This window comes from Propithecus coquereli, unplaced genomic scaffold (assembly GCF_000956105.1).
Source record: "Propithecus coquereli isolate 6110/MARCELLA unplaced genomic scaffold, Pcoq_1.0 Scaffold310, whole genome shotgun sequence".
In the NCBI taxonomy this organism is placed as follows: Eukaryota; Metazoa; Chordata; class Mammalia; order Primates; family Indriidae; genus Propithecus; species Propithecus coquereli.
In genome coordinates, this window is record NW_012148731.1 from 749,196 (window position 1) to 816,782 (window position 67,587).

Genomic DNA, 67,587 nt, shown 5'->3' on the forward strand with positions numbered 1-67,587 from the left:
GAAGTCAGGAGCCCTCGAGCCCCTGCTGGCTCTGCCACTAACTGACCCTGCTCCCCTTGGGGCTCAGTTGCCCTGTCTGTAAAATGGAACGTCCCTTCTAGCTCTGTCCCTGTCGAATCTTTGAAGATGGTAGTCTTGGATTTGAAACAGTTAACACAGCTGCATGTGAATTCAAAATTCCCTTCTTACTCTGTTCTATCCCAAGTTTCCAAAACAGCTTTGAAGATAAAAAGCACATAATGGCTTAAGTTTGATTCGAAGGCAGGGGTTAGGAGGAGGTAAGTATGCAATCAGCCTCAACAGTTCTTCTGGGAGGCCGCTAAATTATCCCGAAATATTCTTTAACTTTTTAAAATGTTATATTGTATCCATCATGAAGCACCCCCCATGAATCACAGCAGTAGAAAGCAACTCAGAGACCACCGGGCCTAACAAAGGGGAGGGCGGGGGGCGGTGCCTGGCCCCACCGTGCGCCAGCATCAGTGCACACGTAAGCTCACAAACGGGAACCTCAGACCTGGGCGAGTCAGGCCTCCCCACCCTGCCCACAAGTCACACAGGGTCAGGGCCCAAGCAGGTCTTTGAGTCCAGGGCGCTCCTTCCAAGAGATGCTGGACTGCCGGGGGCTCACAGTGACGCTGACGCAGGGACACTGGAGCCTGGCTCTCCCCACCCCCCACCAGTGCTTGTCCCTTCTCACCTGTGTTTTTCCAGAATTTCTCAAACACCACTGGGGGCTGAGGGAGGCTGCCCAGTGATCAGGGCTCTGGGCCCCGTCTGGCTTCTACCTGAGCAACTTCGCTTTTATCCACGTAAGATTTTGTTGGAAAAAGGTCTCTGTTGCTTATAAAAGTAAAAAAAAATCTGGAAATGCAGCTATACTTCCTACATTCATTCTTTCTTGCACCTAAATTGGCTTCAGCAAAAAATGTAAGGTCCCCTGACATCGGGAATGCAGAGAAGAGATAATAAAAGGCAGCTCTGCATTTGGGGCGAGGGATTCGACTGCGCCGTGAAAATGTGAATGTGTGTGTGCGTGTGTGAAGGTGCACACACATGTGTGTGCATGTGTGTGCACACCCCATGCCCACTCACAGAGAGTCAAGGCAACAGGTCTTGCACAGGACAGCCTGACTCGTCCCTAAGAGGAGACCACAGCTGGTAATCATGGCCTGTTTATGCTCCCCAGATGCCGAGATACACAAACGATAAATCCGAGTAAGTTGTTTGCCTACAGAGTTTCTGGCCTGCTCTGAAGTCGCAGCTGGGGGAGACCTACAGGGCTGTAGGTCCAGCTGTGCAAGTAGAGCCCTTCTGAGTGCTTGAAGATGGAACGGCAAGAAGCATCCCAGTGCCAAGTCATCTGGTGGCTAAGAAATGAGGTTCTAGGCAGAGCTCTGGGTTGGGCACGGGTCTGGCCTCAGATCAGATGCTGGTCTCCAGACTCCTGGCATACCCGGCTTCCCACGGTGTCTCTAGGAGCCACACCTCCCCATTCACCAGCTACAACCTTCATTCATGGCCATCAGCTCCCGAAACCCAAGGCTGACAGCACACAGCCTGCTTCAGTGGTAGCCAATGCCATGGGAAGCCAACCAAACCCATGCATGGTATGCAAGGCTCTTCATAATCTGGGCTCACCTGGCAGGCACTCCCTAAATTCATTCACAAATTTATTCCTGAATTTGTGGATGCATGAATGCCTGATCAACCCAACTGCAGGGTCTGTCTCCACTCTGTGCCATCCAGGGCCTCGCCAGCACCTGGCAGAAAGGGGGTGGGATCGGAGCTTATGGAGTGAACACACTGAAATATGCAAGAGCCCACTAAACACTATAAAGTACTAAAATCATAGATGTAAGAAAGAATTATTAATACTATTAACAAGAACGCCACTGTCATGTGCCACATTGGGCAACTTTTTTTGTTTTCATGACATGCTTTTATGGAAATAAAGAATTTAACTTTAAGAAAATCAATCAACTAATCTTAGAAAGTAATGATAATTGTTTTCTCATTCTAGAAAATATTGAAGACATAATGAAAAGATTAACTACATATAGTCCAAGAAACCAAATATAACCCAACGACCCTTGAAGGTATTTTATTCCAATCTGTTTTCTATGTGTGGGCAAATGTGTGAATATAAGTAAGGTAAGTGAAACCAAACTGTATGCTGTTTTACACTCAGTTATTTTGGGTTAACATTTCATTGTGAACACTTTGCTGTGTTTTGACGCCTGATGTCAGATTCTTGCACCTCCACTTTCTAGCTCTGTGACCATTCATTTCACCATGTTGAATGAACAATTGTTTTCACTTATCTCTCTCTAAAATGACCACCATCTTACTGGGGCAGTCAGATTAGCATTTCTCACCTCTAATGCTGTTAGGGTTCACCAACATCAATTTTCTCCTCTTGGCAGACATATTGTTAACCTCTATTTCCCAGCCTCCTTTGCAGCTAGATGAGGCCACATGACTATGTTCAGCCAATGGGAAGTGGAAGGAAGTGACGTACCCGCTTGCATGCCTGGTTCACAAAGTCTCCCACAAATGGCCCTCCAATCTCTCTTCTGACCCGCCAGGCGCCCTGTGCTGTCAGGATGAACCAAAGCAATCATGAAACCACGAGATGGAAGAGCCACAGTATAATCAGAACTTGGAGAGGGACCCAAATGGCCTGTGGCATGAATAAGAAATCAACCTTCATTGCTTAAAGGTATCAAAATATATTTGATATATTAGCTTAGCTTAGCTTAATCTAGCAGTTACGTGTCCCATAAAGCATGCTGCACCGTTTAAATAAAATATGTGAAATCAATTGCCCATAAAAAGCACTTCAAATATGAAGCTTTAAAAATTAAAGAACAATAAAGGAATAAACAATCCATTTGCTAAATCACACAATACAAGCTGTAAGGTTTGTGGGACTTCAGGGAAGAGAGGAATCACTGAGGACCTCGGTGAGCAGTAACAGGAGTGTTGAGCGGAATTTGCTAGGACGCGTGTGGCTCTGGGTCCGGGAGGGAACTGGAGGTGGTTCCTGTAACTCACGTGTGTTTGTCGACCACCCAGGAGGCAGCAAGAGCAGTGAGGCCCGGGCGGATGTAATCACAGGAAGGTGGGAAAGCACCCCAGTGGGGGCCACGCCTGCCCCCCAGTGGCGGATCCTGACTCCCACAGAACCTGGCTCCTCACCCCAGCCCCTCTACCCCATGGCTGCTTCCAGTTCGTACACACATCTCCAGACAGGGGGTATCTCCACCTCCCTCACACAGTCGCCTCCATCTCTCACCTGGCTGCACCGTCCTGCCCTTTCCACATACAGTTTTATGTTTGTGATCCCGATTTTACCTCCCAGCTGGCGTGGCTGGTGTGGCTGGCGTGGCTGGTGTGGCTGGCATGGCACGGTGCTGGATTGGGACAGCGAGCAGTGGATTTTGGCTCTCAAGGAAAGGAAATCCTGGCAGGAAATCCCACCAATCCATCCCCCACAGCAGCACAAGGGCCCCGGGAAATGTGTTGTTGATCATGCAATCGTTGAAATGGTTCGCTTTATGTGTCAACTTGGCTGGGCCATGGTGACCAGATATGCGGTCAAACATTATTCTGGATGTTTCTGTGAGAGTGTTTTTGGATGAGATTAACATTGAAATGGGTGGACTTTGAGTAAAGCAGGCTGCCTGCCCCAGTGTGGGTGGGCCTTAGCCAATCAGTCGAAGGCCTTATTAGAACAAAAAGACTGGCCTCCCTGAGCAAGAGTGAATCCCCCAACAGATGACCTTTGGACTTGAACTGCAACATGGGCTCTGTCCTGGGTCTCCAGCCTGCTAGCCCTCCCTGCGGGTTTTGGACTTGCCAGCCTGCGTAATTGCATGAGCCATTTCCTTAAAATAAATCTTTATATACACACAACCTATTGGTTCTGCTTCATTGGAGAAGCCCGACTAACACAGACACACGCGCGCACACACACACACACACACACACACGTGTGTATACTGAACCCCCTGGTGGCTTCCCATGCCCCCTAGACAAAGTCCAAACCCCTTTCCATGGCTTACGAGGCCTTCCGCACCTCTCCTGTTCTACTCCCACACTCACCTCTCACCACTCTCCCCGCCACCACCTCACACGCCGCGCTCCATCGAGCTCAACTCCTCTCACTTCCTCACAAACAAGCTGCCTTTTTCAGTTCCACCAATAAGCCACACTCTCCAAGCTGCAGGGACTTTGCACGTGCTGTTCCTACCACCCGGGAATCTTTCCTGCCTGTTCCCTCAATAAACCTTCTTCTCTGAGCAGCAGCTTAAAAGTCACTTCCGCAGGGCCTGGTTCCCTGTTGCCCCCCTTCCCACCCCACCCCTCACCGCGCTTACCACAGAGTGGCTAAACAGCCGTTTGCGATACCGTGCGTTTAACATCTGTCTTCCCCAAAAGCCAACGTCTCCATCAAAGAGCCGACAGAGCCTGCTTTGTTCACACGGAGTCCCCAGTGCCTGTGACGGGGGCACGCATGGGCCTGCTTACAGTGTGAAAGACTGAATAGATGAACGTCTACTGTGATCAAGACATGTATTTCCGATTGAGTACAGCGATGATTGTCCTTTGCCATCTCTGATCACATATTGTTTGGCTGGATGACAAATGCTCACACTCAAAATTTCTCCATCATTGCGCAACCCATGATCGTAAAGTGACTAAAGCACTTTGTCTGTGACAGCAACCCCGCCTGTGACCTCTCGCCCACGTAGCCAGCCGTCTCCCTGCTTTTCCCTTCCCCACCCCACCATCTGGTGGAACATTCCAGCCTCCTCCCAGGTGTCCTCTTTCCTTTCTAATGGGAGAGACCCAGACCAGCCACTGATTCTCTGTGTCACCTGGGGCAAGTGACTTAACCTCTGCAGCCAGCCCTGGTTCCTCCTCCACAAAGGGAGAGGCTGGATCCCAGGACTAGGAGGGCCTGGGTCCTGACCGTGTGGGCTCCACGGCCCTCTGTTTGCTTCCGCACCTGGGCCTGACGGCCCCTCCCGCTGCCAGGATTTCCTTTCCTTGAGAGCCAAAATCCGCTGCTGGCTGTCCCGACCCAGCACCGTGCCACGCCTGCCACGCCAGCCGGGAGGTAAAATCGGGATCACAAACATAAAACTGGATTTTTCTCCCTCTTTCCTTAACTGTAATTGCAGAAGAGGACTTGGCTCATCTCAGTGGCTCCCTCACACACACTCACACATGTGCACAGTCATGCCTACACACACATGCATTCACACATACATACACACTCACACACACAAGCACACTCACACACACACAAGCACACTCATACCTACACACACATGCATTCACATACACATACACACACACATGTACACTCACACACATTCACACATACACTTACACATATACACACACAAACTCACCCTCTCACACATATGCACACTCACACACATTCACACACTCACACATACACACTCACACTCACATATATAACATACTTGCCCACATTCATATCACGTTTTCTGTTTCAGGAAGGGGTTTTTGGTTATAAGCTACAGAAACTAATTCTGGAACATCTAAGGAGGAGAGAGAAGGAGGAGGAGGAATAAGAAGAGGAAGAGGAAGAAGAGGGGAAGGAGGAGGAAGGGAAGGAGGAGAAATTGGAGCGTCTCCCAGGATCGCAGGAGAGGCTGGACAGCGAGCTCTGGGGAGCACGGGGAGCAGCCGGGCCAGAGGTCCAGGCAGGGACGAGCCAGCGGTCTCCTCAGGGCTCCACACGCAGGACAAATCAGCCACCACCACTTTCTTATTTTTGTTATTGAATTATGTCACACATATAAAGATTATATTCATAACATTTGGGTAGAATTTCAAGAATATGCTAATAAAGTGGCCTCCGGGTCTCCAGCCACCGAGGTGAGACGCAGCATCACCCACAGGCCCGAGTGCCCCCCGGACCGCAAAGCCCTGACCAGCGTCTGCCCGGAATCCCGGCCCTCAGCATCCAGCTCCTCCTCTGGGAGCTTGACCGGCCGCCTCAGCCACACACCCGCCACTCGATTTAGTCTCCATGAGACTGAGCAATGAAGTGCCACGAATCTCGAATGCAGTGACACGTTCCCGACTGTGGCCTCAGCCAGGACCGGGGTCTGAGGACGCGAGAGTGGGTGTGGCGCTGCTGCCCCCGGGGCACATCAGAGAGTGATCTGTGAGAGCCACGAGGGGAAGGGAAAAGCCAAAGAAAAGGACAGAAAAAGCAAATGTGAAATCCGCTTCAGAGGGAGACCTCAGATTCAGAGAGAGACGTCTCTCCAGCAAGGACAGAGAGCGGGAGACAGAGACACAGAGAAACAGAGGGAGAGACAGAGAGCACGAGAGAGTGGCGAAGACGGCAGTAAGATCACGTTTCACCGCCTCAGAGGCTTGGACTTCCGCCTCCTCCCTGGTGTTCAAGGTCCATCGCCACCAAGATGGAAACCACCTGGCCCTCCGCACGGGACCCTCTGACGGCACCAGTGTTTTTCCAGCTCCCAGCCTGGTGGGGGGTTTCGTGCGAGTCCAGGGCGTGATGTTGGCAGGGCCTCCAGCCTCTCGCCCGCTGCGGAGAAGCCGGGCTCAGAGACGTGACCTGCCAAGGCCCGGCCCTGGCCTCTCCCCAGAAGGTGACCTTTGCCACGTGGGCAGCACTTGAACTTGACAAAATGCTTCCCCGGCACAGTCTATTTGACTTTCACAGCCCGGTGAGGGGGCCTGGGCGAAAAGGGGAAATGGGCTCAGAGCAGGGATGTGACATGCCTAACGTGACACAGCCAGGAGAGGACAGAGGCCAGGCTCCCCCTCCGGGGCCCTGTCCCTGGTGAGACGCCCATTCCAACGTGGCATCCCTGTCACTAAACTGCCAAGAAGGTGGTGCACTGCTCTGGTGCTGCCAGCCTGGCCAGCTAGAGGACAGGGTGGGAGAGGCCGGACTGGCAGGCTGCTCCGGCTGGCACTGACTCCAGCCACACACTGGGCAGAAGCAGAAGCAGAAGCCGAAAGACTCTGGGAGAGCAGGCACACATGGAGACCGTAAAGCAACAAGAGCCGTGGGGCAGCAGAAGTGGAAATAGACACAGATCAGGGATGGCGGGTGCAGGAGGCTCTTGCGGTGTCTCTGGACGACAGGAGCAGAGGCAGAGAGAGCAGCTGGGCCACGGGGTCCACACAGTCACACACAGGGGAGTGTCCTGGACAGCTCGGGCACCTCCACACGTCCTTGGCCTTGAGCCTCATCGTCTCATTCCACTCTCGCACAACGCTCCTGATGCTTCACCGGGCAGCCCTCCACCAGTGGGGGACACAGTCCTCCCCTTTGTCCCCTGGGCAGACATTTCTGAAACATGATCTGACACCCTACAGAAGATGCTAGTGGCAGCGGGCACCCGTCACCCCCATGGTGGCCAGTTCACAACGCACCTTGCGTCATCTTGCCTCCTTCCTCCCCTCTCTCCCCCTCCTCCTCGCCTCCGTTCCATGGGATCCCCCAAGTCAGCGCCCTGCCCAGAGCCCCATCTCAGTCTCTGCTTCGGAAGGAGCTCAGATTGGCACAGGGGCTGTTGCTATTGGCCCAGACAAGGTCCCTTCTGGGGAAGGCACTTCGAGTCGTGGGCCCTGGAGCTGCTGGCAGCCCCGCTGGTGCCGTCACCCATCCCAGCTGCATGGTGTGGGCACACTGTGGCAGGCGCCGGACAGAGCGAGCCACTGTCCATGGGGCCCGGGCCTGACCGCTGCCCAGAAGGGGTGAGGAGGCCGGCGGGGCCCTGGTGGTGTCGAGCCGCAGATCCAGGCAGCTTGGAGGTTCAGCCCACCCTGCTCTTCCCCGGTTACAGGATCTCGCTAGTGAGAACCCTGCGCAGTTTTCTGTCTCTGAGTCTCTGTCCCTACTGCAGCTGTTCCCACCTCCCTTCCTGCTATGACAGTGCTCACAATCCCCTCCCAGGACTCGGGGTGACCCACAGGGCCTCCCAGCTGCAAACTCAGCAGCTCTTGCCTCAGCAGCTGCCACCTGGCTCTTGATATCTCCATCACCAGCAGACACTATTACTTTGTGCATTGTCCCCACACACATTTTTTGAGCCGCTCTCCCTCTGGGCCTGTCCCTGGGCTGGGTCCTCACAGCATTTCCTGCCCAGAGCTCAGCCAGAGCCCAGCGTCATCGCAGGTGAAGGGAAGGAGGGCCTCGGGGACCAGGGCGGGTGCGAGACCCTGCACCTGCCTGCAAGAGCTGCCCCCTCTGTCTCCTAGTTGTGTGACCCGAGGCAAGTTACTGTGCCTCTCTGAGCCTCAGTTTCCCCACGTATAAAATGACACTGATCATACCTACTTCACAGCTATGTTTTAAATGTTAGATAAAATAGCAACCATAGAAAGCCTTAAGCCAAGCTCCGTGGGGCAGGAATAATAGATTTTGATCGTTTATTGTTGTTGGTAGGGGGTGAGCAGGTGAAAACTTTCCAGATGGCTCGATGGCTTTCCAGAACACACACCTAGCGTGCGCCTTCGTGTGGGTCCTGGTTCCGGTGGAACCTCCCAGAGGAGGTGGCCCAAGCCCCAGAGCTGTGCATGAACTCTCACAACCTCAAACCACAGAGAATGGAAAAGCCTCAAGCTGCCCTGACATTGCCCTCATGAGTAAATGAGAATTTAATTCAATGAGCATAACGTTGTCGACATATGGTGGCTCCAGAGTGACCCTGGGGAGGCAGGGACAGGGAAGGGGCCATGCGTCCCCTGCAGGGCCTGGATCTGGCCTTTGCACGGAGCACCAGGTGCCCACTGCCTCCTTCACGCACAGACTCAAGGGGCCCACATTCTCCCCCACAGAAGCAGGAAGGTAATTTCAGAAGCTTCCTGCTGCCTGTGGTCAGGGAGCATTTGCCTGAGATGGGATAATAGTTACTAAGCACTAGGGGCCGGCACCCTGTGTGCATTGGCCCCCTGAGGCCTGGCACAAGCCTGTCGGACGGATTCTTTTGCATCTGCATCTGACAGATGAGGAGACAAGCTAGGAGCCTTGGGGGGCCTTCGCTGCAGAGGCAGAATTGGGACCAGGCAGCCCACCGCCCTGGCTGTTGCCCTGCCACTTGGGGCCCACTGGGGCCTCTCTTTATGATGCTGCAGGGGATAGGATGTCAGCGTCCTGAGTCCTAGGGGTCTTGCCAAGACGGACCCCAGAAATCTGCCAGGACACTGTGAGCCCACTGCTGTTCACTCGGCTGCTTGCTGGCGTCACACGGCCATGCCCTGGGTTGGCAGCCTCTGGGCTGCAGGAGGTGGGTGCCCAGCGCCTGAGACTCTGCAGCCCACCTGATCTAAGAGCCCTTGTGTCTGTGAGTGGATGTGAGAAACCCACAAGCACCCGAGAGCTGTCCCTTTACCTCTGGGAGGCCCCATGTGCTATTTAAGTCTTTTGTTTCTGAGCCGAGGACGGACCATTTTGTGTGTTGTGAGAGAACTTGGGCAGCGGCAATGTGCCACGGGCAGGGGTCTGCCCAGACTCGACGCTCGTCCTAGGGGACAGCCCGCTGCACCTCCCGTGAGCCAGGCACTGTTCCGAGGGCTCAGGTTCCACTGGTGAACAGGACAGGCAAGGCCCTGATGTCTTGGCATTTACATGCTAGAAAAGAGAAATCCACAGTGAGCAAGGAAACCTCTGGACTTTCAACGGCTGAGTGACTGAGCTGCGAGGAAGACCAAAGGCGGTAAGGATCCAGCAGGCCACGGAGGGCTCGGCGAGTGTCTGTGCGTAGCGTGCGTGGGGTGTGAGTGTGTGCGGTGCGTGTGTGTGATGTGTGTCTGTGTGTGCATGTGTGTGTGTGCTGTGGGCTACTTTAGATTGGGTGGTCAGACAGGCTTGTCTTGGAGGGGGAACACTCAGCCAGAGTGGCCAGAGGAGCTGATCATGGGAGGTGACACAATCAGGTGACAGTCTGAAATGGCCCCCCAGTCACTGGAGGCTCCCAGCTCTGGCGTGGGGTGCCCCATCACCCCCTCCCGTTACCCGTTACGTGGGGTCACTCCTGGTGCAAGGACGTGGGGTGTTCTCCCTCCCAGGGTCCACAGAGGGGCTGAGTGCAAACCCAGGAATGGGCCTCCCAGCCTCCCGAAAGCAGGCAGCACTACAGCTGTGGCGCCCAGGCTTCCCAACAGCCCAGAGGAAACCCGGCCCCACTGGGGCTTTTCTTCAAACAAGTCATTGTTCTTAAGTGCCTGTCGCAGGGACCCTGCCAGGCACGCCACAGCTCCCAGGCTTCTGCTCGGTCTCAGACAGCCCAGATTCCCTGGGGACGTTCCCTGTGGTCTGCCCCAGGCCCCAGCCTGCCTGGCCTCATTGGTTTCTTCTCACCGTGGAGCACAAGAGGAGGCCAGATCTTTTTTGCACAACAAAACTCCAAAAAAAAAAAAGTCCCTGGAGAAAGAAAATGTAAAAATCCTGAGTCCAAGACCTTTCTGGAACTGAAAGGAAGCTCAGGAGGAAAATAGAGAAAGGAGGGATGTTGGACAGATGAAGTAAGAAGAGACAGCAGGGGCCAAGTGCCACCAGGGCTTTGGTCTTTATTCCAAGAACAATGAGAAGCACTGTAGGATTTTAAGTGACGAAATGCTTTACGTTTTCAGAGGGGCCCTTGGGCTGCTGGGTGGGGTAGGGGCACATGGGGCCATGGGGACGCTTCCTAGGAAGCAGGTGTATCATCCAGGTCAGAAAGGGTGGCGGCAAGCTCTGGGGTGGCGGGACAGCTCGGGGAGTCCTCACCCAGTGACCTCTCTTTGCTCTGTAAAGTGGTGGGAAAGGTCATTAGTTTCGGCTAGGGGAGAGGAAGGTTTGGAGACTTGAAGCAAAGCAGGACAAGTAGACAGCAAACCCTGGAGGCTCCCGGGCAGCGTGTGGGGCCCTGCGGGGGTTGGCAGTGGCAGGGCACCTGGCTGGGTGGGGAAGTGACAGATGACAGTGTCTAGGCCGGCAGAGAGGAGAGAGAAGGTGGCAAGGGACTGTGGTACAGGGAGGAGTCAGCAGGCGATGTCCCGGTGAGGGTGACGACAGACGCAGTGGGGGCAGTTGAATAAATTATTTGGAAAGCAAGGAGGTTATAGTCAGAAAATAAAATGACAATTTTGGCAAAAAAATGGCAGATTCACCATACATGGGTCTCCTGACTCTCCCAAAACCCCTTTAAAAATATTAGTAAAGGTACGTAAAGAAAAACAGTATTGCCCTGCAAGAACATAGCAAACAGAAGAGGCAGCAGCAGCTGGGAGAGTCAAGAAATCATTAGTTGGCTGAAAGCAAAAGTGGGATCAGCAAAGAGGGACAGTGTCCCCCTAAAGGGACGAAGAGGGGGCACCATAAAAAGCAAGACACTTGGCCACAGAATCCACAGGGACTCAGTGTTGTGAAGCACCAAGTGACATAGAAGGAGGGTGTTGGATTAGGACTTAAAACTAGGAGATTGGATGACAATTTGCCTGCAAAGCGGTTGCGTTCTCAGGCCCCTCCCTGACTCCAGAGGTAGCTTCTCCTGCCTTCCTCCCCCACCTCCAGCCCCAAGACATGAGCTTGATTCTCTGGAAAAATTACATGAGAGAGGGCGGAGGTGAGGCAGGAAGCTGAACAGCACAGGGTTCGGGGAAAACCTGCACACGGAGCCTGGCAACCCAGACCCCTTCCTGGTCCTGATTCCCAGAAGGCCAGTGGCCAGGCGTGTGCTGACACTTGGAGGTTCCCCACCAGCATTCCTGGCTTGCTGCTGGCTCGGTCCTCTATGAAGAACACTCGGCGCTGAGGCCGGCCCAGCCGTGCAGAGCCTGTGGCCAGCTCACTCTGGGCTATACGTAGGTGGCCGGGGGTAGTGGCCATTTGAGGAAACCCATGAAAGCAAACAAAAAGGAAAAGAGACCAAGAAAAGGGAGTACAGAAAATAGGAAAAAAATGAATTATAATTAATAACCTCACAAGGATAAAATATTGTACCCATTAAACAAGAACAGGATGCTTATAAAAATGAACATGAAAAAGCAGAGATCTTATACATTAATAATGTCGTCACTGAAGACTAGGAAAGAAGATCTTTTCAAAGCAAATATCTATCTTATACAGGTCTTGTACCTTTATATAAAGAACTCTCAGAACTCAACAATATAGAAACAAGCAACTCAATTAAAAAGTGGAAAAGATTTGAGCAGATACTTTATCAAAAAAGGTAGATGGTTGGCAAATAAGGAGATGGGAAGATACTCAACATCATTAGGCATCAGGGAAATGCAAATTAAAATCACAATGAGATGCCACCACACACGTGTGAGAGGAGGGAAAATTAAAAAGTATGACCTTACCGAGTGCTGGTGAAACTGAACCACCTGGAGCTCTCATAACTGTGAGTAGAAAAGTAAAATGGTGCAGGCAGTTTGGAAAAGTTTGACAGTTTCTTAAAACGTGAAACATTCACCTGCTGTGTGATCCAGCCATTCCACTCCTAGATATTTACTGAAGAGAAAACGAAGTATATGTTCATACAAAGACTTGCACATGAATATTCATAGCAGCTTTATTTGTAATAACCCCAAACCCAGAAACAACCCAGATGCCCATCAACAGATGAACAGATAAACAAATTGTGACATGTTCATCTACTCAACAACAAACAGTAATGAAAGATTGATGCACCCAACGTGGATAAAATTTTGAAATAGTTATGTTGAATAAAAGAAGCCAGACAAAATAAGGGTACATTCTGTGTGATTCCATTTTTATAAAACTCTAAATAGTAACAGTTAATCTATCATAACAGAAAGTGAAGAGGGCGGAGGTAGGACAAGTGGAAGGGAGGCTTCCTAAGGGGCACGACGGGGTGATGGGTGTTTTTGTCACTTTGATTATGGTGATTGTTTTGAGAGTATTTAGGTATGTGAAAATTTATTAAAATGTGCACTTTAAAGATGTTTAATTTAGTACATGTCAATTATAGCTCAATAAAGTTGTTTATTGCGCTTATACCTGAAATTCAGATTTTCAGAAAAGGGTTGGAAGATAACATCAAGGAAAGTTCCAAGAAGAAGAAAAAGGAAGAGAGGAGAAGGAGAGATGGAAGAGAAGGAAAAAGAACAGGAGGTAAAAAATTCTAAGTTAGGCCAGGCGTGGTGGCTCACACCTGTAATCCTAGCACTCTAGGAGGCCGAGGCGGGTGGATCACTCAAGGTCAGGAGTTCGAGACCAGCCTGAGCAAGAGTGAGACCCCATCTCTATAAAAAAGTAGAAAGAAATTAGCTGGACAACTAAAACTATATATATAGAAAAAATTAGCCGGGCACGGTAGCACATGCCTGTAGTCCCAGCTACTTGGGAGGCTGAGGCAGGAGGATCACTTGAGCCCATGAATTTGAGGTTGCTGTGAGCTAGGCTGACACCACGGCACTCTAGCCTGGGCAATGGAGCCAGACTCTGTCTCAAAAAAAAAAAAAAAAAAATTCTAAGTTAGACAGTCATTCCAGCAGTTTCACTGTCTGAGAAATAGAAGTTCCAGAAAAAGAAAACAGAAGCAAACCAAAGGGAAGAACTTAAAAGACATAACAAATGTGACATTATTTGGGGAAAAGATCTTCGCAGATGTGATTAAGGGTTTTGAGATGAGAAGATTATCCTGAGTTACCAGAGTGGACTCTTACGAGTGTCCCCGTAAGAGGGAGGCAGAGGGAGATGGGCACACGCAGGACAGAGCCACGTGGGGGAGGCAGGGACAGGAGTAACGTGGCCAATGACGTGGCCCAGAGAGCCTGGATAGGACCAGGAGCACCAAGGCACGCTGGCAGCCACCAGAAGCTGCAAGAGGGAGCGTGGCCCGGCCAACACCTTGATTGCAGACTCCTGGCCTCCAGAGCTGTGAGAGAACACAGTTCCGTTGTTTTAAGTCACCAAGGAATTTGTTACAGCACACCCAGGAAACCAGCACGGAAACCTAATCACGGCACAACACTCGGCTCCCCGGAAACAACATAGCCATGTTACGCTCCCTAGTACGCAGTCATAATAACGTAAACACTGATGCTTCATACAACCAAGTTTTAATATGATCATATTGGGAGGATGGGAGAGAGGAAGTAAGAGAAACACACATACACACACATACACGCACACAGAGGAGAAAATCCTTCCCATGGGAGAAGTTGAGGGAAAGTCTAAAGTGGGTACATGACTGAGTAGCAGCAGATGTCATTTATACATAACAAAAAGGTCACTCCCCGAAGAAACCGCTGAAAGAGTTGTAGGAGTCTCGGGTGGAGGCAGGCAGGTGGGGGAGGAGTCAGGCATGCGATCCTGCAAAGGATGGAGCAGGGGACATTTCTGTTTTCATCTGAAACCTGTGATCGTCATTTGACTTTTTTTTTATTTCAACAGATTTAGAGGGTACAAGTTGAATTCCGTGATGTGTATATATTGCATAGAGGCGAAGTCTGGGTTTTTTGCGTACCTGTCACCTGAACAGCGTGCATTGTACCCCCCAGGTAATTTTTCATTCCTTACCCCCTGCCAACCTGCCTGCTTTTGATTCTCCAGGTCCATTATACCACTCTGTGTGCCCTCGTGCAGCCACAGGTTAGCTCCCGCTTGTGAGAACATGTGGCATTTATTTTTCTGTTCCCGAGTTACCTCAGGATAGCAGCCTGCAGTTCCATCCAAGGGGCTGCAGAAGACATCATTTCACTCCTTCTCATGGCTGAGTAGTACCCCACGGTGTATATATACCACATGTTCTTCATCCACTCATCAGTTTGGTGGGCACTTAGGTTGACCGCATATCTTTGCAATTGTGAATTGTTCTGTGATAAACATCTGAGTTCAGGTATCTTTTTAATATAATGATTTCTTTTCTCTGGGTAGATACCCCGTAGTGGGATTGCTGGGTCAAACGGTAGATGTACTCTTAGTTCTCTGAGAAATCTCCATACTGATCTCCATGGAGGCTGCACGAATTTACATTCCCACTAACAATGTGTAAGCATTCCCCTTTCGTCACATCTGTGCCAGGATTACTGTTTTTTGACTTTTTCATAATGGCCATTCTAATTGGAGTACGATGGTGTCTAATTATGGTTTTAATTTGCATTTCTCTGATGATTAGTGATACTGGGCATTGTTTTCATGTTTTTTTGGCCATTTGTATATCTTTTGAAAAATGACTGTTTATGTCATTTGCCCACTTTTTAATGAGATTATTTTATCTTGCTGAGTTGTTTGATCGTTGTAGATTCTGGATAATGTCCTTTGTTGGATACATAGTTTGTGAGTATTTTCTCCCATTCTGTAGGTTGTCTGTTTTCTCTTTTGATTATTTCTTTTGTTGTGCAGAAGCTTTTTAGTTTAATGAAGTCCCGTTTGTTTATTTTTGTTCTTGTTGCATTTGCTTTTGGGATCTTAGTCACAAATTCTTTGCCTAGGCCAATGTCCAGAAGAGTTTTTCCTAGGTTTTCTTTTAGGATTTTTATGGTTTCAGGTCTTACATTTGAGTCTTTGATCAATCTTAATTTTTGCATATGGTGAGAGATGGGGATCCAGGTTCATTCTTCTGCATGTGGCTCTCCAATTCTCCCAGCACCATTTACTGAATAGTGTGTCCTTTCCCCAGGGTATGATTTTGTCTGCTTTGTTGAAGATTAGTTTCTAACTACATAAACGTATGTATGATTTTGGTAAAAATAAAAATTCATTTGGAGAAAAGAAACTAGGCTGTCCGAATCCGCCATCTCATGCTAGGTCTAGATCCAGTGGTGACAAGTCCAGGGTGTGTCATGGGACGGGGTGGCTGGAGTGAGGTGGCGGGCAGGTAATGGGATATGAGGGGTACAGAGCGCTATCCCTGGGGAGACCTGTGTTTTGACAAAGCAGGAAGAGCAGTGGAAACGCTGGAAGGGCGTTTACCATCCTTGAGTGGGGTCCAAAAGGCCAGAGAAGGGAACGTGGCTCTGGGTAGGGAGGGGAGCTCAGTGCCTGGAGGGGCTGTCGTCGGGCAGTGACCCCAACAAGGATGGGGCTGTGGGTGGAGCTGAGAGTCACTGGGCCTCACCGAATTGAGCCTGTGAGGAGGAGGCTCAGACACCAGGGTAGGTGAGCGAGGCCTCGTGCCCAAGGCCTTGTGGCAGTGGTGTGGGCAGCAGCCCAGAGGGCCAGCGCGGGGGCACTGGCTGCAGCAGGCAGAGGGAGGAGAGTGAGCAGAGTTTGCTGACCTGACGCCTGGGGCTGGGCAGAGACCCCACACACACCCCCGGTCAGCTCTGAGACTGTGCCAGTCGAGAGACCGACGCGGAGCTGGGGGAGTCCAGAGGACAGAACGATTCCTCCCAGCTGAGGGATGCCTGGTGGAGGTGGCATTGGCACTGAGACTTTCTAGGAGGGAGGACTTGTAACATACCAAGATGGGGACATATGCAGAGGGGAATGTCACGCCAAGTACAGAGGGCTGCACAGGCATGTGTGTGCCTACGCGTGGGCTGTAGGAAGGCGGGTGTTGCAGTGTGTTTATTTTTGGTGGTCTCCCTGCCTCTCAGAACGCCCTTCTTGAGGGTGGGACATTCCCCACCCAGAGAGGGTGGCAAAGGCCTTCCCAGCATCTCTTGCAGCTGCGGTGCAGGCAGGTGACCACGAATCCCCAACTGATGTTCCCACACCAGCCTTCGAACCAGGAGCTAGTGATGGGGAGAGGCGCTCATACCAGGAACCTGTCTGAGGAGGGTGGTGGCAGCTGCACCCAGCTCTCAGACACATCAGGGAAAGAGTGGCGTCCAGTGTGGTCTGGGCATGGCAGCAGCAGCCTCAAGGTCTGTGCCTGCTGAGGCAGCAGCGGTGTCTACACAGGAGCAGCTCCAAGGGGGCTTTTGGGCACCATTCCCGGCTGCATGGACTCCGAGCTGCCCCTCTAGGGCACGGCCACCCCCACCCCAGACCGTGAACTGCTAGACCCTTGCCAAGGATGCACAGAGCTACCTGGGTGTGCGTTGCTCGCCTCAAAGCACTCTGCACACAGAGCAGGGAGAGAACGTGTTTGTGATTCAATCAGCAACTGTTCGGTACACATTTCCCTTGTGCCGGGCACTGTGTCAACCTCAATAATTTGACATATTAAACAATTCACTTTTGCTTCCATTAGATTGCTCAAAATAGCCCCACATAAACCCTGGAATCAAAAAAGTGACCCTCAGGGAAGGAAAAGGTCACCTTCTCACTTTCTGAATCACTCTGGTCTGGGAAGAGAGTCTAGCTCAGTGCCCGGAAGGGCTGCCAGCCACCACCCACGTGGTCTCTGCTGTGTGGGGCTATTTCTGGCAACAGGGAGCTCTGGATCCTGCTCCCACCTCCACACCCTTGGGGCTCGTGACAGGGCCGTGTTTAGGAAGGCAGTGGCTATTTATGGGACAGAAATAGCAGGATGTGCTTATTCAGGGTCCCCCTGATGTGGTAGCTGGCTCCTCCCTCAGCCCCAGAGTGTCCCTCCCCCACACCTCCCAGGACCCACCAAGAAACTAGGGACCCACTTCACCCCGGTGGGGTTGGGGAGGGGAAAAGCCCAGCCACAAGACGGGCTGGTGACCTGGGAACGTCCTCCCCAGACCCCAGGCTCCCCACCCAGCACCAACGGGGCCTCTAGCATGAGGCGGAACAGAAAGGGCACAGATGGAGGAGTCAGGCAGCCTCTCTCAGTCTGGTCATCACATGTTTATCAGCACCTAGTGTGTGCCTGCCTCTGGATCGTTCATGAGCACCTAGTGTGTGCCTGCCTGTGGATCATTTATGAGCACCTAGTGTGTGCCTGCCTGTGGGTCATTTATGAGCACCTACTGTGTGCCTGCCTGTGGATCATTTATGAGCACCTAGTGTGTGCTTATCGTTTATGAGCACCTACTGTGTGCCTGCCTGTGGATTGTTTATGAGCGCCTAGTGTGTGCCTGCCTGTGGATCGGAGGGTGGCACAGACACAGCCACTGCCCTTGGGCAGCTACACATTCACGGGGACAGAGGCAAACAGCAAACCAACAAACTCGCCATTCCACACTGGGTCTGTGTGCAAAGCAGGATGGCATGGGGGAGACTCTCTGGGCAAGAGCCACTGAGGCCGCCACTTCGGGGGGAGGAGTCAGCCATGGGAGGCGGGGAGGGTGCCCCCCACTGAGGGCACCCTTGGTGCCCGTGCCCTGCGGCAGCACACTGTGGATGGAGAGGTCTGGATGGCGTGAGGGGTGGCGAGATGGAAGCCACAGGCGGATGATTTATCTTCTTAGAAATCCCTCTGGATGGAAATCTGGTCGCAGAGGGCGGGGACTGGGAGGGCTGACTGCAAAGGGCCACACGGGCCACATTTAGGGCGGTCGCACGGCTGCACTCGGCACTCGGGTGGTGCTAGGCTGGTGGGTCCAAGATTCTGCATTTGTCAGAACCCACGGACTGGACACCACAAAAAGTGAACTTTACTGTGTGCAATTTTTTTTTTAAGTTTTTCACTTAAAAAAAGGTCCCTCCAGCAGCTGTGTGGAGGGTGTGGAGAAAGGGTGGGAGGACGCAGAGGGCAGGTGGGAACCCAGCCAGGGTCCCTGCAGGGTCTGGGTGGGTGGTAGCCATGGGGACAGGGCCATGAGCTCAGGGAATTGACCTGTGGGAGCCTCAGTTTTCCCATCAGGAATAGGGGGCAACGATTCCCACCTGGGAGCTGTCCGTGTGGTCTGCGGATGGCCCAGCAACCCGCCTGCAGGCCCAGCCGGAGCAAGGTGCTCTGCACGTGGGGGCTCAGTGATCGTGTTTTCCCAGAGGGGGCTGGGGCTGGCCTCAGGGTGCCTCGAGCTGAGCCATCCGGCCGGGGAGCAGACAGGGGGCTGCACTCAAAAAACAGAACGGAAAGTGAACGGAAGGGGAACCGCTCAACAGTGAAGGGCACCTGACCTGTGGATCAAGTGACGTCACCCCAAGCAGAGGAATGCGGCCCAGAATGCTGTGTACTTAGAGCACTTCTCTCTCCCAGGGAGGCCGTGGCATTTTCGTCGGGGCTAAATCAGGGCCCCACTGAAGCGGCAGCCTGGGCGGGAAGGCGGAAGGCAGGCAGCTCCCAGGGGGTGTCTGGCCTGCCCTGGGAGGGCTGGGGCTCCAGGGCACAGGTGCCGACGGGAGGGCGGGGTTCCCGTTCCAACCCAGGCCCTCCTTAGCTGGGCCCCCTGGGGCAGGTTACTCAACCCCTTAAGGTCAAACGAATAGCACGGGAATGCCCCTCAGTGACCTATGACATACTCTACAAACAGAAGGGAGGGAAAGGATGCCAATGCTGATGGTGACAATGGATTGGCAGGGTGAGTGAGTAGAAACCCACATGTCCCCTGGGTCAAAGTGCCTTCCAGCATCAGTGGGCTGAGTGTTTGAACCTGCAGGGCGAAGGGAAGGACAAGGGGGGCTATTGCTGGTAGAATGTAGCATGATGCAGCCCCTGTGGAAAACAGTCTGGACACTCCTCAAACACTTAGGCACAGAGTTACCCCGTGACCCAGCAGTTCACTGGGAATATTCCCAAAAGCATTGAAAACTGAGACTCAAACAAAGACTTGGACGTGAATGTCCATAGCAGCATTATTCACTATGGTCAAAGAGTGGAAATAGCCTAAATGTCCACCGGCTGGTGAATGAATAAACTAAACACGGTATATCCACATAATAAAATATTATTGATCCATAAAAAGGAATAAAGTACTGTCATATGCTGCAATGTGGATGGACCTCAGAAACACTCTGCTAAGTGAAAGCAGTCAGGCATGAAAGTTACATATTGTGAGATCTCGTTCATATGAAACGTCGGAATAGGCAAATCCGCAGAGTCAGAAAGCAGATGGTGGTGGCAGGGGGGTCTCGGGGAGGGAGAGTAGGGGTGACTGCTTCACAGCTATGGGGTCTCTTTGGGGGTGATGAATTGTTCTGGAACTCGAGGGAGCTGGTGGTTGCACATCATGAATGTACTAAAATGCCACTGAATTGTACACTTAAAAATGGGTACTTTCATGTTATGTGAATTTCATCCTGATATTTTTAAAAAGTGGAGCAAGGGGGAGTGTTTGTGGACCACTGCCGAGAAGAGAGGAACAATCCACAGATGCCCACATGGCCATCTGATGGATTCATTAATATTTCCATTTTACCCGAGTCCGTGCGGGTTGTGAGCAGCAGCGCTGGGCCTGAAGGCAGGTCTGGTCCTGTGTTGTCCAGCCCCCGGCATGCGCCTGTCCCTCTGCTGGCTGCCTTATATCAATCGTCTCATCTCCTTTTCACAACCTGCAAGCCCGGTGTTAGCGCCATGGTACAAAAGGACATGAATGGACAGAGAGATTAGAGTCATGTGCCCAGAGCCACCCTGCTGACAAGCGACCAGAGGACAAGAGGACCCGGCCCATGGCCTTGAAGGAAGACGAGTCGCAGGGCCCTTGAGAGAGCTCAGATGACGGCGAGGTGCGGTGGAGAAGGCGCTCAGAGAGGACGGGGCTTCGGAGCAGGCGCATCGTGCTGGGCTGGCGAGCGCTGGGGTGGGATCTGCAGAGCTGCGGGGAAGGAATCCGGAGAGAGAACAGCACACTCAGCACAGCGTGAGCAAGAACAGGGCTCCAGGGGGCTGGAGACCTGGGCGGGAGAAGGGGCTGATTGGCGGACAGACAGGACAGGAGCCAGATCATGGAGGGCTCCTGCCAGGTGCCACGCCCTCCCCACTGTGTCTCCCCCGAGGCACGGGCCCATCATGCCACCACTGCTGGCCAATCGGGTGGAACCCGGATTTGGGATAAGCAAGCAGTTGGCGGCAGGGAGGGCACTTCTATGTCAGGACAAGCAGAGCCGGCTCCCTGGGATTCTGGCTTAGCTGTGAGTCCCAGGAGAAGAGGGGCCCAAGGGATGCCAGGAACTAGCATCCCCTCCTCGCCCACTGAGGATTTCCCATCCTCGGAAGCCCCCAGCCAGCCGTCCCAGCGGCAGGAAGTGAGTAACCGCCTCTCCCGACCCGCCGGCGACAGCCCAGGGCCAAGGACAGAGTTGGGAAGCACAGCCAGGCTGACCGCCAGGCTGAGGACCACTTCCCCCCAAACCTGGGGATGGTCAGTGATCTGCCATCCCCCCAGGACCAGACCCTGTCATCTGCCTCCCAGGGCAGCAGAGGGACAGACAGATGGACAGAAGAAGGACTGGCCTCTTTGCCTCTCTATGCAGCCCCCTTGAGTCTCTCTCTCATCTCACTTCTGAAGGTCTTTGTGCCAGGAAGAGCTAGGACTTCACTTGTTTTAAGCATTTATTTATTCCAAATCCATCTGATAAAGCTTCACAGAGGACTTTGCATATTTCCTTAATACTAAGGCACCGCTAGTGATAAGACACACCAGCTTTCAGGGGTAGAAAAACAATGGCAGGTTAAACGTACACACTTCAATTTCCTAAGTGTCAGAATGGAAAAACGGCTCCGAGTTGGGGAAGTCCCTGCCGAGGCCGGGGCGAGGAGGTGGACATTTCCTCTCTCCTTTGATACCCCAGGAGGTGGAGGTTAGGGCTGGTTTTCACAGAGCACTCGCTCCAGTTCTCACAGACACCAAGGCCAAGGAACACGGTCGCGTCCTTTCTTACTCGTGTTGCTTCCCTGCCGAGGCCAAACACTTCCTCCAGGCTGCTGGCACAGAAGGGGAGAAGACAGGACCCGAGTGCCTGGTCCTGCCAGTCCGCCCTTACTCCCCAGTGACAGAAGGCAAGGCATGTTGATGCAACATGCACACACACATCAAGAAGGGAAAGAAAAGCAAGGCGAGCTTGTTTTCTGCAGGGTTTCCATGGACCTGGTTAGGAGCGAGAGACACACCCACGTGCAAGCTATGAAATACAAGTTGCATAATTCCAGTGATTTTGCATACAAGTTAAGTGCGCTGATCTTTGCATTTAAAACTCGCATTGAGTAATATACCAATGAATGGTATAATGCAGGCTAAGAATATCACATTTTGATTTTTCTTTGCATAGAACGACATTAAGTTGCAAATAAAAAAACCCACCATGATAAGTCGAGAGAGAGACACAGAAGAAAGGAAAAGGCTTTATGAGTACTTCTTTCCCACTCTTTGAAGAAGGGGCCCCACATTTTCACTTTGTACCAGCCCCACAAATTCTGAGTTGGCCCGGCTGTCGGGCACCCTGGTGAGGTGCTCAGGAAAGGGTGGTGGGAGGGAGGGCAGCACAGGAAGCAAAAGAGTGACAGAACGGGAGAAATTCATAGCTTAAAACAACAGCATATATGGCATGATCCCGTTCGTGTAGAACGGGATATGTCGAAGCAAGGACATCTACGACATTGTGCATACTGTATCACAGGTAAATGTCAGCTGATGTAAGCATGGCACCAAATTCTTAAACGCCTCCAAGCAGTGCACTTTTCAGATGATTTTCATTTTATCTTACACATTGAGCTCAATCAACAGAGAAACTAGACATAGATATTATGTATATGATCAGTTTTTTTAAAAAGCTGCATATTCCTTTAGAGGAAAGAGAGAGGTGCCGCTATGCAGTGAGACTTAGGCTCAAATCTTGGCTCTGCTGTTTACAATCTGCAGGATTTAGGCCAAGTTAAGCCTCTGTTTCCTCATCCGTGAAATGGGCATGATGATTTATAATACCCTCCTCGGCTTGTTGTGAAGTATCAGTGGCATAACATGGACTAACCTGGATCACGTGCTGCGACAGGGTCTGGCACAGAGGCTGCTCGGCAGTGGGCAGCCAGGAGGGGCCGGAGCTGGGGCCGGAGGGCTCGGGCCTGTGCTGGAGGCCTCTGGGGAGGGGCCAGAGGCAGGAAGCAGGCCGGGAGGGCAGTCACGGGCACGTTGGCTGGAGGTGCTCTGTGGGGTTCCTAAGTGTGGGCGTCAGTGCCAACCAGGCGGACTTTGCATGTGTTCTGCCGTGAATCAAAACCCGCACTCGCCTTCCGACTCCACTTTCCAGTTTTCTGTGGCTGGGCTGTCTCAGGCGTGTGTAACAGGTCAGCCCACTGCAGGGCAGCTGCTGAGTGACAGAGGACAAGGGAGCGGCTTTCTGCTCAGTACTGTGCAGTTCTGGACAAAAGCACAGCCCACTCCCTGAGGCCAACGGATAATGGCCTTCCTGGGAGGACAGACCTCTGGCTCACACACAGACATGTGGAGAGAATGTTCCAGAACACTGGGGTGCAGGGCGGACATTCATAAACAAACATGTGTGTCTACGTGTCTATAGTCTGCTTTTGTGCTTTTCTGTTTTGTTTGGCCTTTGCTTCACCCCAGTGAGGATGGACCCGGGGGCTTTTCCCCATAGACTGGGCTGTGCCTTCATTCCGCCCACTGTGTGCCAGGTGAGAAATCACCATAAGGAAGACACCTGCCTCGCGGTGTTCTCAGTGCACCAAGAACAGTCCCCGGCTGTGGGAGGAAACAGGCAGGCTGACGAGTGCAGACAGGACACGGTCCCTAACCAAGGCCTCAGGGAAGGCCCCCAGGCAGCCTCCTAAGAGGACAGTGGGTGTGACCAAGCAAAGGCATAGGAAGGGTGTTTTAGGCAGAGACTACGGCATGTGCAAAGGCCCAGCATCAAGTGCTATCCTGTTACTTTCGGGAGCCTGAAGGGGCTCCGTGGGGCTAAGGTACAGAGGGCTGGCGTGGCTGGGCAGGCTGTACCGGCAGATTCTTACCATGCCACATGAAGGGGCCCTGCTTAGTGGGGAGGCCATCAGTGTTTTGCAGGAATAACTGGTTCCCTCTTTAGTCTTCCCTGAGTGCAGCTGGGCTGGCTAGAACTCCGAGCCCTGGCAGGGCTGAGACACCCCCTGCAGACCTCAGCCAAGCCCACCGAGTGGTGAGGGGGTGTGGTCTGGCCGCAGCTGCAGGGACTGGGCAGGAAGGGCTTAGCCAAACTTTCTCAGTGCAATACTGAAGGACACGAGCTGTGCTCACCCAGATGTAAACTACTGTGGGCTGCTACTGAGTCCACAAGGAGCACTTGGAAATGATCCCCCAGCCTGGCTCTGCCCACTGGCAGGGGACTGGCCTCAGTACAGACTCCCCCAGGGATGGGTTTGTCTGATTCATTCGCTTACCTGACAACGCACTGCATGGCTGTGTGGGTATCCGATACATGAGCGGGTGGGTGGGTGGATGGGCAGGTAGATGGATAGATGGATGGACGGATGAGTAGGTGGAGGGACGTGTGGGTAGATGGGTGGGTAGATGCAAGTTAGATGAACGGAAGAGTGGGTATTTGTCTTGCAAGAGTTAAAGATTCTTTTGATGGCAGGGCACAATGCAGTGACACGTGAATAGAGAAAGGGTAGAACTTTTTGTTTCTTACAGCTCCAGATGAGAGGCTGCCAGGCAGGGCCACGTGGGGCAGGGTCCCAGCAAGCTGGAACTACAGGCAGCAGCTTATGTGGCACATGAGTGGGGTTAGCGAGGTTTCCTGGGCTCCCTGTGGATTGGCTAATTTGAATAATTTTGTGATTCCCAGGTTATAGGGGCTGTCCATTGTTGTTTGATACCAGGCTCCAAGGTGATTAGGGCAGATGCAGAGTGGCCCAGAGCGTGAGAGGCAGTAAGCAAAGTGGCTGGAGTGTGGACTTAATCACCTGCTCTAGCAAGGACCTCAAGACTTGATCAAGACGGCATTTTTTCAAAAACTAGTAATAAATGACAGTGATGGATGGAGACATGTATACACGGGCAGATGTCTTTTGGAACTTTCTCAGTTGATGGTATTTCCAGAAGCATCGACACTGGATTCAGATCTTTGAGGATTTTCAACTCTTAGATGCAGAACCCTATGATGTCCACGCTGGAAGAGGCATCAGAAGGACTCTGTCTCTTCTTGTTGGTCTCCGCATGTTTTAGATCGTAGACCCCTTCAATAACTTGATGGGGACCCAGGGAAAAGCACACACACACCATTTTAGAGGGCTCGCGGGCTCCGGGAAGCCTAACCACAGATCTCCATCCTCACTGGGCGGTCCAGTAAGGCCAGGGCAAGGAGCCCCAAAGTGGTCGAACAGGCTGGTGCACAGATGAGTCAACTGACACAGCAGGTCGGGAGGGACTTCGCTCAAGAGCGTACAGCCAGTTCACAGCCAGGCCAGGGCTGGGGCCAGGGCCACCCCATAAGCCTTTCTGGGACTCGGTTTCCCCATCTCTGTGACGATGGGACTGGACGCCATCACTGGTTTGCTGACTCATAGAAGTTGCAGGGGAGGGGCTGTGACACCCCTATCTACTCCCCAGCTCGCCGGGCCCACTCTCATCTGGTCTCTTTGGAAGGAAGGGTTTTAAAACTTTTTAAAAAGTTCTGAAAGTCCCAGCACTTTCCAGCTCCTCCCTCTGGTTCTGGGAGTGTTAAGGGTGAGGATTGTTTGTAAGTCGTAGAGCCGAACTGGACTGGAGGAAACTGCTTTACAACATCTCCAAGGAAACGGCCATGTCTCGGGGGCATGCACTCAACTGCCCCGGAAAACAGGGGGCGGAAAGGTGGCTGTTCTTGGACGATGACCCCCGGGTTCTGCCGCTGTCACCTGTGGGCGGCATGCATGGCATACAGAGGAATTTCAGAACTCCCCCTGCCCACCTGGCCACCTTCTGTTTACACACTGTGTGTAAATGCCCACTGTTCACACCTAGAACTCAGACACAGAACCGTCACCTCAGGAAAATAAGAAATGGTCAGCAGTAAAGGTAACGTCAGGCGGATTTGTTCACGTGGAGTTTCTCAGGCCACTCTGTGGTCCGCTGGGAGGCGATTGCCGCCCCAGGGCTCTAATGGGCTGCCTGTCTACACAGCAGAGCATTCCTGGGGTGAACGCGGAGAGGCTCGGGGAGCCCCAGGGCTCAGAGGGCAGGAGGGGCTGGGAGCGGGAGCCGGGGGGCAGCTGCGGCCATCCTGCCTGGCCTCTGCAGCCCGCCCAACTCAAGCTCCTGACAGAGCGTGCAGCTCAGCAGGAGGTGGAGGGAGGAAGTGCCCAAGAGGGTGGTGACATCACCACCCAGCCCTTGAAAGATGAGCTGTTCCCGCTGCCACTCCAGCTCGGGCTCCTCGCTCTGTGGAGGGCTGGGGACGCCAGGCAGCCCCGCTCGACCGAGGGAACCACCACAGTGCCCACGCAGCTTGCTCCAGACAAGGTGGGTGCCAGGCAGGGGCTGGTACAGCCACCTCACCTTTGCAGGGAGGACACGCTGTCTGGCTCGGAGGGAGGGTGGCAGCGGGGGCTGACTCCCAGGCGTGGGGAGGAGTTTCCTCTGGTCCTGGGGCGTTGGGAAAAGTTCCTTCCTTCCCCAGGTCTGGCCAGGGATCTGGGGAGAGGGGTTCCCGGCAGGAGGAATTGCGCTGTTGGTTGTGGGTTTGTCCTGTCCCTGAAGCGAGGTGTTAAGTGTATGAGGGATGTCGTGGTTTGATCTCCGTAGACTCTGGGTGGACGCTTTGGACTGAAACAGCGAGGAGGGCGCTCGATGTAGCGGGGTTGGGTGTGGGGTGGGGACTCCAAAAGCTGGCTTGTCACTCACAGCTGTGCCACTCACTGGTTCTGTGTGACCCGAACAAGCTATTCAACCTCTCTGAGCTTCAGGTTCTCTGTCCGCAAAGTACCCTGCTCCCTGGGGAGGGCAGAGGTTAAATCAGACAGCAGACGGGAGAGGGTTTGTGAATACTGGCTGAGGTGCACCGAGGTGGTTGGTGGTGGTGACTGTGTTTCAGGCTTTTCGTCCCTCCCGTTGTGGTCCTGGCTGCCCGGGCAGAGGGGTGGGATAGAGCATGGGCTTTGCACCCAGCCCTGGGTTGGGGTCCCAGCTCTGCTCTCACCCTGTGGGGGACATTGCTGGGCAAGTGATTTTGTCCAGGTCTCCTGAGCCATAGGAAGACCTGGCAGTTCCTTATGCAAAGCTAGAAACAGGCTCCTGGCCGTGAAGCGCCACATGTGTCGTAGCTACTGGATAAACGGTGGCCATCACTGGAGTTGCCGAGAGCAGGCGCTTTCGCAGCCTGGGCGGGGTGGGCAGCGGGCGTCGCTCTCCGGGCAGGTCAGAATGCGCCTCACTGAGTCACAGGCTGCCTGCAGCTCCCGCAGCCCACAGGAAGTGGGAGCTCTGGCCCAGGTGTGGGGCGATCGGAAGTCCTGGGCCAACCCCACCTTTTATGCTTTCTGTGAGTGGGAGAAGGATTTGGGTGGCCGGAGACAGGGTGAGTGACCCCAAAGGTCATTGCTGACGTCCTGTGACCCAGCTCCTTTGGAGAAAAACCGTGCTGTGTCCTTCTGGCCCTGGCAGCAGCAAGGGTGACGGGGACATTCCACAGTAGTGAGCCCCATGATCTTGGAGAGTTTGTTCTGTCTTCCTCCTGGTTGGGGTAGGACAGGCAGGAGAAGGGGTTTGGGAAAACATTGAAAATGAGAAGACACGTGTGCTGGCCCCACAGCCAGGACCCCAGGGTCTCATCCCAGCTCTGCCCTGAACTTGGAAAAACCGCACAATCATGCGCTCCGAGCCCCGCACTGTGCACACGAGGAAGCTGAGTGTCCGTGCGAGGACATAACCTCAGCGCAGCCCTTTGCTCGGGGTCCAGGAAAAAGCCGCGACCTCCCTGGGACGTAGGCTCTCCCTTGGAAACGGGAGGTCTGGACGATTGCGCCTCCAGTGAGTCTGAGGACGTTGGCTTAGACCAAATTCGGCCTGCGCTGGCCAGTGGCACCCAGCAATGGACACAGCTGTGCCGTGTGGTCTCCGCTAACACTGCGGCTGCTCAGCGGAAAGTTCCGCGGGTGTCTGAGAGTAACTTAGGGCTGCCCCTCAGGTGAGCTCCTGCGGTCAGGGAGGGGCCCAGCTGCAGGGGGCGAGGAGGAGCCCTGTAGACTTGCAGGTGTCTTATTCGGGCTGCTATGAGAAATGACCGTAGACGGGGCGATTTACAAACAACAGACCCTTATTTCTCACAGTCGTGGAGTCTGGGAAGTCCGAGATCAAGGCACGGCCAGACTGGGTGTCTGGTGAGCCCATTCCTCATAGATGGCGCCTTCGGTGTGTCCTCCTGTGGCAGAAGGGCAAACAAGGTCCCTCAAGCTGCTTTTATTTTATTTTTGTTTCTATGTACACATCTTAAACAATCAAACCTCTTTTATTTTTTTTTTTATTTATTATTTTTTTTTAAACAGAGTCTCACTCTGTTGCCCGGGCTAGAGTGAGTGCCATGGAGTTAGCCTTGCTCACAGCAACCTCAAACTCTCCCATCCTCCTGCCGCAGCCTCCCGAGTAGCTGGGACTACAGGCATGCACCACCGTGCCTGGCTAATTTTTTCTATATATTTTTAGTTGTCCAGACCATGTCTTTCTATTTTTTTTAGTAGAGACGGGGGTCTCACTCTTGCTCAGGCTGGTCTCGAACTCCTGAGCTCAAACAATCCACCCGCCTCGGCCTCCCAGAGTGCTAGGATTACAGGCGTGAGCCACCGCGCCCAGCCCAATGAAACCTCTTTTAAAGGGCACCAGTCCCATTGCTTGCAGTGGGGGCATGGCCTAATCACCTCCCAAAGGTCTCACCTCCTAATACCCCCACGCTGGGGATTAAGTCTCAGCTTATGCATTTTGGAGGGACACAGACATTCAGACCATAGCACCAGGGGACTCTGGTTTTCAGGATGAAAGCAGGGGCCTTGTCCATCCAGTCACAACTTTCTCCTCTGCTCTGAGAACCGTGCCCGGCACAGAGCGGGCGCCGGGCAGTGTCTGGGGAAGAACGAATGGTTAAGTGAATGAAGGAATAAATGAACACCGGGCACCCGGCACACAGAGCACATTACTAAGTGAAGGAGCCAGTCTGAAAAGGCGTCCTGCCGTGTGATTCCAGCTGCACGTGACGGTCTGGAAAAGGCAGAGCTATGGGGACAGAAATCAGCGTTTGCCAGGGGGCGGTGGAGAGGGACGTACGGGCAGAGCACAGAGGATCTTCAGGGCATGGGACTCCTGCGCACGCTGCTGGGATGGCGGATTCACGTCCGCAGGCATCTGCCAAACCTGCAGCGTGAGCGACACCAGCCGCGAACTCGAACGCAATTATGAGCTGCGGGTGGTGACGTGTCAGTAGGTTCATCCGTTGTAACAGACGTGCCTCTCCGGAGGGGGTATTGACAATGGCGGACGCTGGGGGCGCAGGGGTACGTGGGAACGTTCTGCACCTTCTCCCTCTTGATTTCGCTGTGAACCTAAAACGGCTCTTAAAAAAAAGCACACAGAGCAGATCTGCGTGTCGCTTTGAGAATTCGGGAAGGCGCTTGGACACCCAGAATACCTTGGGGTCATGAGTCAGTCAGAAGCTGCTAAGACTTGAGACCCCAAATGCATCACTCTCAGCCCAGGGATCCCCGAACCGTGAGTATTCGCGGTAGTGAACAGGGCCGGGAGCTCACCCTAAGGCAGCCCATTCCATCTCGGCGGTTAGAAAGCGCTTCCTCAGACCGAGCGACGGGCCCACGTTCCATTCTCTGGAGTTCGTGTGATTCTAGTCCTTGTTGGTCGTCTCTGAGCTAAGTGTCTACAGATGCTTAATCTGTCCTCCACGAAAAGTGGGAAATGTTCAATCCCTCCTCCGAGTCGCTCTGGTTTTCCTGGGGACCTAAGGCCCTGCTCCCCCAAAACACAAGCCCCCAGGTTCCCTTCCAGAACAAACCTAAGGAGTCAGGTATTTCTTTGACTCTGTCATCAAAGTGGGATCTGTAGGGTTCTGGAGGCTAGAAAAATGTGACACCCCTGCCCCCCCAAACCATCACAGCACAAAGGAGGGTGGAACAAACACAGCTCTGGGTTCAAATCCCAACTGTGTCCTTATCAACCAGGGAGGCTCTTTGAGCCTCAGTTTCCTCACTTGTACAATGGGGACAAGCATTCCTATTGTCGAGGACCATCGTGAGGCTTCACTCAGATGGTGCTGGTGTAGTAAATGGGATGCCAGGCACACTGGGTGCCCAGGTAGCAGAAGGAAGGTCTATGGAAGCAGGAACAAGGGCCTGGGACTGTCAGAGGTGCTGTGTTTGCATTGCAGCTAGAGGGATTCCCAGAGAAAAGGCCCCCACCTGTGTGAATGCTCATGTTCCCAGGCAACGCGCCTGTAGGAGGTGACAGCAAGAGCCCTGCTCACACTTCCCTCCAGGGCTCAACCTTCAGGTATAGTCAGGCCTGTCCCACACCACCCGCCACCAACCTCTCTGGGCCTGTCTGATCTCTGCCCCCAGGGGCGGGCAGTGGCGGGCACTGGCCCCTGAGCACCCCCTGGAAACCAGCAGCGCCCGAGGAGGGGCATCTCGTGGGGTGTTGTAAACTGTAGAGTGCTGGACTCCCGCACAGCCCCATCGCTGTGGTCACTGTGCTGACTTGTGCCCATCAGGCCATTCTCCTCCTCTTCCCTGCGGGTTTCTCGAGTATTCACACTGCAGGGGCCCGTGTGGTCTGTCGGGGAAAGACCAAAATCTTGTTGTGCATCAGAATCACCTGGAGCCTGGTCACCTGGCAAATACCAGGGCCCCGCTCTGGGGACTCCAATTTGGGGTCTGGACTTGCTAATATCTCCATGGACTTTGAAGCAGGGGGGCCTTGAACCATACTTTGAAACAAGCCACCCTAGCAAAGGGTCCGTCCTGGACCCGAAAGCCACCCGCAGGCCCTTCCTCCCAGTGCCCACAGCCCAGAGAGATTTGGCATCTGGGCTCTGTCACTGCCCCTCCACCCTCTCAGGGAAGGACAGAAACCCCCTCCCTGAGAACTCCCGGCCTCCACACAGCTCATGGCGAGCTCCCCTCCACATGGAGTTGGGCCTAAACGTTTTGGGAAGCACCAAGCTGTGTCTTGCCTTCGCTACCAAGCAGGAGGCCTCTGGAGGGAAAGACAGGGCCTCAGCCCCAGCACCCAGCACCCAGCCCCGTGCTTGGCACCTGCTGTGCTCTAAGAACGCACCTGTGGGGGCCAATCTCTGACTGCGACGGAGGGAGGGTGGCGTCACTCAGCCCCTCTCTGGCCCCCACTTTGCCTGCTAGTAAAGTGACAGGTGAGAGAAGGAACCTCCAGGGTCTTTCTGAACAGCAACGATCAGAAAGGAATGGCTGGAGTGCAAGAACATGGCAAGGGAGGCGGGAAAGTGTGCTCACCTGATACAGGTATGCTCGTACACAGGCAAGGGCCTGCGGACAAGGGGGTCTGTGCGGGCCACTTGTGGTAGCCAAACCAACAGAAAACAGGGGCTCATCAAATGAACTGGGCACAGGCACATTCAGGTGATAGACTCCCAAGCTGAGGATGGATGTCTCCCTCCCCTCCCTTTCCTCTCTTTCCCTCCTCCTTCTCCTCCTGTCCCCACTTCTTCTGCAGACAGCCACAGGGATTGAATCCCACCCCACGCCTCCCCCACTGCATGACCTAGGGCAAGAGATTTAGCCTCTTGGAGTCTCAGTTTCTGCGGATGTAAATAATAGCAGAACTGGAAACTATGTAAAAAGAATCGGGAACTCCCTGAGGCATGTGGTGCATTAAGGGGAGTCCTACTCTGGACACTGCGAGGCCAGGAAACAATGAGGTGGGTCAACAGATCATTGAAGGCAGAGAGGTGAGGGCACCAGCAGGTGGTGCATTTGGGGGCTCCCATGGCATCCTGACACAGGGATGGGGCACATCTGTTCCTGAAAGCCCAGAAGACATCTGGAAACAGACCCCAGTGACAGTGGCCATCTCTGGAGGGTGACAGGGCAGGGACAGGGCCCAGAGGAGGTTTACTTGTCGCTATATTCTCTTTTGCACTCTGAAATTTTATCATGATCATAAGCATGCATATATCTCTTTGCAAAAATTTAAATATATTAATAAAAAGCAAAAAAAACTAGAATAGAAATAAAAAAGAGGCCAAGCAAGGTGGCTCACGCCTATATCCTAGCACTCTGGGAGGCCGAGGCAGGAGGATTGCTTGAGGTCAGGAGTTCAAGACCAGCCTGAGCAAGAGCAAGACCCCATCTCTACTAAAAATAGAAAAATTAGCCAAGTGTGGTGGCGCGCCTGTAGTCCCAGCTACTCAGCAGGCTGAGGCAGAAGGATCACTTGAGTCCAGGAGCTTGAGATTGCTATGAGTTATAAGGACACCACTACACTCTAACCAGGGTGACAAAGTGAGATTCCGTCTCCAAAAAAAAAAGAAAGAAAAAAGAGGCAAAATCCTGCAATGTTCCCATTTCTGCAGGTGGGATCTGTCCTAAATCTCTCTCCAGGTGTGAGAAGAGGGCCTGAAAAAGAAGAGAGGGGAGCAATTCACACATTTGTGGCTGCACCAAGAGCCTGTGCAGCAAGGAGACAGGGAGGGAGAGGATAGGACCTCAGGGAGCCTGGCAGGCCCTGAGGTCATTGGAGTCATTGACGCTATCTGAGGAAGTGCCTTCGCTGAGCGTCTGCTGTGTGCCAGCTCTGTGCTGGGCCCCAGGGCTACGAGCCACCCAAAAACAGCCTCTGCTCACCCAGACTCAGATCCTGGTGGGGGAACGGTCAGGGAGGATTTTTTTTTCTGAAAAAAAAAAAGACTTGATTAAACATTCAAGCTAAATGAGAAATTAATTGCATTAAATAATTCCAGAAAAGGGAAGGCATATTACAGAAAAATTATGATTAATGAAACGAGTCTAAGGTTTTTGCTAATAAGTTGGTTGTAATGTGGTTAGGAAGCCTGACAACTGTTTACAAAGGCTGCTTAGAATAGAAAAGACATAAACAATTTGATGATAATCTGGAACAAAAATTTCATGTTATTTCAACTAAATCTGAAAGTGGGAAGAGAAAGGAAAGGAAGAATAAGATGTATGCTAAAATTTTTATCTTATCTAGAAGGACAATTATTTTTTTACTCTTGATACTAATATATGGATATAGGTTCTAGCATGTTTGTCAAAATTTTAAAGATAACTATTAGAAGAGTAGAAACAGGATATATTACACTGTACCCTACAAAGAATCTACACTCCTGAAATATTTATTCCAAGGTGCATTTACAGAAATTGATCTTGTTGTAGGCCCTAAGAACAAAGTCAATATAGTCCCAGATATATAATTATTATAGGCTGCATTACCTGACTATATTGTGGAAATTAATGTCAAATATAAAAACCAAAGATCACAAACCACTTGAAAATTTTAGAAAACACTCTTCCTCAAAAGTCTTCCATCAAAAAGATAGATCATCAAAACTAAAATTATAGATATTTGAAAAATGACTATGAGAACACTACTTATCAAATTTATGGGATGCAGCCAAAGCCATATTCAAAGGAGGATTCATATCTTTACATTTTTTTAAAATTACTAACCCATAAAGATTGCAAATAAATGAATTAAATGTCTAATTCAATAAACTAGATATTTAAAAATGGCCAGAAAAAGTAGAATAAAGAAAATAATGATGGCAAACACAAAATGACTAATTAGAAAGAAGGAAAGCATTAATATCAGTAAGCCAACTAAGGAAAAGCCAAGAGCTGGCTCTTTGGAGGAGGGATGTATCCGGAAGTGCTTTGTGCTGCACAGAGAATTATAGTAAGTTGATGGACAGGGATCACTGGATGCTGCTCAGCTGGGTGGCCCAGAGCAGCCTGCAGCCAAACCTGGGCACAGCATCCCAGCCTCTGTCAAGGGAGTGCTGGGGAGGCACGATCTGCCTGTTGGGGGTTTCCATCAGCCCCCGGAAAGGTCTCCTTTCCATCCTGGCCCCTAGTTCCTCAGGGGGTTTTCACTAATGATGCTGTGTCTGTGGACAGAAACCTGCAAAGCAAGAAAAATCAGTCCAGCTTCAGGCTCTTCTGCAATGCATCAGACCCTCAGAGAAGCAGCTGTACACTTAGGAGAGAAACAGTGTGATGCTGAATGGTCTTTCGTAAGCAAAGGCTGCAGAAAGACATGCTTAAATGTGAAAGGTTCACAAAAAATGCCAGTCCTGAAGCCCTCATGAAAAAAATCACTCAAAGACTTATAACCCCACCGACGGAGGTGTGAATCAGGATGGAGACCGAAGCCTGGAGAAGAATTTGCTCCTGTCTCTTTCCTTTGTTTCACTGGGACATAGAGTTATGAAATCAGGCTGAATCCTGTGATAACGAGTGGATTTTGCAGCCCAGTAGGAAATCTCATCATCCCAGGGCGCCCCTGCACCGGGTCCCAGCCGGTGGCTTTTCCCAGGTCATCAGCAGCCACTGACCCCACCTGCTCAGAGAAGGTGTTTGGGTACCACAGGGAATTATTGAAGAAGCAGTTTGCAAATACTTTAAACATTTCGTTTTAAATTAAAACATGATTGTGCATTTATTTACCAGTTTTTAGGTAAGCAAGGCCTTTCCTTTGAGTGCAAATTGGCTGATTAACATTCTTACATAAACTAACCCATAATTCATTTCCCATTTTTTTAAAAAATGGAAAAAAATATTTGGCTTTTGAAATATTTTTATTACAAAAGCAGTATGTGTTCATCATAGAAAACTTGGAAACTACTACAAAGAATAAAGAAAACTCTATGGCTATGAAGGGCTAAAAAAATAGAAAAAAAAAAAGAATAAAGAAAACTCAAAAGCAACCCATGCTCAAAGACACCCAGCAGCAGTAATAATTTGGTATTTTGCTTTTCAGATTTTTGAACCATGTTGTATGTGCAGTTCAGTACCCAGCATTTTGTTCCCTTGCCACAGTATCAGAAGTAGTCTCTCATTTTTGGTAAACTCGTAGAAGCATTGTTTTTTCATGCCTGCTTAATATTCATTGCATGGATTTAGGATCGTGTATTTATCATTTTTTTTAGAGCTATATAAAGAGATTTATTATAAGGAATTGGCTCACATAATTATGGAGGCTGGAAATCCCAAGATCTGCAGGGTGAGTCGGCAAGATGGAGACCCAGGAGAGCCACTGGTTTAGTTTCAGTCTGACTCTGAAGGCTTGAGAACCAGGAAAGCTAATGGTCTAGTTCAGTCCAACAGCAGGAAAAAAGTTAATGTTCCAGTCCAAAGGCAGGAAGAATTCCCTCTTGCTTGTTGGAGTGTCAGCCTTTCTCTATCATTTTTTTTTTTGAGACAGAGTCTCACTTTGTTGCCCGGGCTAGAGTGAGTGCCATGGCGTCAGCCTAGCTCACAGCAACCTCAAACTCCTGGGCTCAAGCCATCCTCCTGCCTCAGCCTCCCGAGTAACTGGGACTACAGGCGTGAGCCACCACGCCCAGCTAATTTTTTGTTTCTATTTTTAGTTGTCTGGCTAATTTTTTTCTATTTTTTTAGTAGAGATGGGGTCTCACTCTTGCTCAGGTTGGTCTCAAACTCCTGACCTCAAGCGATCCTCCCGCCTTGGCCTCCCAGAGCGCTAGGATTACAGGCGTGAGCCACTACGCCCAGCCTAGGATCGTGTATTTAACCAGTTCCCTAGTCCTAAACATTTAGGTTGTTTTCTATGTCCCTCATTAACATGATGATGAACATCTCGGTGCATGAAGCTTTTCCTGTCCTTTCGTTATTTTTAGAAATGCCAAGCAAAAAGGAAAGGACCTTTTCTTAGGTTCTGGATTTGCATCTCCAAAGTATCCAAAAATTGAATTTTCTGGAGACAGGTTTGGGAGCCACTCAACCTTCTCCTTCCGCCTGACCCTATGCAGAGAAGACATCGAAGCCATCTGCCTGCCTCCCTCAGTCTGTGACTGGCCCACTGAACACTTGCAGACTAGATTATTTGTACATTGCCTTGGCTCCAAGGACGCCTGCAGTAAACCAGAGCGGCAGTCCAAGGCGGATCCTGGAGACAGGCAAGCTGGCGTCTCCTCAAATGCAAACTCCTCTTAATAGTAATCTAATGTTGATTGAACACCTTCTAACAACCCAGGCCATTTTACCTATAGGGAAACAAGCCCGGAGAGGTTAATAGTCTGCCAGTACCCAGCGGCACAGAGCTGTGACTACCACTTTCCCCTGAGCTGGCTCCGGGGCAGAGTGTGCAGGAGGGTGAGCCCGCCTTGGGGTGCCCTCTGCCAGGCACAGGCAGACTCACAGGCGGCCTGGCAGGGCATCTTGGAGGATTTTGTTTCTGGCTCCAAAAATGTGAAATACAAGGGGAAGTAGGCAAGCTCATGCATGTCAGAAATTCTCCTCGATCCCAGCTCAGGAAGTGGGAATTTTCCACCTGTGTTAGCACCAGAGATGATAACCCCCAGGGCTCTGCGTGCAGGCCGTGCCCCAGCTCCTGGCCAAGTCTCAAGACCCCTCCTACCTGCCGAGCTGGACAGTACAGTTCCTGGGGGGCTGTGGGGGAGTGTGGGGGGGCACGTTACAGAACAGAGATAGCAGAACTCTTCTGTGTCCCCCACCTCCCTACGAGAAGAAGACAGCCTGGCGGGGTAGAATAAGCACAGACTTGGGGTGGTCTGAGGCAGGGTGGCCTCAGATAGTGCCCTGTCTGAAGTTCATTTTCACCCCGAACATTGTCTGGGGTCACACCTGGGACAATCCCTCCCACGGTGTTATTTGGAGGATTAAGGGAAACTTAGGTCCACAAATCTCCTGACATACAGTCAGCACCTCCAGCAGCCCTCGCATCCTACTAATGTAAAATACGTGCCTTGAACCAGAAAGGCCAAGGGGTGAGGGGCTGTCGTGTTGAATGGGCAGCCATATATAGTCCTAGGCTTAAATCTATAAAATTTAAGGAATTTTAGTCCAAAAACACCAGAAACATTTCCCACACTTTACTTGAATACCCATAGAGACAGGGAGCTCACTACTGCCAAGAGCAACTCAGCTCAGCAAACATTCAATGAGCAGTTATGCTGTGTCAGGATCAGAGATTCAGAGAAGCAAAGACCCTGTTCTGTGCTCAAGGGGCTGAGGGTGTGACAGTCAGGATGGGTGTGACGGAAAAGGAAAGCACGTATGTGTGCGTGTGTGTGCATGCACATGCGTGTGAATGCCAACAACTGAACATGTATTAATAGGAAGTCACTACAATGGGGAGACCCGCCTGGCACCGAAATGAACAGATTTGGGAAAACTGGCCAGAGTGTCATAGCTGGAAGGACCTTACACTGTCCCTTGCCCTACAGATGGGGAAACTGAGGCCCAGCGGGGAAAAGCTACCTGCTCAAAGGCACATGTTGAGTCTAACAATAGCTATAGCAACACCAATGGCGGCTGCTGAGCACGGCCACCAGCTCCGTGCCGGCGCCTGGGCTGGGCATCTGACGGCACTGGCTCGTTTCACCCTCATGACAACCTGAGAGGTGGACACTCCTACTATCCCCATCCTGCAGATGTGGAAGCTGAGGTTCAGAGGAGTGGGGACCTGGGGCCCAGCCCGGGGCTTCTTGTCACTCCTGCCCTCCCAGTCGCCCAGCCCCAAGCTCACCTTTGGCCACGCAGGGCACCTCTGCTGGGAGCCCAGAGGAGAGGGCAGAGCCTGGCGTCCCAGGAGCCCCTGGGCTCTGAGATGGTGGCCCCGTAGTGACTGCTAGGTGACGGGGGCTCGGGCAGGGTGTTCATAAGCCCCTTCGGAGCCCCCGTCTGCAGGCTCCTCCAGCCAGCTCTGCCTTAGACAGGTGGCCACAATCAACTTGCTCTCTCTTGGTTCTTTCCACCTCTCGGGAGGTTGTGTGTGGAGTCACCTGGGTCCCCACTTAGGGGTCTGTGACTTGGGGTAAATCACTCCCTTCTGCCGAGCCTCAGTTTCCTCGTCTGTAAAACAGGCAAAACAGGTCCCTCGCGGGACAGTCGTGAGGGTCGGGGAAAGAGCTGCGCAAGCCCACCGTAGCGTAAACTGTGAAGTGCAGCGCCCTTTGCCGCACGGTCCTGATGGAGAAGCCAGCTGCGATCTATACGCGAGAGCCACACGTACAACCCAGGTCGCCTGGTATGCGTGGACAGAGCGGAGGCCTCAGGAAGTCACCTGCCCCAGGGAGCCTTCCATGCCCCCGACTTTGGGCACACTCCCCACCGCCAGGCAGAGCCCTGAGGACAGGCCCTGGCTGTCCTTTACCACCACAGCCACACTCTAGAGACAGGGCAGAGGGTGCTGGGCTTATTGGAGTGGGACCGCCAGTGAGAATCAGCTGTCTGGGAAGGCTTCCTGGAGGAGAAGGAATCTGCTTGAGGTGTTCGAGTGGTTGGTACAAGGGAGCTTGTGGGGGATGGAGGTTGTGACCTGTGCTTTTTACTGACCAGCTATAAGTCAAGGGTTCCCACAGCTCCCCTCTCAGTTTCAGTTATTTGCTAGAACAGCTCACAGCATCAAGGAAGCTTTTACTTGAGTTCACCGATTTATGATGAAGGATATCACTCAGGAACAGCCAAAGGGAGGACAGGCTTGGGGCCACATACGGGGAGGGGGCATAGAGGGTCGTACCCTCTCCAGACACAACACCCTCCCAGCGCCTCCACGTGTTCCCCAGCCTGGAAGTTCTCCAAGCCCTGCCTTCCAGCGGTTCTTGTGGAGGCCGCCTCACCTGGGCATGATCAATCACTAGCCCAGTGTCCAGGCCCTGTCCCCTTCCTGGAGGACGGGAGGTGGGGCTGAAAGTTCCAAGCTTCTTCCTGTGCTGGTCTTTCTGGGGACCAGCCTCCATCCTGAAGCCTTCCAGGAGCCCACGAAGAGTCTCCTCATTAGAACAAAAGGCTTTAGGAGCTCTGTGTCAGGAACCAGGGTCAAAGGCCAAATACATATGTCCTATTATATCACAATGTCACAGACCCTGAGAAGGACGTAACAAGCTGCACTGCCCAATGTGGCAGTCACTGGCTGCACGTGGCCCTGAGCACTTCAAATGTCCAACTTGAGATGTATAGTTAAGTGTGAAACACAACGGATTTTGAAGCGTTAGCTGGAAAAAATAATATAAAATAACTCATTAATTATTGTTATATAGATTACATATTAAAATGATAATGTTTTGGTATATTTGGTTAAATCAAAAATATAATTAAAATTAATTTCACCCATGTCTTTTACTTTTTTTAATGGGACCACTAGAAAATTTAAAACTATTTCCGTGGCTCCTGTGATATTTCCATTGGCCAGCACTGCTCTAAGCAATGGGAAACAAACTCTGTAGACCAATCAGCTGGGGTTTGGAAGAAAAGACAGCAGGAGGCAGCAGGGAAACCTGAGATGAAAAGAAACTTAAGAGACATGTTACCCAGCCCAGCGTGTGAAGTAATTTGGATTCTGATTCAAGAAAATGAAATGTGGGGGAAAGAAATAGTGCGAAACTCAGGAGACGAATGGAAATTGGAATACTGCCTGGGTAGCTGATGCTATGAAGGAATTATTGTTAGTTTCTTTTAGAAGTGATAATGGTTGTCTAATTGCGCTGTCTAAAATAAGAGCCCTTAGCTTTTAGGCATGCATACTGAAACGTTTGCAGATGAAATGATAGACATGCAGGATTTGCTCTCAGTACTACAGAAGGGGTGGCGCGGATTTGGGTATAGAAGAAAGACTGGCTGTAAGTTGGTAACTATCGAAGCTGGGTGAATATGGAGTTTCACGGTGCCAGGCTATCTACTTGTGTACGTATTCAAAATTTTCCATAATAAAAAGTTTAAAAAAAAAGCAAGCTGAGATTCTGGCCCAGATGGCCTGGGTTCAAAGCCCAAGGCCAGTCTCGTTGGCTGTGCCTCCGTTTGCTCATCTGTAAAACAGGGATGATAATACAGTCCCTACATTGCGGGGGTTTATCTGTAATGTGCTTAGAAATGTGGAAACAAAATACAAGAAATGAAAATACGTTGCAGGCACTTAACAAGCTGTCGCCAGTGCTCGCAATGCCCTATTCAGGGGAGGTTATCCCCATTTTACCAAGAGGCTAAGTCACCTGCCCCAGGGCAGCCAGCCCATAGAGGCAAAACCAAGACATGTCCTAAGTTTGTCTGACTCTGAGTGCAGGCATGATGTGAATACTTATGCTGGGGGCTCAGGGATCAACTTTTCCTGTCCTCTCTGCTTCTCTGGTCTTTTTTCTTGGACAGAGTCTTGCTCTGTCATCCCAGGTAGAGTGCAGTGGTGTCATCATAGCTCACTGCAACCTCCAAGTCCTGGTCTCAAGCGGTCCTCCTGCCTCATCCTCCTGAGTAGCTGGGACTACAGACGTGTGCCACCACGCCCAGCCTTGCTTCTCCAGTCTTGAGAGATTTGGGGCCCATTTCTCTGCAGATCAGCTTGAAGAAACTTGCTTCCCTCCTGCTCCTTTCTAAAAAAGGCATAGCATTGGCAGAACCCAGAGCTCCGGAAGTCTTAAGGTGGACTCCCTCAATTCTAAGGGGCTCCACCTCCCCTAGTGGAGTTGGACAGAGGACAGAGGTCCTGGCTCTGTCCTTATGGCTAGGGGGAGGCTTGACATGGGCAGGACTGACGGGACAGGGCCGGGGCCAGGGATCTTCAGAGGCTGCAGGGAGCTAGGCAGGGAGCTGCCTCTTCTGTGCCACACCTAGTGGAGGGGAACTTGCTGAGACTGATTTATTCCACCCAGCTCCATAAGAACCTTTGGATGGCAAGGAGTGAGGAGACGAACCTCTGAAAACTCAGTGTGCCTATCCCGTCGCCTCTGTTTGCACGCTTCTCAGGATGGGGAGCTCACTTCTTCCCCTTCTTTAAGGATGTGGTTGTGCAAAGGTCTCCAGAATCCTCTATTACAAATCCTCATTCTCTCGATGAAGAACTGAAGGCTCAGAGATGTCAAGGCACTTACCCAAGGGCATACCTGGTCCCAAGGCTCTGACCCTAGACAATACTCCTTCCACATCTTTGCTATAGAGTTTCAAATGAGGGAGGGATCTCTGCTGGCTGAGAGGTCTAGGAAGGCTTCCCAGAGGAGGTGACATTTGAGATGGCCCTTAAAGGATGGCACTAGGATGTTGCTTGGTGTCTTAATTCTTTCTGTCCTGCCCACCGTATCCATGGCTTCACTGCCATATCTCTCACACTGAGAGTGGCAAGCACACTGGGAACAGAAGTTTGTTGAATGAATGAATGAATGAATGGGGCAGGAAGGCCACTCCCAGGAGGTGAAAGGGCAATGATATAAGTCCCTTCAGAACCAGGGGGCGTGTTGTAGGAAGCCTTGGGCCACAGACATTGCAGCGTGCAGGAAGGGACAAAACTCCTCCCGCCCTAAACTCCGTGTTCTCCGCCACGCCTCTTGCGTGCTGGCTGCGCATGTATGACACGAAGGATTCCTTTTGTTCTGCGACTGGCTCGGGCTCTCTGTTCATTGTGTTTTCCTCCCCCTTGTTTTGTAAACTGGGCGGGGTGGGAAGACGGGTCACAGCGCACGCTCACCCCGCCAGCCGCCCTCTCCTCCCGCCCCAGCAGGGCCTGTGCCAACCCCGGGCATCGGGGCCCTTCCAGGGGCCGGAGAGGCTGCAGGAGGGGCAGCCTTCTTGGGCACACCCAGCCACGGCTCCCTTCCCAGCCTGAGCTGTTCCTGAGGAATCACTTTTCTGGGAAACACACTCCCTTTCATGTGGTTTCGGATTTTGCTCTCTGGCAAGGATTTCTATTTCCTCCCGGTATAAATCCCGTATGAGCTCATGACAGGAAGCCTGAGCCACGCAGGAATGTGGGGAGGGAGCATGGTCACCGTCACGCAAGGCAACTGCTCCTGACGTGGTGTATGCCAGCCACGCCTCCGCACGGCCTTGGGGCATAAGGGCTTGGTTCTGACAGCCAGGCGGCATTAGCCCACTGCTCTGCCTTCTGTCCGGACTGGGGGCACTGTGGGGTGATAAAAGAACAGGGAGCCTGGGTACCAGGACTCCAGGACCTGGGTTCAAGGTCAAACTCAGCCACTAACTGGCTGTGTGTGTCCCTGGAAAATGCCCACTCTGTAATGTGTGGGGGTCTGATGAAATAATGTCCAAGAGACCCTCCCACCTTAATATTGCAGGATTCTGTAAAGTTAATCTGGCAAGAAAGTCCAAGGGTGGAAGAAAGAAGGATGGACAAATATGCCCAGTACGACAATCCTATGTTGAAGTGAGATGCCGCCAGAGCAATGTCCCCAGGGGCTACAGCCTGGCCCCAGACCCGTGAGCCCCTCTGGCCCGGGTCAGGCCCCAATAGGCCACGCCGGCAGGAGGCAAGCAAAGCCTGGGCTCTCGGTCCAGGCTGGCATTTCCTTGCTGCGTGGCCTTGGACATCTCATCACCTGTCTGGACCTCAGTTTTCCTCTCTGTAAAAGAGATGGTGGGTAGGTTGGACATTTTCTTTTTCTTTCTTTCTTTCTTTCTTTCTTTCTTTCTTTCTTTCTTTCTTTCTTTCTTTCTTTCTTCTTTCTTTCTTTCTTTCTTTCTTTCTTTCTTTCTTTCTTTCTTCTTTCTTTCTTTCTTTCTTTCTTTCTTTCTTTCTTTCTTTCTTTCTTTCTATTTTTTTTTTAGACAGTATCTCACTCTGACCCCCCCAGGCTGGAGCGCAGTAGCATAATCATAGCTCATGGCAACCTCAAACTCCTGGGCTCAAGAGATACTCTGAGTAGCTGGGACTACAGGTGCCTGCCACCATACCTGGCTAATTTTTTAATTTTTGGAGAGATGGTGTCTTGCTACGTTGCTCAGGCTGGTCTTGAACCTCTGGCCTCAAGCAATGCTCCTGCCTCAGCCTCCCAAAGTGCTGGGATTACAGGCACGAGCCCCCACGCCCAGACATTTTCTTCTTAAGCACCAAAACTCTTTTCTTTTATAAGATTGTTGCAGAAACCTGACATCACGCAGAGAGGAAGGAAACATTTACATCTACGGAGCATCTAAAATGTCAAACATTGTTCTAAGAGCTTTATAATCACTAAGGTACTTTACATTTAAAATGTCAAAGCTGTTCTAAGAGGTTTACAGTCATTAAAGTACCTTATACTTACATCAGCTCCATGAAGTAGGTGCTGTTATCCCCATTTGACAGATAAGAAACTGAGGCCCTGAGGAGTTAAGCCGCTTGCCCAAGGTTATGCGCAGCTAGTAAGTGTTGGAGCTGGGATTTTCTGATCAGGTGTGGATCTCGGTCATGAAACCACAGGACCCTTGCAGTGTCAAACCCCTGGGGACATCTCCAGGCACCTGGGCCATGGTCTTCCAACATTCATGCGTGCATACATGTACACACACACACACACACACACACACTGTGCCTGCCAAACTTGGCTCAAGCCCCAAACCAAAGGTAGCTGGCAAGGTTGAGAGACCATCAAACATCCCAGTGGAGCCCGGGGGCAGGGAAGAGCCACAGGGAGCTGCCAATTTCCCTGAGCTGTGCAGCTGAGGCCCCAGTGGCCTCCATTTCTGCGGCCAGCTGAGCCTGGGGCTGAGCTGTCCCCGGGCAGCCACCTGCGCAGAGCTTCTCCCCTGGAAGGATGTAAGTCACAGTTCCCCCCCAGGACAGCCGATCCTGCTCGCCCACCGACCCCTCGGTTAGTCCTGGGGGCATGCCCTGCACCAGGAACCTCACTGGGTGGGAGCCGGTCCAGTGCTAGAGAAAGGACTTGTCATTTGGGCTCAGGCAGACATGGGTTTGAATCCTGGACCTGCCTCTGATGAGCTGTGTGAGCTAGAACATCTCGGGTTACTTTGCTGCCTTGGCTTTCTTATCTGGAATACAGGAATATGGTGCATCAACCACTCAGTGCGGCTTTGAGGATGTAACAGGTAGGGCACACGCTAAGTCCTGTTTCCCTTTGCCTGCACCCTACAGATATGTCTGCCGGGGAGAAAAGGAGAAGCAAGGATCACTCTGCCCTCTAGCAGTCAGTCAGCAACCATTTATTGAGCACCTACAACAGAGAAAGGAAAAGCAATGACACAACAGCCCTATAATAAATGTCATGGCAGAGGCAGGAGAGAATACCCCTGCTCCGTCAGGGTTCGACCAGAGGAACAGAACTAGCGGGAGATACGTATTAAGAGATTTATTGCAAGGATTGGCTTATGTGATTGCAGGGGATGGCTAGGCAAGTCCAAAATCCTCTGGGAGGCAGTCAGGGAGGGTAGCTGGAACCCTCAGGCAGGGACTGAAGCTGCTGTCCACAAGCTGAATTTCTTCTTCTTCTGGGAAACTTGGGATCTGCTCTTAAGCCCTTCAAATGATTGAATCAGGCCTGTCTGGAGAATGGGGGACAATCTCTCTCATGGAAAGTCAGCTGACTGGGGACTTTCACCACATCTACAAAGTGCCTTCATGGCAACACCCAGATTAGCATCAGACTGAATGACTGGGGGCTGTAGCCCAGCCGGGCTGACCCCCAACACTGAGCAGCACGGAGCACCTACAGGAGGCCGCGCAGGCGTCAGGAACACAGCACGCGGGCAGGGCATTCGGGCAGAGGGGCGGCTGCAGCCAAGGTGTGCAGAGGTGGGAGTGTGGGAAATGTCCTTGGGGGACAGGGAGTGCGTCCCCATGGCTGGAGCACTAGGGAAACAGATGAAATAAAAAGGGACTAGAATAAAGGACAGTTTAATAAGCGACAATAAACAAATACGATGCCTTTTTTTAGAGGTGTCACTATGACAACCATGGCACAACAGTGAAAAATCCGCTTGATGTGTTCCAGGTAAACCTGCAGGAGACGAGAAGATGGTTGAATGTGGAATACAAAAAGGTCTGTGCTTAAGCATGGAACTCAGGGAGGTTTTAATCTTAGATTTAAATGTTCTTTACTGTGGTGATATTATCGTTTTTTAAAGGAGATGTTATTTTTTTAAGGGGCAGGAGTAGTATTAGGATGTCCGAAGAAATTTCCCATTTATTAAAACTGCAAAACCCAATATACAGAAAGAAATGAAACATGCTAATCAGCATAATCTAATCGTAGTGAACAGGGATAAATAATAATAAGATAATAAATAAATAAATAAGCCCCAGGGTGTCCGAGATGGGCAGGGTCACACAAGCAGGCCTCACGCTCCCTGCAGAGAGGATGGGTGAGGGGCTCTGCTTCTCGAGGCTCCTCCTGGTCCCCCCCCAAAAATGTTTCCAGAACATTCCAGGTCCATAAAGTGTCCAAATGCTGGAAGGGCCCACACATCTAGGATTGAATCAGGTTTTCTGACTCAGCTCTCTTTAAGAATCCACAGCCAGCTTTGGCCTTCTTTTCAGGGAAAAGGAGAAAAAGGCTCCTTGGAAACTCTGTGCTCAGGGCCAAGCGTCTTCCACTGTCGAGGCTGATACCGTTCATGCGGCACCATCGCCCCCTCCCTCACCCCACAGGTGCTGGCCCGAAGCTTACGTTTGTGACCGTCTGTAAAAAGTGTCCCGGCTCAATGACCATGCAAAGCAGACTGCAGAGGAAAGCATCTGTGCCGGCAAGGGGTCCAAGAGGGACTCGGAGACCTCGGTGCTTTCTGGCTCTGGCCTGGACTCCAGCTCGCCGTGTGGTCTGAGGGATTTTACTTACTTACGGAGCACATGCTGTTCAAAACTTGGCATGTGCAAAACACAGTCGCCGGCACGGTGCAGGGGGGGAAAATGAACAAGGCAGGGCTCTCCCTTCTGAGAAAACTGAATAGAATGGGACACACATGCACACCTCACGCCTTATGCACATATGCACACACATGTGCTCAGCCACCCTCAAACCGCTGCAGAGACAGCTCAGCTCTCGAGTGTTCCCCTGGATGGACAGGCTAGGAGCGTCCCAGCAACACCTGTCTCCCCATCCAGCTGCGTAATCAGTGTCTGCGAGCCTCAGCTGGTCTGTGAGTGGGAGAGCAGGTGGAAGGGACTCCCCCAAGATCCTACAGCCCCTGGTGAGGCTAGAGCAGACAAGCCTTCCTGGGCGGTGCAGGAAGAGCCACTTACATTCTCGAACACTCCGTGAGCTCCTGTATCAGACACACCTGGACTCACCTACTCCCGCAGCAGCCCCAGGAGGTAGGGGCTGTTTTTATACTGCCCCCCATTATACGGTGGAGAAAAATGAGGCACAATGAGGTTAAACAACGAGTCCCATGGAGGAGGACTCACTTCCGGGTCTGCTTCCAGCCCTTACACCTAACCGCCAGGCTGTTTGTAATGCAAGTTTCCAGCCAGATGATTTTGGACTGTGTTTTCCACATTTGTTCAATCACATTCCCAGTTTCTGCCATCTCTACGTCACCTGTACAGCTATTTATTTCAGCGGTCCCCAACCTTTTTGGCACCAGGGATTGGTTTCATGGAAGACAATTTGTCCATGGACTGGGGGTGGGGAGATGGTTTTGGGATGATTCAAGCACATTACATTTATTGGGCACTTTATTTCTATTATTATTACATTGTCACTTGCTACTCACTGATAGGGTTTGGCTATGAGTCTGCAAGCAATTGATTTATTCTGGTCTCTGTACAGTCCAACCTCTCTGCTAATGATGATCTGTATTTGCAGCCGCTCCCAGTGCCAGCATCACCGCCTCAGCTCCACCTCAGATCATCGGGCATTGGATTCTCATAAGGAGCGGGCAACCTAGATCCCTCACATGCGCAGTTTACAGTGGGGTTCACGCTCCTATGAGAATCTAATGCTGCTGCTGATCTGACAGGAGGCGGAGCTCAGGTGGTGATGCGAGCGATGGGGAGCGGCTGTAAATACAGACGAAGCTTCACTTGCCCACCGCTCACCTCCTGCTATGTGGCCCGGTTCCTAACAGGCCACAAACTGGTACTAGTCTGCAGCCTGGGGGTTGGGGAGCACAGATTTATTTAACGTCGACTTAGTTTTGAACTGTAATTTCATATCACCAACTTAAATGGAAAATGAGTATTATTTGTCATAAAAGAAAAAAGTTATCTGCAAAAAATAAATGCAATGGAATATAAACAATGCTATTGAACTCTGGCTAGATTCAGAGGACCAGCCAGGCTCTGAGCCGCTCTGTCTCTGTCGAAAGGGGAGATTGCAAACATAGAACGGTGTTGAAGACACGCCAGCTCCACGCTGGGACTTTCTCCTTGGCCTAATCAGGAGAATCACTAAATGATTCAAGGTTATTGACCACCCGGTTTACCTCCCTGCCTTGTAGAATGCTTCCTGGCTCTAACACGCAGCCATAAGATACGGGACACAAGTTGACATAGTGGAGAAAAAATATCTTTTCCTTCTCCCCTCCTGAGTTCTTGGTCGGGGCCCCTGTAACAAAAGAGAGATGAGCAAGAGAAAAGCATACAAATTTATTTCGTGTAAGTTTTACATGACATGGGAGCCTTCATATGAAGCAGTTCAACCTGAGTGTTTCTACGCTGGGGGTGAGGGAGAGTGGAGCGTCGGGAGACCCGTGCCAGGACAAAGGGGTAGGAGCCAAGTGCAGCGAACGGGGAACAGGCAGCACCCGATCACTCACGCTCCTCTCCATGCCCTGTGTCTCGGAGATAAGGCAGCTGCTTTCCTCTGGGGTAGGCAGGGCGCCTCTCACGTGAGGTCACATGACCTGCTGCAGGGGAAGGTCAGAGAGTCCTTCCTGCACCTGCTGTTCTCCGCTGCCCTATTTGGGGGCAGCATGCCCTGAGCCCTGTCATATGCTACAAGCTTGGGGATCCCTACGAGGCAAACATGGCCCCTGAGATAGTGACACTGTGCATTCTGTGGAGGCCACAGCTTCAAAGGCCCTAAGACCTGGGTTCCTGGGAAATCAGCACAGACTCTCTGAGCCTACAGTGGAATGTACTCCTGATAGCACCCAGATCCAGTGTTTGCATGATCAAAGGAGGGGGAATGTTTTTACAGTAAGTCTTCTCGGACAGAATTCTGAAGGGGAAAGGGCACAAGTGAATCAGAATGTTGGCTGTTCCCTCTAAAGCATCTGTTTAAAAACCAAGGGGGAAAGCCCAGCGGCGGAGTCATCTCCTGCCCCTCCCACACCACGCCAGGTGCAAGGATCAGATTCTGCCAGGGGCCCGGGTCCACCCTGCCTGGCTCTGCAGATGGAAACCCAGGCCCAGAGAGACAAGGAGCCCACAGGGGGGCCCTCTCGGAGCACCTCCCCCTGCCAGAGCGCCCTGCCCCACCGCCTCTCCCCATAGTGCCTTAAACAGTCCCTGACATCTGATTTTATAATCCCGGGATGTGTCAGTCAGGGTCCCAGTAGGAAAGGGAGGGCACCTTTGAACTGGGTAATAGAGGGTCTATTTACAGTGGTGTAGACAGCACTGGGGACACTATAAGGAGCAGGCAAGACCTCAGGGTGCCTCAGGACCGGCACAGCAAAGCCTCGGCCTCCTGCAGCCTCCCGCCCTGATGGGAGCAGTGAAGTCTGGTCAGCCCCCAGGGAGGAGCCAGTGCTCCATCCCCACTCCCCTCCCAGGCTCCTGCTGGTGCCCAGCAGCCAAACACAAGGGGAAGGCAGGTGGCAAAGGGCCCAGAGTGCGGTCCTGGTCCTCCGGGGGCAGTGGGCAGCCAGGGGCCCCAGCCCAGGGCACACCTCCAAAGCAAAGGGGGAGGAACAAGGACGGTGACTTCAGGCTCCCAAATTCTCCCAGGTCCCTAAACCGCCTGCTCTCTGGACATCCTGAGAAAGCCAGAGGGAAAAGCCCTCAGCTTTGTTTTGAAAATGAGAGCAATGTTTGCAGCCATTAGCAAGCAATTAGGATCTGGCTGGGCTGATGTGGCCAGATCTGGGGGCACCCAGCCAGGTAGACCCATCACAGCCCCGTGTAACAGAGGTCAGTGAGGGAACGCTGGGCACCACCTCCAGGGAACCAGACTGGGAGGACCCGAGTTCTCTGAGCCCCGATGTGGGCTGAGGTCCCTGGGCTGTGGGATTCAGCTGGAGAGAGAGCCCCACGGGGCAGGGGGTCTGTCTTCACTCTTTCCTCTGAATCACCAGCATGTGATACACGCTCAATAATCTTCAAAATGTTTTTTTAAATGACTGATTCAAACACATGACTTCTGACCCCCAGCTGAATTTTCTTCCCATGAGCGAAGGAGGGCCCCTCAGAAAGGCAAGCTGCTAGAGCTGTCTTCCCGTGCTCCAGCTCCCCTTCTGGAAGGATCAGAAAAACGCCGCTGCTCATCGCATCTCTTGCAAGTCCCAGACCCTGAACTCAGCTCTGCTTAGGGGTTCATGAGTTGGTTCTCTATCTTCCACTTCACTTCCTGTCTGCTGATTCAGCACTTTTAAAAAATGTGTTCAAATTCCCTGAACCCGTCCTCTGCCTGGTCTCCACCTCCCACAACTGAATCAGGAGAGCAGCGCTCCGGCAGCCCAGGCGGCCTCTGTTCATGGCGACTTCTCTGGTTGAGAAGTGGCTGAAAGGTAACGTAGGGCAGATCTATGGCCACACCCACACACATGCACACACACGTAGCACACGCACCCACACACATGCACACAGACGCCCAGATGCATGGACCACAGCTTTTCACACCCTTCCTAGACAGGAATACAAGGTCGCTTGGGATCCGTGAGAGAGAGTGAAGTTTGGAGCAGGAAGCCGTTCCAGAGCTGAGGTTCTAGTCCCGCCTCCAGGTCTTCCCAGCCGTAGATTTACACAAGTCACCCCACCTGTGTGCACCTCATTTCCCCCTCTGCAAGGCAGGCATACAGCCGATGCCGCCCTCCCAGGGTGGGAGTGAAGTGAAAGGGGAAGAGGGAGACAGGCATGGTCAATGGAAGCCCACGGTGCAGAAAGGCTTACACCTTCCCACCCGGCTCGGCAAGGCCCCGGGCTCAGAACCTGAGAGCACCCTGTATGGTAACCACCCGAGGGACTGCACGTACTCATCTGTGTCTGTCTCCCTTGTTAGGCTCGAAGCCACTCGAGACCTCGTGTCCAATTCTCCTCCATCACAGACCCCTCCCCGAGCTCCAGGCCCACGCTGGACCCCACGGCCTCTCCCATCCCCACCTGGAAGTCTCAAAAGAACCTCACCTTTCACAGGTTCCAGTTGAAACACATGCTCTTCCTCCTCCAAATCAGCCCTTCCTTCTTCCCCTCTGCAGGAGACGGCAGCCGCTGGGGGCAACTTTTACGCTTCCTCACCCTCATTGCCATCCCCTCTGTGTGCAGTCTGGCACCAAGCATGTCAGTTTTACTCTCCAAACTCTTGGGATCCAGTCTCTCTGTTTCCATCATCCCGGGTCCAGACTAAAGGGCAGCCTTGCTAGCAGGTCTCCCTGCTTACACCCTGCCCCTCCACCATCCTGCCTCCGCAGCAGCTGCCAGGACCTAACACACATTCACACCCAGCTTCTTCCTGCCTCAGGGCCTTTGCACTTGCTCCTTCTGCCCAGACATCCTCTCTCCCCACCATCCTCTCACCCTCTTTATTCCTGTGCATCCTCGGGTTTCATCAGCAATGTCTACTCACCCTCCCAGGCTGGCCCAGGACCCCACGTTCTATGCTGTCACAGAACCTTTCATTTGATTTCATTGCACTTACATCAGTTTGCCATTATTTAATGACTGAGTGATGTCTGCCACCTCCGCCCCACTGTGTCCCTAGCACCCGGTATGCGGTCAGTACTTCACAGACCTGTGTTACCTGAAGGACTCGGCAAGTCCCACTGCCCTTCCCTGGTGGAGATACTGTGTTTTATGGTCCCCCCCTGTAAGGTTTTCGGTGGCAGAGAGACCAGCGGACAGAAGTTATGGCCAAACAAGTGGCTTTATTAAAGCTCTCCTGGGCGAGGTTCACAGGTCCTAGGGTCAGGGCCTGAGAAGTCGCGCTGCCCGGGACTGAGGCAGGGTTTTTATATATGGGGTGAAAAAGGGGGTCTTGGAACATTCCGATAGGATGTGGTCATTCGAAGCCTGAGCACTTTGCCTGCAGCAGCTGAGTAGAGCAGGAAACCGAGCTCAGGGTGCTCAGCCGGCGTAGCTGTTCTTGCCAGTCATAACAGGATGTGGCCTGGCCCCGGCTGCAAGCCAGCAGGGAAAGGGCCCGGGGCTGTCGTTGCTGTGCCCGTGGGGGTCTTTTGGCCAGCCTTACACCCCCAATCTAACCATCTTCTCTCCTCTGTTTAGCCCAGGCGGGGCCTCGCTCACCTCCCACTCTGAGTTCAAATGTACTCCACTTGGAACATACCCATGTTCGTGTCCGTCCGTGACGGCTCTGTGCCCACCATGGCCTCTTTCAGGTGAGTCAAAGGGATTTCTCATCTGCTATTTAGGGGAGCGGAACAGACAACCTGGGGAACTCCCAGGACAGCTCGATCCTCACATCCTGGACAGCAGTTGAAGGAACAACTATCCCATCGCCCCCTCCTTGAAGTCCTCAGGGGCAAAGCCTCACCTCTGAGCGCCCGGGGAGGACCACTCTTATTCCCTTACTCAGCCTCACTCCTGTCCACCACCTACAGCCACCTTCCAGAACACACCAGCAGCTTCCCACTTCCGTGCCCCTGCTCAAGCTGTCACCCCACCTGGTCTGCCCTTCCTCCCTCTCGTCCCCTGTTGAAATGCTCCTCCTCCTTCAAGACCCAGCTCCAGAGTCGCCTCCCCACCTCCCCTACCCCAATTCTTCCCCCCACAGCCTCCGCAGCACTCCTCACACACTGGGCCACCGCTGTCAGGAGCTCAGGCAGGGCAGGGGACAGGCGGCACCCCTCTCTGTGTCGCTGCGCCTGGGGTGGAGCTCCACACAGAGCAGATGCCGAAGGAGCGTCGAAGAGACGGAGCATGGCTGGATGGGTGAATCACAAGCCCGGTCTGGCTCCAGGATGCCAGCCAGCTGCTCCGGGAAGCAGAGGGGCTTTTCCTGGGAAACCCCAGACAGTCAGCAGCATCTCTCCCATGACGGTGGCTCAGCTCCTCGCCACGGACTGCCCAATGCGGCCTCCCCACGAGAGCCCTTCACCTTCCCACTCACACCGCCAGCACCAGGAAAACGCCCAGCCAGTCCTGCCCGCTGGGCTGCGCTTTAAGCTTTTCAATGTGTCTTCACATCCACTCTGTGATTTGAACTTTGCAACAGCCATGCAAGGTCAGTCAAGAAGACAGTAATACACTACTCCAAAAACAAAAAAAAAGCAAAATGAAAGCTCAGAGAGGTCAAGCAATTTGACCAAGACCACACAGCTAGGACTGGAACCCACGTCTGGCCAAACCCTATGCCACTTTGCTAAAGGTAGAGATGAATTAGCCTTAACAGCAACACTTCTGTCCCTTGGCCTGTGAGTTTTGCCTAAGAGTAAAAGAGAAGCTAGTGGGTTAATGATAAGGCCAGTGACACAGGCAAGAACCTGCCAACTGTGTGCGGGGGTTTGACACTGGTTGCTTTAACAGGTTCACAAAAATAGACAATTGCTAATGTTTATTGAGCCATGTGCAGTGCTTAGAGCTTTTTGCACATTGTCTCAATACCCACCACAACTCTGAGAAGTAGACTTTGTTAGTCCCATTTTACAGGTTAGGTCATTGAGGTTCAGAGAAGTTAAGTAACTTCCCCTAGGTCACACAGCTAATAAATAAGGGAGCCAGAAGGACTGTCTGGCTCCAACGCCCCCGCCCCTTCTCCACCATGCAACCTCTGATCATCTCCAACACCTCCCGGACAAAGGGTATAGACGTGTGATTCTGTTGCCTTCACCAGAACAGGCAGACTGCCCGGGCAGACAGGGAGTGGGAAGGTGGGCTGTGATCTCAGAGCCAGGCTAGAATCTCTGCATCTGGAACGATATCATCTTTCTCTTCTAATAAATTACTCATTTACGACAAGCTTTGAGAGGCTGAAAGATAACCAGCTCCGTTGCGAGGGGCCCGGGCGGTAAGGAAGGAATGTGCGGTGTATCTTCCCATCACGGAAGCTTCAGGGAGGTCCAGGGTCCGAGACTCGTGACCATTAGTGCTGTTGATGGACACTGGCCAAGGAACTATCCCAGTGGAGCTTCAAGATGAAGAACGTGAGGTCTCAGTTGAGTCCCAAGGAGCAGAACGTGAGGTCTCAGTTGAGTCCCAAGGAGCAGAACGTGAGGTCTCAGTTGAGTCCCAAGGAGCAGAGGAGGCTCTCTAAGACCCGGGAAAGTCAGGTGTACAGGGATGCGGAACACAGCCTGAGTTGCACCCCGACTTTGCCATGTCCTGGCTGCCTTCGGGATGCTGTCTGCTGAACAGATGAGCCATCTTACCCCCCATCGCCTTCCTTTTGTGACCTTGAGGTGTAACAGCCTCTTTTCCGCTTTTTTTCAGTGCTGACATGCTCAACCTCACCTCGCAAGTGCCTGCTCTCAACGAGGACCTTTCCCAGGGCAACAGCTGCCACCAGCTGCACGAGTGGCTCAGCTGGCTCAACGCCATCCAGGCCCCTTTCCTCTGGGTCGTGTTCGTGCTGGCTGCCCTGGAGAACGTCTTTGTCCTCAGCGTCTTCTGCCTGCACAAGAGCAGCTGCTCGGTGGCGGAGATCTACCTGGGGAACCTGGCGGCGGCAGACCTGATCTTGGCCTGTGGGCTGCCCTTCTGGGCCGTCACCGTCGCCAACAACTTCGACTGGCTCTTTGGGGAGGCGCTGTGCCGCGTGGTGAACACCGTGATCTACATGAATCTGTACAGCAGCATCTGCTTCCTGATGCTGGTGAGCATCGACCGCTACCTGGCCCTGGTGAAAACCATGTCCATGGGCCGGATGCGCGGGGTGCGCTGGGCCAAACTCTACAGCCTGGTAATCTGGGGGTGCACGTTGCTCCTGAGCTCGCCCATGCTGGTGTTCCGGACCATGAGGGATTACAGAGACGAGGGCTACAACGTCACCGCCTGCGTCATCAGCTACCCGTCCCGCACCTGGGTGGTGTTCACCAACGTCCTGCTGAACTCCGTGGGCTTCCTGCTGCCTCTGAGCGTCATCACCTTCTGCACCGTGCAGATCATGCAGGTGCTGCGGAACAACGAGATGCAGAAGTTCAAGGAGATCCAGACGGAGAGGAAGGCCATGGCGCTGGTGCTGGCCGTGCTGCTGCTGTTCGTGGTCTGCTGGCTGCCGTTCCAGATCAGCACCTTCCTGGACACGCTGCAGCGCCTCGGCGTCTTCTCCAGCTGCTGGGACGAGCACGTCATCGACATCCTCACACAGGTCAGCTCCTACGTGGCCTACAGCAACAGCTGCCTCAACCCGCTGGTGTACGTGATCGTGGGCAAGCGCTTCCGGAAGAAATCTCGGGAGGTGTACTGCGGAGTGTGCCGGAAGTGGGGCTGCAGGCCAGAACCCACCCAGACAGAGAACTCCATGGGCACGCTGCGCACCTCCATCTCGGTGGAACGCCAGATCCACAAACTGCAGGACGGGGCGGGGAGCAGGCCGTGAGCCGACGCCACCAGGGCTACTGTTCATTTGTGTGAGGACTGACGGACAGAGGCTGTTCAGCGTGGGCCGGGAAGGCAGAGGAAGCATCCCACGCATGACCTTGGGCAATGAGTTGGTGTCTCCAGAAAATATAGGAGAAGAGTAATTCCTGTCCTGCCCAATGGCAGGAAGCAGGGCTGTGAGGATGGGGTGGCCTCGTGTACAAACACGACAGTATCATGATTCCCATTTGCTGCCACCCTGGACCCAGCCTGCGTCTCCCCAGGAGTGGAGGGGGCCTGGGGGCCTGGGGCAGGGATAGGAGTGTCTGAGCTTCCCTCCCTGCCCCAGCAAGACTGCTCGGACCCCCAGGAGAACTGCTGCCCCAGCTTCCAGGCAGTGACCGGGTGCACACACGAGACCTGGCTGAGTCACTGCCCTGGGTCTCTTTAATCCACTCAGCTCAGACTTTGGATTAATGAAGGTTAAACTCTGAAGACTCCTGGTAAGAACCCAGAGACAGGGTTCTGTGGGTCTCCTCACCAGTGGACAAGGTGGTCTGTGCAAGCGAAGAACCCGATAAGCACTTACAGAGCACTTTCTGTATACGCAGCATTGAACGCCTCAAGCAGAGGGAAGAAAGAGAAGACAGTCCCTGCCTTCAAGGAACTAGAAAACCAGTGTGGGGATGACCGGGCTCTGGAGCCACCAGCAGCCTGTTCTACCATGTGTCACGCAAGGCACTGTGGGAGGTACAGAGAGCAAGGGGGGCAAGGAGCCCAAGGTCCCAGCCCAGCCGATAACTACTTGCACAGTCACCTCGTCCCTGCCTCAGTTTCCCCTTCTGTAACATGAGGTGGTCGTGAGGATTAAAGGAAGCTATAAGCATAAAAGTACTTTGAAAATGGAAAGGTGCTATGTAAATGTGAGGCATTATTATGCACACGAAACTGGGATAAATGTATTATGAGGAAGAGACACTGAGGTTTAGAAATAGCTCTGCAGAGGAGAATCAGGGCAGGACGCCAGGGGTGGTGGGAAGCTTCCATCCGCAACGCCCGGGATGTGGCCTGGTGCGGGTCCCTGGCTTGTTAGGAGACAGGCGCCCATCACTGCCTGAGCTCGGCGGTACCTTCCCCCGACCCACGACACCCCACCCCACCCCAGTCCATGGAAAAATTGTCTTCCATGAAACCGGTCCCTGGTGCCAAAAAGCTTGGGGACCGCTGGACTGTAAAGCACCTGTCTGTGTTTGGCACATAGTAGGTGTTTACTCCATAGCCCCCTTCCACCTTCCCTCCCCAGCACCCTGAGCCCCTGCCCACATGCACACGCAGGCACTGGGGAGAAGCCCCCTCTTCAACGCGTGCTTTGTGATGAGGCGGGGGGATTTCCGCCCACACTGTCGGGATTGTTCCTGTCTCAGCGGTCAAGGGCGCCAGTCAATGGTTTACTGGCGGGTGGCCCGGTGTGACCCCAAGAAGAGCTTCAGTAGGAAGCAGAGGGGGCTACCTAAAAGCAGCAGGCCAACGACCGGGCACGCAGCTCCCAGGACCAACCTGCGCCACGCGGCAGACTCAGCGCCTCGGCAGGCCCAGGGAGGCCAGTGTCCGGCTGGGAAGTCTGGCCACAGGCCCACGTGACCTTCTGGAAGGCCTCTGGGGACAAGGCCCCCACACGATGAGCACGTCTAGGGCTAAACAGAGACACCCAAGCAGCTGCCCAGCCGTCAATTCCCCACCCCGGGATGGGCGGCTCTGCCCCGGGCCGAGTGTCGGGCTGGACCAGCGTGCTTGGCCCTGCCCCAAGCCCCAGCTCCTCCCTGGGGAATGTCTTCCTTTTTCTACTCGCCTCAATAAACTGCCTCCTGTGGCCAGCGCTGTGCCGAGCCCCGCGGGGCGGTGCAGAGGAAAGTACCACCCAAGCCGCTTAGAACCAAGGCCACTCAGTGGCATCCCACGTGGCAGCGCCCACTCGGTAAATGGGCATTTATTAGCTGCCTGGCTCTCTCTGGAGAGGCTGCACCCTGGAGGGCGAGGAGGATTTGGATGGCAAAGAGCCCACACATCCTGACCCATCCAACTCTGAATTTTAAAACAAAAAGAGTCAAAAAAGGATTCCCTCCCCAGCGTACCTTTTTTTCCCCGCACCAGCCACATCCCTCCGCCCCAATACGTACACACGTGCAGCTAGAGAAAGAAAACAAAACGTTTAGCACCAGAATGAAGCCAAGCCATGCCCACATCGTGAATGTGGCAGTCCTTCAAGGGCGGAGCCGGATGGTGGGAGGGTCTCCCAGGAGCAGAGCTACCCCCTGGTGGTCACGCGGGGGTCCGCGAGTGGTCTCGGGTACCACTGAGTCTGCAGGAGGGGAGCCCTGTGTTGCGCTGATGGTGTGACAAAGGGAGTGGTCCTGTGACAGACCCAAAGAGCTGTTACATTACAAAGAGGGAGCGTTTTGCATACAAATGAGAAAATGGATGAACCATGAAAACGTGTCTTTTCTGCCCCAGATAATAAATGGATGAGGAGTTTTTGCATGGCTCTGTCATTTGTCACAACTCCCCACACCCCTGAGTTTTGTCTCTGGGACATTTCCTTGGGCATTCAGAAGCCTTGGGGGGATTCCGTTTCTTTCTGTTCAACCTGACCAGTGGTCTCCAAGCTTTTGTGGTTGTGTGTCCCTGTAGGGAAACAATGTTGATTATGCATACGCAATGTGTATATTGATTAGCATCTATGAAATGCACATCCTCGAATATCCTCAACAAGTAGGAATTTAAGACAGATTACATAAGAAATGACTATTTCCCCTATCCTACATTCCTACATGAGTAACTCTCTACCAAGCTCCTGTCAGGTGCCGGTGAGACCCTATACGGCCCTAGAATTATAGGGGTAGCAGTGATTCCATCTTTCATTCATGCAATATGTGTTTATTGAGTGCCTACCATTTGACTTTCCCTCCGAATTAGGAATATCCTCTACAATATCCAGATTAAAAGCCACTGCTTGCATACTCCCAGTGATGGGGAACTCATTACCCATTCCATTTGGGACTCCTTCATTATTCATGTATTCATTCACTCATTCATTGAAAAAAACTTGCATTCTCCGTCTCCATAAATGGCCCTCCTCCATCCATCCATCCATCCATCCATGGTAGAAACCTGGGGCTCCTCGTTCCATGTGTCCTCTCCTTCATCCCTCCCACCTAGTGGGTCGGCACCTCGTTTAGAGTCCACTCACTCTGTTTCCTGGATCTGTCCTTTCTAAGAGATGACCAACCATCATCTCTTACTGGTCCTCCCGCCTCCAATATTAACCACCAGCGTCTTCCAATGCTGATTCTCCACGCGGCAGCCAATGTGATCTTGTAAGAACACAAACACACCCTAGGGAGGCCATAGACACAGAGAACAGTGCTCAGGAGCCATGGTTTCAGGATCAGGCAGACCTGGATCCCACCTGGGGTTCTGCCTTGGGCCTTTATTTGCAGTGTGGTCTTGGGTGTCTCAGTTATCCTTCCTAAGTCTGTGTATCCTCCCCTCTAAAATGGGGATAGTAATGGTATCTGCCTCACAGAACTGTTAACAAGATTAATGTATGAAAGTGTTGAGCACAGCGCCTGATACATAGTTGGCACCAAACATGTTATCTGTGATGATGATGATGATGATGATGATGGCTGTTAAGATGAAGGCATTCTCCAAAGAAAACCCCTTCAGTAGGGTCTTGGATATAATAGGTGGATATAATTCAATAGTGTCCCAACTCTCTGAGGATAAAGTTCCACAGCTACAACGTGGTTTTCAAGACCCTTCTGGCCCCTGCCTTGTCTCTCTATCTCCTTCTTCCTACTCCCAGCTCATTCTCTACACTCCAGCATATTGGGCATAGGTGCTGACAGAGCCGAGAAAACGGTCCCTTCTCCTCCAGCGCCCACCTTCCCGCCCAGCCTGCACCCCTCACAGAGCACCCTGAGCGTGGATCTCTAGTGCCCACAAGTGTCCGCAGATCTCACTCCTCCAGAGGGTTTGTTCACAGATGTTTCCATAACTCAGGAAAGTCTGTGATCCAGACAGAAACCACATGCCTGGAAACCCGAGCAGGGCCCTCAGCAGACAGAAACGGGCTGGGGGATCCTCCCCTCTCCACCGAGCAAGGCAGCAGGAGCAGCCCCTCCACTCCCGACCCTCCTCGCTCCAGCGAGCTGGCGCCAGGGGAAGAAGCCTCTTGGGCCTCATGGGACCAAGCAAGGGCCCAGCTCCTGAGTCTGCCCTGGCCAGAGCGAGTAAGGGCAGGGTGCAGAGACGCAAACTAAACACCAGGTGACCTGACGGGAGTCCATGCTAGTGATGACGCCACCGTTGACTTAGGAAGCTGATTGAGCGCAGTCATCGTGACTCAGAAGGTGCAGTCTCCGTTTTTCAGAACCCATCGCCTTTGTTACCCAATGTCTGACCCATTGCAAAGCCTCCCGCAGTTTTGATCCTTTGCCCAAACCCCGGGAGGATGTGGGGGTCAGGGATGAGCAACAGAGGTCATGGTTTGGCAATAGCAATGGCTGAAAGTTTAATGGTTTGTTTGTGTGTGGTGTTTTTATGGTTTTATTTTTTGGCTGAGGCAAAATAGCCCTGGGTCAAAGGGGCCCCAGTGAAATGTTTCGTACTGCGCTGAGCACTTGACACACCTCACCCCAACCACTCCGGGCGTTTGCGTGATCACCAGCGCAGGGCGTGGAAATTGAGGCCCCGAGAGGGAAGTAACTTGCTAAGGCCACATACTTCTGAAGGAGGGTGCTCTGGAAGCTTCGCATGCTCTCCCAGTGTTTGTGCTTTATCAAACAGAGGATGCAAACTCTGTCACAGACAAAGCCTCAAGGTGCCTTCTTGCATGAAGAGCTTATGAGCCAGGGCTTGGGCTGTTTCTGCCACAATACACAGACTTTGCCTCTTCTAGGCCTTGTGAGTGCTTGCTTCCTGCCCAATCACCTCCCCAGAGGCTGGTGGATATAATTCACCTGCCATGCAGTTCACCCTTTTCAGCCTTTATTCATTTACGGAGTCATGCAACCATCACTGCTATCTAATTCCAGAACATTTTCATCACCCTCAAAGAAGTCTCATGTTCATTAGCAGTCACTTCCCCTCCCTCCCTCCGCACAGCTCAGGCAGCCACTGACATTTCCCTCTCGAGATTGCCTGTCCTGGACGTTCCATAGAGATAGAACCCCACAACACGTGCCTTTTGTGTCTGGCTTCTTTCGCCTACTTTGCGCTGAGACATAATGTTTAATTGTAGGGGAAGAACTTTGGGGACCAGGCCTTGAGTCTCCACCATGCTGCTTACTCACCATGTGATCTTGGCAAGCCACTTTCCTGTCTCCCCTCCCACCACCTTTGGTCTCAGTTTCCTCATCTGTAAGGTGGAGAGAGAATGCAGTGTCTGCCTGTCTCACTCAGACATAACAAGACTATAAAGACAGCACCAACAGGCTGTCCTCGTGCATCTGTGAGATGTAGAGATAATTCAGTGTCTGTCCATCTCACTCAGAGATAACAAGACTATAAAGACAGCACCAACAGGCTGTCCTCGTGCATCTGTGAGATGTAGAGATAATTCAGTGTCTGTCCATCTCACTCAGAGATAACAAGACTATAAAGACAGCACCAACACGACCAGGGCTGCCCTGAACCTCTACCGTGTTCCTGGTTCACATCTCAGATCTGCCACTTCCGGTCAGTTAACTTCTGAGTTTCTGTTTCCTGTCTATCAAATGATTATCTGGGTATTGTGAAGATTAAGTGAGATGCAGATGCTGTAGTGGGTTGAATAGTGTACCCTCCAAAAAATTCACGTCCACACAGAACTTCAGAATATGACCTCATTTGGCGATAGGGTCTTTGCAGAAATAATTAGGTTGAGATGAGGTTATACAAGTTGAGCATCCCTAATCCAAAAATTCAAAATCTGAAATACTCCAAAATCGAAAACTTTTTGAGCTCCAATGTAATGCTCAAAGAAAATGCTCATTGGAGCATTTTGAATCTCAGATTTTCAGGTTAGGGATGCTCAACTGACATAATACAAACCTTCCAAAATCTGAAAAAATCCAAAATTTGAAACACTTCTGGTCCCAAGGATTTCAGATAAGGGGGTATCAACCTAAACAACGGTCGCCCTAGACTGAGGGGGCCCTAAATCCAGGGACGGGTGTCCTCCTAAGAAGAGGGGAGAATACCCAGGGACACAGAGAAGGCAGAGATGGAGGCAGAGGCTGGAGCGGTGATTCCAAAGGCTGGGCTACCCTGTCTCTCTCTTCCTTCCCCAGGCCCCAAGGGTGGGCTGATTCAGGGAGTCTCAGACACAGTTAAAAAGAGACCATGGGGCCCAACTCCCAGCTTCCTGACAGCCCAGCCACCCGGCATATTTAGGTGGGAGGTTGTTTATAGAAAGCCCGGAAGGATGGCCAATGATGGGGTTCCAAGCCTCCTCTAGACGCCTCTCCACTCTGAGTCACCCTTCATGGCCCACTCACTGGCCGGCAACAAGTACCTGTTTCCTCTCTTCAGTTCTGGCCAAGACAGAGGACAGCCTGTGTGGCCCCTCCTTGTCATGACACTGCCACTGTCTTGTGCAACGAGAAAATGATAAAATTAGAACAGCTACTGCTGGGTGCTTACCAAGAGCCAGCTGCTTCGCCACGTTATCTCGTGTGATTCACAAACTCTACGAAGCACCCCACTTTACAAATCAGGAGACCAAGGCTCCGGGAGGTGGTATAAAAAAACAACCCAGGTTCACCGCCATTCAACAACGATGGAGCCAGGATTTAAACCCTGGTGAGTAACTCCACACCCTACACCTGTCCACCAAACCAGACCCTAAGGACCAGGATCTTGCCTTTGGAATCAGATTTGTTCACAAAGTACTAATATCTTCCACCTGGAGGAAGACAAAAACAGTGACGTAGAATTCCATGAGACCAGGAACATCCTGACAGCTTACGGGCATCTCTCAGGGCCTGAGTCTGACCCCTCATCCTTGTGTTTCATGAAGGAAGAAGAGACTGTCTCCTGCTAAGAACTAGTTATCTCCCTCTGCACCAAAAGGTACCAGAATTTATTCTCTGTAACTCAGTCCTGGCATTGTTTTCTGCTAGAGCTGCAGGGCTCACCTCTCAATTTTTTGGATATTCTGGTGCCATTATTTACTTCTGCAGAGTTTCCTAAAAGTTCACAAAAAAAAAAAAAAAAAAATCTTGGCTCCTGATTGGTCAAATAAGTCTGGTAAATGCAACTGCTACCTCTTCCTTGTGGGGCTTCACAATGCATGTACACATATTAAAGGCCCTGAGAAGTCCTACAGGAGAAAGGCCTGCGGCACTCGGCTTTGTCTAACCCAGGGTCTCCCAGATTTGATTGGCACAAACCTGTTTTCCACCAGCTGTTCCTTCATACTTTCCTTGCCCAGCTCTTCCTTTTCTGCCTACAGTTTAAATGTTGGAATTCCTCAGGTCTCATTCGCAAACCTTCCTCTCATCTCATCCCTAAATAATTCCAGCCCAAATCATGGCTCTAAATAGCATCTGTGGTGGTGCCAACTTGGCTGGGCTCTAGTACCAGGTTATTTAATCAAATGCAAACCTAGGTGTTGCTGTGAAGGTATTTTGTAGATGTGAGTAACTTCTATGATCAGTTGACTTTAAGTAAAAGAGATTACCCTGGATAATATGAGTGGGCCTCATCCAATCAGCTGAAGGTCTTAAGGGCAAAAATTGGGGTTTCCTGGAGAAAAAGGAAAAATTCTGCCTCAAGATTATAGCATCAACCCCTGCCTGAGTGTCTAGCCTTCTGGCCCACCCTTCAGATTTGGATTTGTCAGCCCCACAATCACGGGCCAATTCCTTGAAATAAATCTCTTGATTGACAGAGATAGATGGATAGACAGACAGAGACAGATATAGACAGGTAGATATCCTCTTGGTCTGTTTCTCTGCAGAACCCTGACTGGTACACATCTATGCCAACAACTCTCCATGCAAATGGAAATCAAAACAGCACATAAGTAGTTATACCTGTATCCGATAAAATAGACTTTAAGTCAAAAACTGTAGAAAGAGACAAAGGTGGTCATTACATAATGATAAAAGGGTCAATTTTGCATGAGGATATAACAATCGTAGGTATATATGCACCCCACATTGGATCTCTTAAGTATATTAAGCAAATATTACTAGCTCTAAAGGGAGAGATAAACTGCAATACAGTAATAGTAGGGGACTTCAACACCTCACTTTCAGAAATGAACAGATCATCCGACAGAAAAATCAACAAAGAAATATCAGATTTAAACTGCACTCTAGGTCAAACGGACCAACAGACATTTACAGAATGTCCGCCCAACAGCTGAAGAATACATATTCTTCTCATTAGCACGCAGAAATTTCTCCAGGTTAGGTTATATTTTAGGACACAAAACAAGTCTTAAAAAATTTTTAAAAATCAAAATTATATCAAGTTTTTTGGGACTACAATGGAATAAAATATAAACCAATAACAGGAAGAACTTTGGAAATTATAAAAATACATAGAAATTAAACAATGTACTCCTGAACAATGAATGAGTAATGAAGAAATTAAAAAAAAATTTGAGACAAATAAAAATGGAAACACAACATACCAAAATGTAAAAGCAGTTCTGAAACAGAAATTTATAGCAATACATGACTCCATCACAAAATTAGAAAGATCTTAAATAAACAACCTAATGTTGCACTTCAAGGAATTTAAAAAAAAAAAGAACAAACCAAACCCAAAATTAGTAGAAGAAAATAAATAATAAAGATCAGAAAAAAAATAAACAAATTAGAGACTAAAAAATACAAAATATCAACAAAATCAACAGTTTTTTGAAAAGCTAAAGAAAATTGACAAATCTTTTGCTAGCCTAAGGAAAAGAGAGAAAATTCAAATAAATAAAATCAGAGATGAAAAAGAAGACATTTCAATTGATACCACAGAAATACAAACGTTCATAAGAGACTATTATGAATAACTACATGCAAACAAATTGGAAAACCTAGAAGAAATGGATAAATTCCTAGACACATACAACTTAAACTAAATCATGAAGAAATAAAAAATGTGAACAGAGCAATAATGTGTAACAAGATTGAATCAGTAATAAAGTCTCTCCATCAAAGAAAATCCCAGCACCTGATGGCTTCGCCGCTGAATTCTACCAAACACTTAAAGAAATAATACCAATCCTTTTCAACTATTCTCAAAAATTGAAGAGGAGGGAATTTTTCTAAACTCTTTCTATAAAGCCAACATCACCCTGATATCAAAATCAGACAAGGACCCAACAAAAAAAGAAAACTATAGACCAATATCCCTAATGAACATAGATTTAAAAATCCTCAGCAAAATATTAGTAAGCTAGCCACATGTGATGGCACATACCTGTAGTCCCAGCTACTTGGGAGGCTGAGGCAGGAGGATCGCTTGAGCCCAGGAGTTTGAGGCTGCAGTGAGATATGATGATGCCACTGCACTCCAGCCTGGGCAGCAGAGCGAGAAGCTGTCTCAAAAAAAAAAAAAAAAAAACACTAGCAAGCGAAATTCAACAGCACATTAAAAAGGTCACTCGCCATGATCAAGTAAGATTCATCTCAGGGACAGATAGCTCAACATATGCAAATTAACAAACATGATACATCACATCAACATAGGACAAAAACTATGGATCGTTTCAACAGATGCAGATGCCTGTCTCTATCCCAAGTCTGTAGTCCCTGTGAACGCTGGGACAGGCAAGAGTGACCCCAAGTCTTCCAGAAAAGGGATGCTCATCTCCAGCAGTTTCAGTTTCCCCATACTCAGAGTTCTGTGACCCCTTCGTAGGGACCGACATGAGTTGTGCTAAAGATAAATGCTCACAGCATTGACTTTGTATGGGGTAATCCAATTCCATCTCTATTAAAAACATCAGGAAGGATCTACTGGTTTCTAAGGAAAACATTTTCTTTCACACCCCCTTCTTTGCTATACACATGAGCCACTCAGGTATCCAAGCCGATTGAAAAATGGTAACAGCTTTTCCACCTGGGCACTTTCTGCCAGGTTACACAGAAAAGGTCACAAAACCTGGAAAAGATACACCAACGTAGACATATTCATCTTATCCTGTGACCATCTGCTTACCATGATATTGACATTTCCCACACATTTATTTAATCCTCACTACGATTTTTAAAAGTTGGCAGGACCAGAGCTTTCCAGCACTGCCTGGGTTCCCAGCTCACCTCTGGAAGTCTTGCAGGTGGGCTGGCTCCCTCTCTCTCCGTGCCTGCTCTCTCAGAGCACCCTCACTCTGGGCTGAAACTCTGTATAATTCTCTTCCCTGCACTGAACCAAGATCTTGCACAGGGCTGCTAAAGGGTAGGGGTTCAGTGGTACTCACGGATAGAATGAGGAACAGGGTGTGGGGCTTGAACCTGGGCTTTCTGACTCCAAGTCCCAAGTAAGCCTTCCACAAAGGCTGTGCATGTGTGTGTATTCATAATACACACCCTGGTCCCTCCACCTACAATGTTTTTCTCAGCTTGCCTGCCTTCCAAACTCCTATTCATCTCTCAAAACCCAGCTCAAATATACCTCCATTATGAATCCTTCCCTGACTCTACATATGAGTCAAGGTTCTCTAGAGGAACAAAACTAACAGGAGGTTGATAGAGATAGAGATAGAGATATATAGAGATGGAGGTAGGTAGATATAGATAGATGTATTGTAAGGAATTGGCTCATGCAATTATGGAAGCTGAGAAGGCTCCCAATCTGCTGTCTCTAAGCCCCTGAGAAGGCAGAAGGAGACGGATTTTCCAGCTTGGAAACAGCAAGGCAGAGAGCACGAATTCTCCCTCCCTCCTCCTTTCCGTGATACTCAGCCCTCTGAGAGGCCACCACAGTGGAGAGGATGACTGCTTTACTCGGTCTACCAATTCGAATGTTAATCCGTTTGAATTAAACCAGGAGGGTTAAACACCCTCACAGACACACCCAGAAATCGTGTTTAAACAAATATCTGGGCACCCTGTGGTCCAGTGAACTTGACACATAAAATTACCCATCACACTCTGCCTCGAGCAGAACCAATCCTTTTGGTCTTCGTCCTCAGAGCCTTGGAACTCCATTGGCACTGCGTTCCATGACATATTGTCACCGCTGTCAGCCTGTCCTTGTCCTCAGCCAGACTGAGAGCTCTCAGGGGAGCAGGGGAGGACTCTGTGCCCCTGTGCCCACAGGGCCTGGCACCCACAAGTGGTTCAAGACGTATTTGTTGACGTAAGAAAATCTATTGCCATTCTTATATATAAATAAATAGGGTTCTGAATACACTCTGCAAATATGTGAGCACTTGCTACATACCAGCTCTGTTGTAGGAGTTGGGAATATGACCCTAATCAAAAGAGACACGTGCCTTGTCTGGTGGAGCTCACGTTCTAGCTAGGGGACAGGAAGCAGAAGGCAAACGCACGGACGTGCAACGCACAGCAGGTGTGGGGGGTGAAGGAGGATGAAGCGGGGCAAGAGGAGGAGAGGTAGTCTCAGGGGAGGACTCTCTGATAAGGGGGGTTTGTGAAGACCGGAAGGCCCTGAGGAGCATGCATGTGGCTCTCCATGGGAAGGTGCTCCTGGCAGGGGGCACAGGCAGTGCAAAGGCCCTGAGGTGGGGGAGGCTGAGGCATGTTCTAAACAAAGGGAGGAGGTCGGGGGGGCTAACAGTGAGCGGGCGGGTCTGTGAGGGGGATGCTCGGGGAGGCCCGTGGGACCTCCGCTGGCCACTGTCAGGTCTTAGTGTTTTCCTGTGCCTGAGATAAGCATCAGATGATGTCAGGTGGAGATGCTACATGTCCCAACTCGGCCTTTAGAAGACAGAGAAAGACAGCCGATCGTCCGTCCCTGTTATGAGTCCCTTCCGAGTGCTGCTGCCCCTGGGGAGGTTTCTTCCCGTGTGCTGGGCCAGTACTGTGCTCACTCATGGGACTCTCGAGACTCCTCCAGGAGGAGGCTCTGGTGAGCCCCCTGCCCAGGTGGAAACGCCTTCACCTCCCAAGCAGGGCAAGGCAGGGACAGAGAGTTTCACATGGTACTTTGTTTTTTTTAACTTTCTTGGTCCATGGAACCCCTGGCCCAGCGGAGCTTTTTCTGCCAAGTGGGCACTTTCTCCCCCAGAGCTGGCACCCAGAGCCCTTCACTTCTAGGCTGGCAGCCAGGCCACCGAATTCAGGCCGGGGTAGCACGTGTAGCAGCCTGAATGCCCAGGATGTGCTCAAGCCGACACTGTCTCCTGTAGATTTCTGAGTGTTTGTGCTTTGGTAAACCTACACTTAGGATTTTATGTTTACTTCCCTTACATTTGACGCCCTACTCTCACGCCCTCCATTCCCTGCCTCCTGTGTGCCAGACACCACATGCTCTTCTAAGGTGGCATCTGCCTGGCACCAGGTCAGTGCTCCACACGTGTTTGTAGAATAAAGGGATAAACCCTGGGACCTTGTGCTTAGACGGGAGCAGAGGGTTACGTCGGGGCTTGAATGAAGGATGAGCGCTAACCGGGGAGACGGGACTGGGAGGCCGTCCTTCGCAAACACTCGCAGGCGGGCGCGTCCAGGAGGCGTCAGGAGCCCATGACTCACCCCACCCCCCACAGAGGGTTGCCCTGGGTGCTACAGCAAGACCACAGAGGAGTTTGTGAGTTCCAAGGGGTTGGGCCATTGTCTTGTGAAATGACAAATTCCAAGTATTTCCAGAATTTTAATCGGATAGAAGGACAGACTGAAAGAAAAGAAATAAAAGGCCCGGAGATTGGTTTCGAGTCCTCTGTTGCAGACTTTGTGTGTTGCGTGGTAGGAAGAAAGGTGTGACTGCAAACAGCCGTGAACAGAGGCGTAATTGGCCTAGGCAAAGAATTTATGAAGAAGACCCCAAAGGCAATCACAGCAACAACGAAAACAAATAAATGGGACCTGATCAAATTAAAAAGCTTCTGCACAGCCAAAGAAACTGTCACAAGAGCAGACAGACAACCTACAGAATGGGAGAAAATTTTTGCATGCTACAAATCCGCTAAAGGGCTGATAACTAGAATCTACTTAGAACTCAGGAAAATCAACAAGAAAAAATCAAACAACCCTATCAAAAAGTGAGAAAAGGACATGAACAGAAACTTTTCAAAAGAAGACAGAATAATGGCCAAAAAACATATGAAAAAATGCTCAACATCTCTAATCATCA

General features: G+C 51.6%; 1 protein-coding gene across 2 annotated transcripts; it reads left to right on the forward strand.

The window, feature by feature from the left end:
- The first annotated feature begins 26,142 nt into the window (after positions 1-26,142).
- BDKRB2 (bradykinin receptor B2) lies at positions 26,143-54,427 on the forward strand. Of its 2 annotated transcripts, none has more exons than XM_012650087.1 (3): positions 26,143-26,208; positions 51,039-51,146; positions 53,197-54,427. In XM_012650087.1, exons 2-3 carry the CDS (start codon positions 51,073-51,075, stop codon positions 54,302-54,304), a joined length of 1,182 nt encoding a protein of 393 aa, XP_012505541.1. In that variant the 5' UTR covers positions 26,143-26,208; positions 51,039-51,072; the 3' UTR covers positions 54,305-54,427. The 2 variants fall into 2 exon arrangements, with proteins under 2 accessions (XP_012505541.1, XP_012505540.1); XM_012650086.1 differs by having other exon boundaries at positions 26,168-26,208; positions 51,034-51,146.
- Positions 54,428-67,587: the final 13,160 nt, after the last annotated feature.

Coding starts and splice junctions, on each gene's coding strand:
- BDKRB2 (XM_012650087.1), top strand. CDS start 51,073: ATGTACTCCACTTGGAACATACCCATGTTCGTGTCCGTCCGTGACGGC. Junction 51,147..53,196: donor CCCACCATGGCCTCTTTCAG/GTGAGTCAAAGG, acceptor GCTTTTTTTCAG/TGCTGACATGCTCAACCTCA.